This window comes from Strongylocentrotus purpuratus, unplaced genomic scaffold (genome assembly GCF_000002235.5).
Source record: "Strongylocentrotus purpuratus isolate Spur 01 unplaced genomic scaffold, Spur_5.0 spur5_contig_821, whole genome shotgun sequence".
NCBI classification, from domain to species: Eukaryota; Metazoa; Echinodermata; class Echinoidea; order Camarodonta; family Strongylocentrotidae; genus Strongylocentrotus; species Strongylocentrotus purpuratus.
The window spans coordinates 6,838-78,926 of NW_022145526.1; the positions used below are offsets into that span (position 1 = coordinate 6,838).

General features: G+C 37.4%; 4 protein-coding genes and 1 long non-coding RNA gene across 5 annotated transcripts in view; 1 reads left to right on the plus strand and 4 right to left on the minus strand.

Moving 5' to 3' along the window:
- Positions 1 to 505, plus strand: part of LOC115922331 — a 4,540-nt gene extending 4,035 nt beyond the window's left edge. The window contains exon 4 of the long non-coding RNA XR_004063434.1: positions 1 to 505. This exon is cut by the window's left edge and continues 291 nt beyond it. This is a non-coding gene — a long non-coding RNA (uncharacterized LOC115922331).
- A 4,166-nt stretch (positions 506 to 4,671) lies between these two features.
- On the minus strand, positions 4,672 to 13,562 carry LOC100892931 (zinc finger protein 135). The gene is made up of 4 exons (XM_011664892.2): positions 13,446 to 13,562; positions 11,146 to 11,271; positions 7,853 to 8,026; positions 4,672 to 7,472 (listed from the first exon to the last, which is right to left on the minus strand). The coding sequence occupies exon 4, from the start codon at positions 6,506 to 6,508 to the stop codon at positions 5,126 to 5,128; it is 1,383 nt and encodes a 460-aa protein (XP_011663194.2). The 5' UTR covers positions 6,509 to 7,472; positions 7,853 to 8,026; positions 11,146 to 11,271; positions 13,446 to 13,562; the 3' UTR covers positions 4,672 to 5,125.
- On the minus strand, positions 6,513 to 12,958 carry LOC115922542 (RB-associated KRAB zinc finger protein-like). The gene is made up of 5 exons (XM_030981556.1): positions 12,904 to 12,958; positions 12,203 to 12,262; positions 7,853 to 8,029; positions 6,690 to 7,472; positions 6,513 to 6,574 (listed from the first exon to the last, which is right to left on the minus strand). The coding sequence occupies exons 1-5, from the start codon at positions 12,956 to 12,958 to the stop codon at positions 6,513 to 6,515; spliced, it is 1,137 nt and encodes a 378-aa protein (XP_030837416.1).
- A 6,289-nt stretch (positions 13,563 to 19,851) lies between the features above and the next one.
- On the minus strand, positions 19,852 to 41,474 carry LOC754090 (NACHT, LRR and PYD domains-containing protein 12). Its single transcript, XM_030980888.1, has 10 exons — positions 41,011 to 41,474; positions 38,260 to 38,424; positions 35,368 to 35,657; positions 31,769 to 33,468; positions 29,745 to 29,903; positions 26,483 to 26,644; positions 24,900 to 25,064; positions 21,712 to 21,800; positions 20,633 to 20,885; positions 19,852 to 20,094 (listed from the first exon to the last, which is right to left on the minus strand). The coding sequence occupies exons 2-10, from the start codon at positions 38,349 to 38,351 to the stop codon at positions 19,852 to 19,854; spliced, it is 3,153 nt and encodes a 1,050-aa protein (XP_030836748.1). The 5' UTR covers positions 38,352 to 38,424; positions 41,011 to 41,474.
- A 22,479-nt stretch (positions 41,475 to 63,953) lies between these two features.
- Positions 63,954 to 72,089, minus strand: part of LOC105442656 — an 11,441-nt gene continuing 3,305 nt past the window's right edge. The window contains exons 4-6 of the mRNA XM_030981162.1: positions 71,636 to 71,800; positions 66,991 to 67,079; positions 63,954 to 66,344 (exon numbers count right to left, since the gene is read on the minus strand). Coding sequence (XP_030837022.1) covers positions 65,642 to 66,344; positions 66,991 to 67,079; positions 71,636 to 71,800 — 957 coding nt within the window. The 3' untranslated portion in view covers positions 63,954 to 65,641. The remainder of the gene's footprint in view (positions 66,345 to 66,990; positions 67,080 to 71,635; positions 71,801 to 72,089) is intronic.

Here is a 72,089-nt window from a genome sequence, read left to right on the forward strand (position 1 = left end):
TAACAATAGTTTGTCCCAATATATTTTGAGTCTTTCGATCTCCAGTTCTTTTAAACCCGTTGCATAAACTTACCATTGATAGTAACTTTGCCATCAATGGCAACTACCATGATAACAGGGCTCAACGGCCAATCAAAATCAAGGTTTCCATGGTAGTTGTCATTGATGGCAAATTAGTTACCACAAATGGTAAGTTTTATGCAACGGGGCCCTAGGGCGTTATCCTGAAAAAGAATGTTATTTTTTGTGCCGGTTAGAATTAGGATAAGTCATTGGTTATAATGTCGGTGCAAATCTGCATAAGCTTGCGTTCAGTTAAAAAGAGACGTCTACGCAAGCACGAATGAAAAGTGTGTGTTCAGCTCAATTTGAGTATCTTGTGTATTTTGAACAAATCAGAGTAAATATGAAATGTTCGAAAGCGTTTTCTATTTCATTGTGGATAGATTATATGACGCCAGGGGCGGCGATCCCGGGGGGGGGGGGGACACGTCCCCCCCCCCCCCTCGATTTTTGTAGGGGGATCGTCCCCCCCCCCCCCCGGGAAATTTGAAAAAGTGCATACAAATAATGTACAGCAAATACTGACTAAAGACTGCAACACACTATTAGACTTTGGAGGGCCCAAGAGTGCAGTGTTTAGACAAATACAAATCCAAAAATCTTCTGGCTCGGGAGCTATGCTCTCTTGCATAATATTCTTCAAAATATTCAAGTAAATATTGTAGAAAAGTGAATTGTGAAAAAAAGTATATTGTTTCTTTTCATACTATAGTTTTCCTAAGGAATATAATTTTGTAATAAAACAAAACTTCAAAACCTGTGAGGGAGTAGTTACTTTCGTCACCTTCACCCCTCTCGTTTACTATGCTCACTCACTAGGGCTTGGGCTAGTTGCCCCCCCCCCCCCCCCGATAAAATTCAAACGTGGTTTATTTCTAATTCGATACCAGTGACTAATTTACAAATGTTGCTGAAATGGCATGATTTTCTCTGAGCTTCCGGGGGCTCTGCCCCCTTACCCCTACCAAGGGCCCTAAGACGGGACCCTGGTTGCTCAGCTGACCATAATTAAATGCCTAAAACACCTGAGCTTCCGGGGGCTCCGCCCCCTGGACCCCACCAGGACCCTAAGCGGGCCACTGGAAGCTCATCTGACCATATTCAAAAGCCTAAAACCCTGAGCTTCCGGGGGCTCAGCGCCCTACACCCCACCAAGGGCCCTAAGGCGACCCCTGGATGATCATATGATCATAGTTCATGCCTAAAACCGCTGAGCTTCTGGGAGCTTCGCCCCCTGGACCCCACTCCGATTACGGACCTGCATGCAAGTGTCACAAATAAGGTATCAAAATATGCTCATCTGACCCTTATTAAATGCCTAAAAACTCTGAGCTTCATGGGGCTCCGCCCCTTGACCCCACGCCAATTTACGCGCCACTTGCTTTACTCTATTTGATCGCAAATCCTTTAGGCCCCCCCCCCCCCCCAAATTACGTCACTCCTCCCTCGTTCCTCGCGTTTCCTCCCCCCCCCCCGGTCATGAAAAGAAATCGCCGCCCCTGTATGACGCCCTACATTTTCCTGTAATGAGCATTATCAAAATCAAGATATCATTTGTTGTATTTTGAATAAACTGGAGTATGAATGAAATGTTTGAAAGTGTTTTCTATTACATTGTGGATAGAATGTATGACTTAGTGATCACAGAGAAGGAGAGAAAGAAACAGAAACCATGACAAGAATCAAAAGACAGAAAAAGACAGAGAGCATACAGAGATAGGAAAAGAGAAATAGCCCTACTGCAAAGAAAAAGAGAAAAGGAGAGATAGAGAGCCTGTGAGAGAAGTATAAATGAGAGAGACTGGAGAGACAACTAGATTAAACAGAAACAAATGTAACGACAAGAAAGAACTAGAGAGGATAGATATTTAACAAAAGTACAATTTCTTGTTTTTAATGCAAATTCTACATATTATTACTCAAATCGGATTACAAAATAACATCTTCTTGAAAGACCTTTGAAGTAAGAAAAACTGAAAAAGAAAAGAAATCGATTTCATAATGTAATTCTACTAAAACTTATTTAACCATGACTTCTATTGGAATATAGGTAATGGGTGGGGGAGGAGAGGAATAATTCAATTAACGAATCAGGGCAGCGTTTCACGAAACTGTCTTAGTATAAGTTCGCCGACATCTCATTGAAACATGTGTACTAGAATTAACATGCATTTTAATAGGAAGTCGTTGAACTTATATTTACATGCATACAAATACTTTAGATTAGGAACATTTACATGCACATGTTTCTCTTTGGTAATTTAATTGATTGAAATGACTAAATTAACAACTTTGCAACCATCATTATAATATCAATTTGCTATAACTAAATGGATTCATTTTTATCAAAAAGTACCAAAAATTATCTCACAAACATGATTCACAAACAATATGGCTGCACATCTTTAAGCCACGTCAGATGACTCTGAGATGACCTTCATGTATCATGATTCCTAAACTACATGTACAATTCAGACGGTTATAGTTGCATGAAAACTCATCAAATTATGGCTTACTTCGAATCAACGGTCATTGGGTCAGATCGGGTCATTGGGTCAGATCGGGTGATCGCGTTACAAGATCATGTGATCATGTGAAGATGCACGTTAAAGAAGCGACCTTTCGTATAGGTTTGCCGTTGGGTTTTCACAAAGCATCTGGTAAATTAGACCAGACCAGTTGTAGAAGAGAGGGGTTTATTTCACAAACATTAACCCCGACATTTCGTGAATAAAGGGGCATGTTTTCGTGAATAAAGGGGCATGTTTTCACGAAATGTCGGGTAACGCGACCACCCGACCCGACACGATGACCCGATGATTCGAAGTAAACCTCAACTTATTCACACAAAGGGGCATTTGATATTACATGCCAGTAGAACAGCTTGCATGCTTACACAGAGAATAGTCCTTGTACTAGCCAGAGTTTGTCATTGTTATCATATTTGAACTGAATTTTATCAACAATTTGTATTTTTATCTTGTGGATGAACCCCTTTGCATAAAGACCAGCTTTTAGCTGAAAAGGATGATCCTTCCCATATGTGGAAAATGAATATATAAAATAAATGAATAACAAAAAAAGAAGCTTAAAAAAAAAGCACACTGAAACAATACATTCCTTTTAGCTCTCCCAATACATACATGTAAGGGTACATATCTCAACTTTGAAATTAGTCCAGTGTTTAGTTTTCATAGTACATGTATATCGTTTATTCCATGTAAAATGTATCTGTTTATTATATAGTGAACGGCTTCCTTGAAAAGCAGGCCATTGAATTTTCTTTATTGGCTTGAATGGAACTACACCGAGGAAATACAAAGAACTTCATTAAAATGTAAAAAAGATTCTCAAGGGGAAAATCCAGTTTTCCTGATTTTTTTAATGTGCTCATTGGGTAACTGCTTTCATTAACAGTGTGAAATAATATTCTGTGTATGGTACAATCTTGAAGACAACTGATATTACAGTCCACAATGGAAAAATACAGTTGCACCACAAGACCAACAAAACTATATTATACACTACTCTTCAAAGTACACCAGAAAAGGGCCATGGTTATCACAAATGTTCAAGTTTTGTTATTAAACTTGTGTGGCTTGCCTCCAGAAAAAAATCCTGCATAAAGACTTGGAATATATGCTGAGGAACTGCTTAAGAAGCAACAAAATCTGAAGCTAATTCCTGAATATCTGCAGAAAGATACTATATTATTATCCCTAGTCCAGAATCTGGCAGGTTATTTATAAGTCTATATTCCCTACACTCCCTTCAAGCCACCAATGAAGGCGTTACATGTATTAACAAACTCGTACTTCCAACCTAAGAGCATACAATTTTGTAATCGAGTCCACTGCTCTACCACTGGGCCATTGCGACAGTTTTTAAACTATATATGCAATGAAAAAGGGACTGCTTTCATATGCATCTCAACTGAGAGGTTTCAGGAATGGCTCTTACTTCAATTCACACACTGTCGAACGTCATATTTGCTGCAGGTTTTATTTATGACATTGCAAGAATAGAGTCCTACCATCCTACATAATCTGCAGAAAGGTACAACCGCAACATCAACAAACTATTTCTGCAACTACAACAAACTGCGTTCCCCTCATGAATGAGTTTTCAAATGCGCTGTAAGAACTGTTTTCGTATAAAATCTATCGTTGCACTCTGGGCACGGGAACTCCTTGCCTCCAACATGTGTCCTCATGTGCAGCCTTAGAGAAGATCTCGAGGTATAGCTTTTGTTGCAATCGACACACTCGAAAGGCCTCTCACCGGCATGTGATCTTAAGTGAGCCTGTAAGTCACTTTTTTCTCTAAACGTCTTCCCGCAAAGAGAGCACAGATGAGGTTTTTCCCCGGTATGCGTTCTATGGTGGCTTTTCAGGGAGGCGTTACACGCGAAGGATTTCTCGCACAGACTGCACTTGTAAGGTTTACTACCCGTATGGCTCCTGAGGTGATATGTCAGAGATGATTGATGGAGGAATTTCTTCCCACATGTTGAGCATTCGTACCTACGTTCATCCCTATGCATGCGTAAGTGACCTTTGAGGGCCCGCTTGGACGCTAAGACCACACCACACAGGGGACAGTCCTGCTTTTCTTTCCTGTGGACCTGTAATGAGTTCTGAGTTTCGACTGAAGAGGGAAGGTTTTGCCGCACTCTGGACACTGATGAGAATCTTTACCTGGGTGGGCCATCTCTAGGTGTTCCACGAGGATTGCAACATTGGGAATTTCTCATGACAATGATGACAGCGCACACCCCTCCTCTTCTGGCGGAATGCATCTTCTTGAACTTGGACTTCAAGAAATCCCTCGGTACACTCATCGCATTGATGTGGTTTATCTCCTTCAAGTTTATTCACATATTCCGCTCGGTGTGTTTTCTCGCAATGTGAGCACTTGTAAACGTGTGTTTTCACGTGAGCATCAAAGCGACGTTTGAAGTTGTACTTCTTCGGGCAAAAAGGACACGTGAAAAGTTTCTGTCCTCGGTGTTGAGCCATGTGCCTATCAAAGTGACCCTCTCGAAGAAACGCTTCCCCGCACTCTACACACCAAAATTTCGGTTCTCTCGTATGTAGCTTGATATGTCCCCTGAGATTATTTCTAGAACCAAAAGACTTATTACACTGGGGACAAGAAATGGCCTCTCTCTGGGATGTTTTTGCATGTGGCTACTAAGACCTTGATAGGTGAGAAAATCCTTATCGCAGTCCAAGTAAGTACACTGGTACATCAGCTCCGGATCATGTGCCACATTGTGAGTGTCCATGTGTTCTGCCAACTCCTCCTTTGCATAGTATCCCTTATTACACTTTGGACAATGATACGGTTTGTGGAACTGCATATGACTGTTGACGGCATGTTTTGTGGCAAATCTCTTCCCACATTTATGGCAGGAATGAGTTCCTTCATCAGGTTGACCTGTAAGGGATATGGAGCCATCTGTCTGTAGACCCTCTATCTGAAATGAAGGGTTCCCATCATATTCTAACCCACCACTGTTCAGTTCATCTCTTTCTGATGACACAGAGGAAGTTTCTTTGAGAACACTCTGCAGATTCTTTGAAACCGATGCAGGACTATCATTCTCAACTGCCGTACTTTTAAAACTAGGGTTACTCTCAGCAGGTTCATGTACGTCATGCTCCTGTCCCTCCTGGAGGTCTTTCCCAGGAAAAGTATCTTGTTCTTCACTGACTTCTCTCGTCTCCTGGAACAGAGATGGTTTCGGTTTCTGTATCCTTCTTCGAGGTCTAACGGCTGTATGCTTTTTCTCGTGGTGCCTCAGAGTACTCTCATGTGAAAAGGCTTTGTCGCAAAGAGTGCACTTAAACTGCTTCATTCCATTATGTGTAACAACATGGTTTTTTAGAGATTGTAAATGAAGGTACGTCTTGTCACATAGGGAGCATTTGTACTTCCGTTCTCCCTGGTGCATGCGCAAGTGGCCCTTGAGAGCCCGTTTGGAACCTAACACCATGCCGCATAAAGGACAGTCCTGTTTCTCTTTCCTGTGGACTTGCATGTGGACTGCCAGCTTTAGTTTCAGTGGGAACGTCTTATCACACTCGGGGCACCGATGGCATTCGCTTTCAGGGTGAACCTCAACGACATGTTTTGTTAGATCCACGACCTTCAAAAACCTTTCATAGCAATGAGGACATCGAAAAACATTTACTTTCTTGTAGGAGGAAATATGTTGGACTTTTAGAATTCCTTTATCACACTCAATACACTGATGCGGCCCCTCACTTCCAAGTTCAGTTAAATCCTCATACGGATATGACTTACCACATTGGGAACATTCGTAATTCAGTTCCCCGTTTTTAATGTGTGTTTTCATGTGAAGATCAAACTGACCCTTTGAAATATACTCTTTATGACAAACAGGACACTGAAAGAGCTTCTGTCCCTTGTGTTTAGCCATATGCCTAGCAAAGTGACCCTCTCGAAAAAACCTTCGTCGCACTCAGCGCAATGAAATTTAGCTTCTCTACTATGTAATTTCATATGAGCATTTAGATAGATCTGAGTACCGAAGCCTTTATGGCATTCTGAACATTCAAATGGCTTTTCTTGAGGATGTCCTTGCATATGCCTACTAAGACCTTGGTGGGTGGGAAACTCCTTATCGCAGTCCATGTAGGTACAATGGTACATTATCTTCGGAGCATGCGCCGAATTGTGAGTGTCCATGTGTTCTGCCAACTCTTCCTTTGCATAGTATCCCTTATTACACTTTGGGCAATGATACGGTTTGTGGAACTGCATATGGCTGTTGACGGCTTGTTTGCTGGCAAATCTCTTCCCGCAATGATGGCATGAGTAAGGCCTCTCGCCGGATCGTCCTGGAGTCTGGAGGGAAGGATTTGTATCAAAGGGCAACCAACCATCGCTGTTCTCTTCTACTTGATCTTGATGGTGCGAATAAGACTTACTAAGACTTACATCGGATGTCCGGATGGAAGGTCTTGTCTCGTTGAGCGACGAACCATCATCGATCTCTTCTACTTGGTCTTCATGGTGCGAATAAGACCTACTAAGACGTACATCGGGTGTCCGGATTGAAGCGCTTGTCTTGTTGAGCGACGAACCATCATCGATCTCTTCTACGTGATCTTCATGATGCGAATAAGACCTACTAAGACTTACATCGGGTGTTCGGATGAAAGGTCTTGTCTCGTTGAGCGACCAACTATCATCGATCTCTTCTCTTTGTTCAGTCATTGAAGTTCTTTCCTCAAAGACACTGTACATGGAGCCATTATGTTCCGAAGTCAAGATCTTCTCCTCACCCATCTGATATTGATACACTTGATGACTGTCATTAGCTAGACTCGACTGTCTACTGGTAGCTCTTTCGGCATCCATCCTGCTGGAGCTTCCATGATCTGTAAAGCAAGAACAAAAACAATAAAAATATACAAGAAGACAAAGAATGAATCTGCAAACAAAAGGTGATAACTCACAGGAACATCAAAGGATCAATAAAGGAAAGAGGAAGATCAATTGATCAATAAAATAAAAGATAGCGCTCATTCTTTGAACTATAATGCCCATGCAATATAGTATCATACAATGCTAGACAAAGCAGCCCATTTTCATCACTTTGTATCAGATAATGAAAAATAGCTAGCATGAAGGCGAGGAAATGCCCTTACCCCCCCCCCCCCCTCAGAAAAAGAAAAAAAATAACAAACAAACATAACAGCAATGGTAAAGTCAAGAGGCAGATTCTGCATTTTCTGGATTAAACGTCATCCTTCTATACCTTCTTGTATTGAAGAGTGAACTCTTCCTTCTTGTGTCTTTGAGATGTTTGAGTCAGTCTCTTCTCCTTCGCTGAATAGGTCATGATCTTCTTCCTTGGTATCAATGTGTTCTATTTCTTTCTGGAGTGGTGAACCAACTTCTTGGAGGCATTCTGTCTGGTCCTTGTGCTCACCTCCTTTAGAAGAAAAAAGATAATTCAAAGAACTGATAATCTTAAGTTTTAAATATTAGTTGACTCCACCTTTAAAGAGAAGGTTGAGTTCTGGGAAGAGGTGAACAATAATTTGTGAGCGTTATCGTTGTACATGTATAAAGCAAGTGTGGAAGTAAATCAAATAACAAATATTCCCTGAAAAGCATGGCTCTTTAAAAGCCTTAATATTCTGAATATGGCATGTAACATCATGAAAATCGGCACATATTTTCATGCCACACGTCCCATATACATCTTTCTGTGTAGAGTGCTTGTACGTACGGTACCAAGACTGGGCCAAATTTCTTGTCATTTTGATGATTCCAGAGCCTTGCAGTACACAACAATACTTATATGCTAGATGATCAACCTTTTCTGATTGTTTCCACAACGTTTCTTTCTCAACGCAATCGCATGACCAGAACTCAAATTTTTCTTAAGTACCGTTAGTTGGACATGACGCATACAAATGTATATGAATGGCTGTAAACCTTTCAGGATTACTAATGCAGTAAAATGTGTTGTTCATGAATAAGAAACAAATAATTGAACATAATCATTAGTCTTTACATGTACTTTTGGGCAGATAATATCCCTCTATCTCCTATCTTTTGGGACTGTCAAATCAAGTTACTGAGGCAAACCACAAAATGTGACAATATACCATTTTTTGTAAATTAATACAATTTAATGCACAAGTCTTTAAGTGCCATGTTGCAAATAATTGTATTAATAATAATAATAATAATAGCTAGTTCTTATATAGCGCTTTTCAGGACCGAAGGTTCTCTCAAAGCGCTTTACAGATAGTTATATTATTACCCCGGTCATAGGATTCAGGCTTACCCGCACACAATGTATGCACATTCTCCACTCCCTGGGGAGCATTCCAGCCAGGCGTCTTTTTTACAAGCGCACACTTGCTAATCTAATCTAACCACATTAGCTTTCGCTTTCGTATTTCAGTAGTCAGAATGCGAATTGTATTGTTAACTGTTGCTAGGTCTACATGGCTTATCCTACCTTTAATACAACATGTCATGTACGCAATTCACATTCTGACTATTGAAATACAATATATGCATAACAGGTAAATGAAAATGAATAAATATGTAACAAGCCACAATTTGATGACATTAATAAAAATGGCCGATTGCTCAGTTATTTAAAGGGGATCAAAACTAGCCAGAATATTTATATGGAGTTTACATGTATGTCATGAACTCTGAAAGACTTTGCCTCCTTCCACAATAATTCTTCATAACCCCCTAGTTCATAAAGAGCTAGGGGCAGGGGGTATTCTTTGTACCCCCCCCCCCCCCACCCCCAATATCACCACTCTCATGAACATTTTGAACCTTTCAGTTACTATATTTTGTTACAGCAAGGAAATGGAATATTTGGTCAAAGTTATACAATAATCTTTGACTTCATTATGCCACACAAATGAGCTCCCCATGCCACAGTGTATATACCAAAGGTTTCAAGGTTTAGTAACCGTTAATCGTACTAATGTTTTAAAAAGGGTTGTCATGGAGTTAATCAAGACCGGAAATGGGATATTTTGCAAAGCCGTTGTGTTGCACAAAGGATTCCTTCCTTCAGAATTAGTGCCTATTATATCCCTTATCGTAAGATTGTTGCATTAGGTGTGTACACAACAAGAAAATGAATAGTTTTACTATAAAAGACGTTTCTAGCTGCCGCCTACATCGGAATAGTACATTTTTTATTGCTGACGTCACGCATAGTACCTAGGGAAAAAAGGTACTATGCGTGACGTCAGCCAGCGTACATGATTTCAATGCCTCAGCTCACAGCGCACATGCAATTTGCGCTGTGCGCGTGATAAATTGCACTACACTATACGCAGCGTCAGCTAAACCCTGTTTTTGAGCCGTGCAATTTTCTTTGATTTCTTTTAGATCAGAATGTAAGATGTGAATGTGAGTATAAGGTTCATGTTATTACAGAAGTGTAGGAATAATACAGATGGAAGGGATATAAAAAATATAAAATGACTCATTCTCGGAACAAGCTAAAACTATTCGCTGCGAATAGTTTCAGCTAGATCCTCGAGTGTCATTGTATATTTGTATACCGTTTCGTGCTAATTTGCATGTATGGCAAACGTGTGACTGTGTAGAGACATGAAGAAAGCAACTGAAGTGCAAATCATTTCATCAAAAGTAATCAGTACAAAGAAACAATTTGCATGAACCTATAAGACCTGAATTGTGCATAATGTAGTAATTTAGTATTATTCCCTTTTCAAGGGATTCATCAATATACATTTTAAGACTTATTGATTAAAGGTAAAGACCAGTATTGGAAACGCCCCAATTTCAAAAACTGAGATGGAAGCTCTTATTACCAATCATGTGAAAGAGGATGTTTTGACTACATGATGATGCAATTTTGCCGGGAAACCACCTACTAATTGATATATTTGGTAAATTAGTTTATCTATTGGTGTGTGAGAGATAAACGCACGTGTCGCGCACGTGTGCGTAGTCCCATATACATCTTTCTGTGTACAGTGCTTGTAACTTTACAAAGACTGGGCCAAATTTCTTATCATTTTGATGATTCCAGAACCCTGCAGTACACACCAATACTTATATGCTAGATGATCAACCTTTTCTGATCGATTCCACAACGTTTCTTTCATAATGCAATCACATGACCATAACTGGTCTTTATCTTTAATGGCAATGAAAATAGGCTATTGTTTTAATTAAATGTTCAGCAAGTAGAGTAATACACACATGAAACTAATAGACTGCTGATTGTATATCAAAGATTGAAGAATCTGTTAGCCTTTCTTTGCCAGGAAGAAAATATTGAACAAATTTTTGGGGCTACTTTTCAAGCTTGCCTGCATGAAAATAACACTCATTAAATTTGTTTTGCATTGAACTCTATGCAATTGTTGAGGGGCTCTTTTTGGCATTTCTGGGGCTAATTCGGCCTGAGCCCCTGTGCATTTTTTCCCTGCATGATGATTTTCGCGATAATCATTCCACATTTCTCTGTTTGGCTTAATAACCTGTACATGTAAAACATAAATTATACCCCCAAAATGATTATACACATACCTACAATAGGCGCTCGGCAATTAGATGATGTCTCCCAGCTGGTTTGTGGTTCTTCCTTGATGAATTTGACATTGAAAATCTCCATGTTACCCCTATGCATCATCTCATTCATACTTCATACAGCACCTGAAAGCAAATGATTGATAATTCAGATTACAGTTGAGCCTCGTTATAAGGAGGTCCTTGGGACCATGGAAATTACCTTGTTACATATCACGGTAAAAAAAAAATAAAAATAATAATTAAGAGCTGGGACCGGCAAAATCACCTTGTTATAACAGATACCTTGGGACCATGGAAAATACCTTGATACATGCATGTATATCGGGGTAAACAAACAAAGGATATTAAAGTGAGTGTATCATGGCAAATACGCCATTTACCTTTTCTTTTGGACAACTGCACGTAAACGAATGAACTTGATTAACTGGGTCAGTGTGCGCTAGCGTTCACGAAACAGACCAAAGTTCTCCTCACGCTTCGGTTTTGTGTATGTTGCACGCACGTGAATGCTGCGGTCCTGTCGTCCATTGCCGTATTATACCTGATTGGCCAACGGGAAAGACACATAGTCTCGTCATGATACACTCCCTTTAATTAAGAGCTGGGACCAGTGAAATCACCTTGTTATAAAAGATACCTTGTTATATTAGAGCTCTTTATAATGAGGTTCCACTGTACTATGATCTTCTCCATGAACAATACATGCTCGGCCATTAATAAATAATACCGGTACTTGACAAACACTGGAAGAAGGAGCAATATCATTCACCCTTCTCCCAGTTGACACTCCAATAATGACAATCCTGATATGACCCAGCAAGCAAGGACAGAGGATAATTATGACCTATTCCGCCACAATACAGAATTTTACAGATGTAAAATGACTATGGTGCAAGACCCGGAACCCCCCCCCCCCCCCCCTTGAAGTTAGACCTGGAAGCTTGGCAGCTGGAGACGGCTTTCTTCCAGAAGCTTTGGTATTCAAGGTATTCAAGGTATACACTTACTGTCACTCTAACCAGTAAATAAATAGGTGATAGGGCTTTCGGGTTACTTCCCCAAACCTGGAACTCCTTACCCCTTGTACTCTTGTATGCAGCTTCCACAAGAAGAACTGCATGATGAAAACACATATTTACTAATTTCTCTTAAAGTGGGACTACATTACTTGTAGCTACTTGCGCCCTCTATATAGCAAATAATGCCTAAGCGGTACCTGTTGGTCCCCCATGATCCCTTTTTCTTTTGTTAAGTGAGAGCAGATTAGACGTGATAAACAAAGGGTGCAGAAAGCATACAAGAGAACGTATGTTATGAAAGTGCCCTGCTTCTGTTTCAGCTCCCCGTCTGTGATTTGTTAACCATTTATGCAAAATTGCAAGTGTGGGAAATGAGCGACTGTGCAGAGACAGAGAGAGCCAAAGCGAGCAACTGAACTCTGCCCAAACCTTGCAGCCTCTCAACCATAGCTTGTCTGAGTACATACATGTATATGTACCTCTTTACAGAGTATTATCGTACTATACTGGGGTGTGTGCAGGTGGACCACTACTCTTATAGGAATAGTGCAGTGGGTTCTTAACGCGCAAAAGTAGTGACTCTTCTCTACACGGGGCCTCCATTTAACGTCCTATCTGAGGGATGGAGTGTTATCCACGTAACATAGCCTGCGTCTATGAACAAGGGGAAGGGCACGTTAACACACAACGCAGGCTTCAGTCATCCGCCTGGGTGGTCGACAGGCAGACGTTTTACCGACTGAGCCAACTCGTTTCCTAGCTGCGGGATCACTACTCATGGGCATGGCCATAGTACTGTAGGCCCATCATGCCCATAGTGCAGTGTGCATCCCATGCATGGATTATTCTATCGTTGTGGCATGCATCGATTAGTAACATGGGAGATATTTTACCATATAAATGTTCATGTACAAAGTCATTGTCTCTGTACAAAATCAACAGAACAAAACATGTCAAAACTAGACCGAAAGATTCAGTCTCTGATATTGACGGTTGTTCCGCTGAGACTGCATCTGATCTGGCTCCACTGTCACTGATCGCCTTGGAAGGTTGACAAATGTCAGTGTTTCAAAAAGAATTCCCAAGGCCCAATACGGCCAGTAGGCAATACCAGACAGTTATTTTTGTCTAGTCAAAACAAAAAGAAAAGAAACATAGGTCTACACACAATTCACAAAGGAACTTCATTATTCATTAATTTCAACTTTGCTAGCTGCATGATAAAAAAAAATCATAGATCTATGTATCGATCGATGCACATGATAACTCAAATCTCACCTCTCAATACTCAAATTGCATTGTCTCAAGACAATAAAAGTGAAGACTGTAAACTTCAATTTTCGGCTCGGGCTCAAAATTCAAGTTTAGGCTCTGCAGCATCCGGTCATATCAGAGTCGAGGTACTCAGAGGCGGCGAATGGAATAGCGGGCAGCTGACGATGATCTTCCCCTGAGAGTCGGGGGCGAGTCCCATGTAGCATACGCCGCGCCTGTCAGGCTTGGATTTGATATTGAGTCCAACTCCAAGCCTTGTTTTCTGCAGTGCTGCTAACTTTTGAAAATCATTGGTTTTCATTAATTTTGACAGGAACCTTCAGCTGCAGATAGTCTGGATTCAACAACGGGTAACAAAAACTGCTAATCCCGAGAAGAAAAACGCGTTGATCCTTCAAACTTGTTGTGCACCGAGGTCGAGTGGTTGTGTAGTACGCGGGCGGCCGGGCGCTCGTAACTCATGCGTTACGCAGAAGGGGATCCCCCAACCAGCAATTTCCTCCTCCGTTTCGAGCAGAAGGGGTCGGGTTTGTTATTGTTGTTGGTGTTGATGTTTTTTTTTTGGGGGGGGGGGGGGGTGGGGGGAAGAGAAACAAAATTACTAGTCATTCGCCAAAAGTTGCCCCTCTTATTTTGCTGTTTTCTTTAAACTATAACCAGACGTTGTGGCCCGAATTCACAAAGCAAGGTTTAGCTCAGACCAAGGTTTAAGTTTAAACCTCCTTTTGTTTCGCCAAACCTCCTTTTGTTATTTATAAACCTGGTTTGTAAATAACAAAAGGAGGTTTGGCGAAACAAAAGGAGGTTTAAACTTAAACCTTGGTCTGAGCTAAACCTTGCTTTGTGAATTCGGGCCTGTGTGTCCGAACAAGCTAGTTCGGTTTATATATCCTGACAGTTGTTACGAAGGTAGGCCTATATTACTATTAGTAAAGATTATTATTATTATTATAAATTGGAGAAGTTTACATGCAATTTAATAATATAACTTATATAAGACATTATTCTAGATGATAATATGTAGGATGCTTTTTGATGCATATATTTGTCAGGGATATTATGGCCACGTGATTGTTTATTAGAATTCCCCAAGCACTACGCCCTTTTCTGTTTTAGACTTTTTTTTTTCTTCTTGATAAAGTACGCTATGTCATATTCATCAGATATGTAGTATAGTATGACTAAATAAACCGTATTTATTTTCGTCATCATAACGCTCACTTATAGGATATGGCTGGTCTAGCTAGGTTAAAAAAAGTTGCAGCCCTGGAAGCCCCCCCCCCCCCAACTCGGTGTTATATAGGGTACGTATATGCTTGTTCCCTTGGATGCGCCCCCTCTCTCAGGCTGCCAACATTTCTGACCCCCCCCCCCCCCTTCGCTGCCTTTATGGAGACCCCCTAAATCCAGAAAACTGCTCAATGTAGGCCTACCCCCTATCTATGATATTCAAGATACATGTATTTCATATAAAACCTTTTTTTAATTTCTCAGGAGTCCATATAGAAAGAAAGAAAAACAACCCCCTTTTAATATTTTATAAATCCCTTTTGAAATTTCTCATGAATCCAGAAAGAGAAAAAAAAACAACCCTTTTTAAAGAAAATCTCTGGGTAAAAAGTTGAATACACCCCCTTTTTGTTTACAGTTCTTGGGCCACAAAGTACCCCTAGCGCTACTCCTCCCTCCCCCCTCCCCCCCCCCCCAAAAAAAAAAAAAAATTGTGAGAAAATATTTTGCTGTGAATAAGCGAGGGGAGGGGTAGTGAGCACTATTTTTTTTTACTCCACACACCACCACCCCCCTTCCCTCCCTTGAAAGAAACAAAACAAAAACGGTTTTAAAGGTGTTTTTAACTTCTTTTTGTACCCTGGGGTGGGGTCCGTGCCTCCATCCCCTATGGCGGATTGTTCATAATATATTCAGAATTATCAATGCCTTAATGCTTTAATTATACATGTGTTAAGAGCTTGTTCATAGGCCTGCATAAAATCTGTAATGACTAGATTATATCACAACTATTTGTATCAATTTTTTAAAAATCTCAGTTAAAGGGGCAGTCCATCCTGAAATTAAGTTGGTTTTAAAAGAAGCAGAAAAATGAGAGAAACGGGTCAGTCAACTGAAGTTGAGTAATATCTGATTAAAAATAAGGAAGTTATCAAGTTTTGAATTTGTAATCAATGAAAAACAAATTGGCAACTCTGTGACGCATCATGCGAGCTCAACTCAGTGGTCAGTACTAAAAATATGAGAAATGTTCATTTTTCCTCAAGAAAATTGTCAATTATACATGCACCCTAAATATATTTATTGCATATGTTTCTATATACTACCACATACTGCAAGGAACAAATAAGGTATATTCCGTCATTAATGAAGACGAAAACGTGATTTTATGTAATATTATGCTCAAAGCAAATGGAAGGAGGGCTTGCGTCACATACGTCACAGAGTTGCCAATTTGTATTTGATTGATAGGGTACGTATAGAGAACTAGAGTTACAATGACAATGGCAATGAAATAACAATTTATTCTCATGTCACTCACATGGGGGTATTGGAGAAGTTTACAATCAGTTTGAGTTTGTCGATTTAACACTGTACAGTATACAACTCCAAACAAATTAATTTTAGTCAATGAAAATATCACTAACGACGATGGTGATAACAGTTAAAATGATGATAATAATAATAGTAACAATAATGATAACAATCATATAGAAAAATAATTAAAATAATAATCATAATAATAATTAATGACAAAATTAATGGAAGCAATTAAAAAAGAAAGTTAATGGCACCAATAAATTGTTATTTGAATTAATGAATTACTGAAAATATTCTTGATATCAATTTTATAATTTGATATAAGACACAAAAAAAGAGAAACATGAAGATAATATTGAACTTGTAACATTTAATGTACACATACTTAAATTAGTAATGGAAACAAAGTTTAACTTTGTTAAAGAATTTCACTAAGTTTAAACGTGTTGTGCATTATTGGAGTTTAAAAAGCTGATCCATTTTCAGTGTATTCGGTTTTTCAATTCAATATTTATCAAGGAACAATGTTGAATGTCACGCGACACCATTTCAGCTATATAATACAAATACACTATCATCAAACTACAACACATTCTTGTGTCTCCCTTGTACATCAAAATGTTGAAATATATAAGGCACTGAAAACTTTATTTCAGTAATTCATGATCGATCATCCAATATACATAAAAAGACCTGCTACGTACATCATTTTGCATAACATAATTCAGAATAAATTCACAGATCTGAGCGATTCACATTGTCTATTATGAAGATCAGAGTGGATTATAAAAATGTTATCACTTAATCAGAAGAGGATGGTGATCAAAAGGCAAGGTAACGGAATGCTCATAAGAGAAGTATCTACGTTATATCTTATAAGCCAATCACGAATGCAAAACTTATTAAAATATAACTCTTATTTACAGGGCAAGTATGTTTGGCAAACAAAAAAGTTCAAAATATACATGTATGATACCATTGCACATTTATAATCATAATGATGCAAAGAAAAACCTGGAATATTATCATAAAAATTATTTAAACCCAGTACTGAATACAATCAGAATAAACATGTATCGTACAATGAGAGCAGCATATTTACATGTACACTGGAGTGATGTCAAGAAAATCCTGGAAAATATTTCCTCAAATGGATTTATTATGTAGTACTGGTGATCGTAGTTAAACATATCCAAACAATAATCAATTTCAAATTAAATATTACACTGATAACTCAGGCATGTTACATTGACAAAAGAGACATGCATCTTAACATTATAGCAGCCTATTTACATTTACACTGGAGTGTTGTAAAGAAAATCCTGGAAAATATTTCCTCAGATGGATTTTAAAATCTAGAACTGAATGTAGTTCTTAATTTACAATACATCTCCAAGATACTGTTACACTGATAACTCAGGCCTATATGCATACACCCTTACCAGACAAAGTTAGTTCTTAACTATCATATTGAGTTTGTATACAAGATAACTAGAGCAATAATTATGACTCTTAACATCTGGGTCATTTCTGCTAACAATTTCTAAATAATTATATTGTTATTGAACATGTGCAATAACATTGACATATAAAGTGACATTTTGATAAGATAATTTGAAATATTACATTCTTCAACTCATAACGCACTCTGTGAAAGTTGGGTGCTAATTCATATATTGCATGCATATAATTACCTAATGCAAAGTGATTAAAGTCTACAATTATACTCTCAACATGCATTATATCAAAGCTGTCTAATGTATGATTGACTCATTCGTTATTTATTTCAGCTTTATTTAACATGGGCTTCAATTTAACAAATGCTTTCAGGAAGAGCGCTGTGATCAAAATGCAAGAACGATTAGAGTAGAAAAAAGTGCACACACAGTAATAGTATAGTATTAATGACTGCTTTGAGAGAAATAGTTGTTTTATTACGCTCTCGGGAAGGTTAGAATTGTGCTATTCCCCGAGGCTTGCCGAGGGGAATAGCCCAATTCTAACCTTCCCGAGAGCGTATGAAAACAACTATTTCTCGAATATTAAAGCAGTCATTAATACTTTTATATGCCGAAAAAAAATAGACTAAAAAATGAAAAATTAAAAATATTTATCATCTTTGTCGAAGACGGGATTCGAACTCTTGCGTACAACAAGAGGTGTACTGAAAACCAACGCTTAGACCACTCGGTTATGGCCCGCCGTTAACATGCTTGGCAGTTTTCTCCAATATATACATTAAAATGGATTGAAACCGGCTTCGCGTGTGATGAATGCTTCGCAAAAGCTCCATATACGGACTCTTCTTTTACTTTTGCAATGCATATTGGCACGAACTTAGATCAAGATCTATCGGCAGATGTTGTTTTTTTGTTTTTGGAAGTTTATTTTCGTCTTCATGTCAACAATGCAAGATAAAATTGTCGGTAAGATCGATCGAGATTCAATTGTATTGAAATTACCGACCAATCCTTCGCACACATACGGCATCCTCCATCGCTCAAACCATTTTTTAACATGTAAACCTATGGGGTAACCATGGAGGCTGACCAACTTTTTTTAATAACCATGGTTATTAAAAATATTAAAATGTTTTATGCATGGTTACCGAGAATTTTACAGGAACAGTTGAAGTTTATGAATGCAATTCGACCAATCAGATGGCTGGATTTCTTAAGTGAGGTATATAATCTGCTTTACTTTTATTTCATGATGATATTGTGTACCGGGAGTCTAGCTGACAGACGTTAATCAACAAACAGCACTTGTATGTTGTGAAGAAAACTAAATCTTCAATTGTGTGCAGTTAGTTGACAATATAGATAAAGCAATAGTTCTTTAGCTGGAGTCGCTTCTGGTAATAATTCAAACAAATCTTTTCAGACTTTATTTTATCATTATTTATTATCAAACAAACACTGTGCAAGTAATTACGTCCTACATTATAAGTGGTTAGTTGACATGATAGCATTAAGAGCTGGTATAGTGGTTCACTCACTAGACTCAATCCAAGGATTGAGGGTTCAAATCCCAGCTAGCCCAGCTCTAACATCCTTGGCAAGGCATTAATCCACATTTGCCACTCTCCACCCAGGTATTAATGGGCACCCGACATGCCAAAGTGCTACATATTTGGCCGCCGCCTAGGACCAGGGTGATGTAATGTTGTTTGAGTGCCAGGAGGGTCATGCTGCAATGGGCTTGTGCACTATATCAGAAGCCATTATTATTATCATTATAACTACTAGCCCTGGTGTTGTCACCTTCTATACACATGCATAATCATAGCTGAGTAAAAAATGACCCCCTATTTAAATTTACTACACAACATGACCCCTTTCTGCATAAAACAGGTACACAATGTGCTCTTGATGCAACTCTGTTTTGGGCCTATTGAGTTCACATTTACAAAACATATCCATCTTATACATGGGCGTTTCACAGGTATTAGAACATTGTGACAATATTACGTTCTCTTTGTTGTAAAATGTATACACTAACACCAGATAGTTGACTGGACTCATCAAGGTGAAAAAGAAGAACACAGTCTTTTCAATAATATTCAAATGTTTTCAAATATTGCCCAAAATTACTCCTATTTACCCCAAAGTTCTTGATATCAGACCAGGACTCAAAACCAACAGGCTAGCCGGGACACATGGACCACCAAAACTCTAGGCCTTGACCCCAGAATTTCAAAGTTTTTTTCTTAGGACTCATGCATACAGAATGTAAAAAGTTAAATCTGAACCTCTTTTCCAAAAAAGAAGTTAGTGTGGAGCCCTGAATTATACATACACAAAAACAAGATGAAGTGCTACCACTGGGACACCGTCTTACTCAACCGATACCATAGCAATTAGACTTCATACTTTTGATTGCTTCTCTGGAATTTCAAGACCATCCTGTGAAACTCTCGACTGAGTAGAAGGAGCTTGCCTCTTGTAAAGCCTGCTCTGACTACTGCCACCTTCTCTGTGTGTCTGAGAGAATTGACATACAGAATGTGATGTATTGCCAACATGCTGTTGAGGGTGGTCTGATGGTGGTATTGTCCTTCTTGAAGAGTGTACATCACCCATGGGTTGGTGTTGAGTGTGGTCTGATGAACGTAATGTCCTTCTTGGAGAGTGTACATCACCCATGGGTTGGTGTTGAGGGTGGTCTGATGAACGTAATGTCCTTCTTGGAGAGTGTACATCACCCATGGTTTGGTGTTGAGTGTGGTCTGATGAACGTAATGTCCTTCTTGGAGAGTGTACATCACCCATGGGTTGGTGTTGAGGGTGGTCTGATGGTGCTATTGTCCTTCTTGAAGAGTGTACATCACCCATGGGTTGGTGTTGAGGGTGGTCTGATGAACGTAATGTCCTTCTTGGAGAGTGTACATCACCCATGGGTTGGAGTTGAGGGTGGTCTGATGAACGTAATGTCCTTCTTGGAGAGTGTACATCACCCATGGGTTGGTGTTGAGTGTGGTCTGATGAACGTAATGTCCTTCTTGGAGAGTGTACATCACCCATGGGTTGGTGTTGAGGGTGGTCTGATGATGGTAATGTCCTTCTTGAAGAGTGTACATCACCCATGGGTTGGTGTTGAGGGTGGTCTGATGATGGTAATGTCCTTCTTGAAGAGTGTACATCCCCGATGGGTTGGTGTTGAGGGTGGTCTGATGGTGGTATTGTCCTTCTTGAAGAGTGTACATCCCCCATGGGTTGCTTTTGAGGATGTTCTGATGGTGGTAATGTCCTTCTTGGAGAGTGTACATCAGTGGTAACACTGATGTTGGCCAAGTCAGCCAAGCCATCCGAGTCATTTGAGCCGTCCGAGATACTCAAGTCATCCGAGTCATTTGAGCCGTCCGAGATACTCAAGTCATCCGTGTTACACAAGCTGTAAAGGAAACAGATTTTTGTTATTATCTGTTTGAAAGATGAGAAATAAATAATTGACTACTATCGGTATTATTGAAAGTACCAGTCTCAAGGAACATTTTTAACAGTGAATTAAGAAGGAGAAGAAAAAAAGACTGCAGTGTAAAAAAAATATCAAGAAATCACACAAAAAAAGGACTCAAGCAAAATCTACAAAGTTAAGGTTGAAAACACTTTACAGTAAGGAATTTGTACAATAAAGCTGTTACTGAATATTTTGTGTTTTCAGACAAGAAATCTTCAATTGTTTTAAAAGGATCTGGTATCCTGGATTTAGCTCATGCTGCAATTATAATTATAAGCCTTTAGGTCAGTCAGGAACTCCATGACTTTTACAAGCCGATCGTCTGTCTGATTATCAAGATATTTATGATTGGAAATCGAAACCAAATTTTGCGTTTGCCAAACGGTTTTGATAAAACTACAGTCTATTGGGGGAAGCGAGTACGGTAAAACAGGTCACTCAAAGATTTGTAATTTCTGAGGTACTTCTTGATCAGTTTGAAGCGCCATTTTTTTAGGGCTTCAATATTACACCATATCACAGATACTGGTAGCACGCAAGGCCGTGCATCTCAGATTTATCATTGTTAAACGATCCCTTTAAGGTATACAATATCACTTTATTGCATGCTCCCTGATGGAGGTATATATCAGCATTGTATCTTTTCTTGGTATTCCATTAGAGGCTCTTTATATTGTTTCTTTATACCACTACTCATGAAAAGCTTTCATGTTGATATCTAATTTTTTTTTTAAATCACATATAGGCCTACTGTACTAACCTTGAGAGGGTGTGAATAAATGAGTTCAAGTCATCTTGAGCAACTCCATTTAACCTGAAGTTTCCCTTTCTTATCTGAGGAAAACAACCCTGTAACATATAACAACAACATTACTTGTAAACAGTTACAAATAAGTGGATCCATTTCATTATGGCATATAATCTATTTTCTTAGGGACTATACACCCAACAGCTACAGTAACATCTCATAAACAAAATAAGTATGGATAATTTAAAAGAGCTAGGGTAAGACAAATTTTGCACAAGAAATTTACACAAATTTCAAAAATAAATGGATCCAATACATACTGCAATTTCATGAAATCCTGTGATATTAATCATAGTGGTAGTTTTACTATAGTAGTACTGGTAGTAGTATTCACTATAGCAGTAGTAATTTAATTATGATACTCAAATCAAGTATTACAAAAACTACGGTATCTGTTAGCACAAATCTTTATACTTAGACATATTTTTTCATATCTATCAAACTTGGATTATTGATCAAAACAATGAAAATCTTTCACACACTTGGATTTCAACTAAATCAGTACATACATTAAAGTCTGCTTTTATTCCATGTTTCAAGGCTGTACCAATATACCAAGTGAACAGCCATTAAAAAAAAGGTGTTTGGAAAAAAACATGTAGGCCTATACATGTGCACCATATAATCATTACTGCTCTTTCTTTCTTTCAGCGATCCTCTCCATCGCATTTACATTAGGACACACATACCTGTATGGATGATGCCTTTGCTTTCAATGTAGAGTAGAACTCCTTTTTGAGAACACTTCTAAGTGTCAGGTCAGTTAGGTTTGGCATAGAACACAGTGCTTCTGCTAGGTGATGTAATGAGGCTGGTGTGGAACTCTGGAGAACATCAAGCTTGAAAGTCTGGACCTGCAATGTTTGTGGAAATAGTAATAAGCACTACTTTTATTTATGCATATGTTTTATAAAATAATTTCTGACTGAACTATAACATTCCATACAAATTCCAATAATTACATAGTTGAATTCCTAATAAAATTCTCAGCAAAAATGATAATTAAATAGATTTTCGTTTCATATTCAATTCTTGTCTATTGAGAAAAAGAACATACTAAAGTTTCCATGGAGAGGATGATTTAGTAAGAGTTATTTTTTCAAAATTCCATATGTATTCTTTATAGGGCTTTCAACCTGTTTGCATTGATAAGTCCTACTGCTACTAACACTGTAATTAATAATATCCATAAATATATACCGTATTTGCTTTTATTCCATGTTTCATGACTGTACCAATATACCTAGTGAATAGCCTTTAAAAAAGGGTGTTCGAAAAAACATGTAAACATGTGCACCATATAATCATTACTGCTCTTTTTTTCTTTCAATTCACTTCTCCCTGACATTTGCATTAGGTCACACATACCTGTATGGATGATGCCTTTGCTTTCAATGTAGAGTAGAACTCATCATTGCGACCCAGTACAAGTGTCAGGTCAGTCAGGTTTGGCATATAACACAGTGCTTCTGCTAGGTGATGTGATGAGGTTGGTGTGGGAAACCCGACATCATAAATCTCGAGAGTCTTGACCTGCGTTCATGATGAACATAGTTAAGTAACTTATCTATACATGCATACATTTTATTTACATATTTCTCACTATATTTTTACATTTCATACAAATTCCATTCATTAATAGCAAAATTATTAAATAGATTTTCTTTTCATATTAAATTATTGTCTATTGAAAAAAGAACACATTAAAGTCTCCACGGAGAGGATGATTTAGTAATAGTGATATTTTTAAAATTTGATATCTATTCTTTATAAGGCTTCCAACCTGCTTGCATTGCAGACCCCTACTCCAACTTGCACTGAAACTAATAATACACATACATATGTATTTGCTATTAATGTATTTAAGGTATTCTTAACTCTGGATTTCATGTGCACAAGAGCGCCATATCAGGAAGTTTGTTGCTATGGTTCAGTTTGGTAAATTGAAGCCTTTATTAAACTTGGCTGTAATAAAACTATATGACATATTTTTCATACCAATCAAACTTGGAAAAGGTTGGATATTGACTATCGATCTAAAAAATGTCATTCGTATACACACTTGGATTTCAACTGGATCAGTAAATGTATAGTTTGCTTTTACTCTATGTTTCATGGCTGTACCAATATACCAAGTGAATGGTCGTTAAAAAAAGGTGTTTGGAAAAAAATAGGTATACATGTGCACCATATAATCATTACTGCTCTTTTTTCTTTCAATGAACCTCTCCATTAATTGACATTAGGACACACATACCTGTATGGATGATGCCTTTGCTTTCAATGAAGAGAAGAATTCATCAGACTCCTCATCGCGATTCATTTCAAGTGTCAGGTCATTCAGGTTTGGCATAGAACACAGTGCTTCTGCTAGGTGATGTGATGAGGCTGGTGTGGGAAACCAGACATCATGAAGCTTGAGAGTCTTGACCTGCGTTCATGATGAATATAGTAAAGTAACTAATCTATACATGCATACATTTGATTTACAAATTTCTCACTGTATTCTTACATTAACTACATATTCAATTAATTACATAGTTGTATTCATAATAAAATTTTCGGCAAAAGTCAATACGGTAAAAAGCTTTTTTCTTTTCATATTCAATTCTTGTCTATTGGGAAAGGAACATACTAAAGTTTCCATGGAGAGGATGATTTAGTAATAGTGATTTGTTCAAAATTCTATATCTATTCTTTATAGGGCTTCCAGCCTGTTTGCATAGAATAGTCCTACTCCTACTTACATTGAAACTGTTAATATGCATAAATATATATTTGCTATTAATGTATTTAAGGTATTCTTAACTCTGGATTTCAAGTGCACAAGACCCCTAAGTCAGGAGGTTTCTTGCTATGTTTCAGTTTGGTAAATTCAAGCCTTTATTAAAATTGGCTCTAACAAAACTATATGACATATTTTTCATATCAATCAAACTTGGATTTCAGCTGAATCAGTACATGTATATTTTGCTTTTAGTCCATGTTTCACGACTGTACCAATATATCAAGCAAATGGCCGTTAAAAAAGCTGTTTGGAGTAAAAACATGTATACATGTGCACCATAGTAATAATTACTGCTCTTTCTTTCTTTCAATGAACCTCGATCTCCATGACATTGCTATTAAGACACACATACTTGTATGGATGATGCATTTGCTTTCAATGAAGAGCAGAACTCCTCACAGAGATACACTTCAAGTCTCAGGTCAGTCAGGTTTGGCATAGAACACAGCGCTTCTGCTACGTGATGATACAAGGCTGGTGTTGGAATCCTCACACCAAAAAGCATGAGAGTCTTGACCTGCATTCATGATGAATATAGTTAAGTAACTCTTTGATACATGCATACATTTTATTTACAAATTTCCCACTGTATTCTTACATTAACTACATATTCAATTTATTACATAGTTGTATTCATAATAAAATTTTCAGCAAAAGTCAATAAATAGCTTTTTTCTTTTCATATTCAATTCTTGTCTATTGGGAAAAAGAACATACTAAAGTTTCCATGGAGAGTTTGATTTATAAAAGTGATTTGTTCAAAATTCTATATCTATTCTTTATAGGGCTTCCAGCCTGTTTGCATAGAATAGTCCTACTCCTACTTACACTGAAACTGTTAATATGCATAAATATATATTTGCTATTAATGTATTTAAGGTATTCTTAACTCTGGATTTCATGTGCACAAGACCCCTAAGTCAGGAGGTTTCTTGCTATGTTTCAGTTTGGTAAATTCAAGCCTTTATTAAAATTGGCTCTAACAAAACTATATGACATATTTTTCATATCAATCAAACTTGGAAAAGGATGGATATTTATTATTGATCAAAACAATTTCAATCTTATACACACTTAGATTTCAGCTGAATCAGTACATGTATATATATATATTTTTTTAATGTTAATTCTAACTATAATTCAACTATCTTGAACCTCAAAATAAACACCCAAACTATAAACAAGACCAAACTACCAATGTTTTGTCGCTTTTTTGGAAAAATGAGATGTTTTGTACACAAATCACGAAAAATGAGCGATTTTTTTGGGCTGACATGCGAAGGTCACGTGACTCTGTAACGGTAGGTCCGATTTTCGAAAAAATTTATTTCAAAAGATGCGCAAGATCTGAAAGAATAAAGTCATAAAATTTCAGCGCAAATTTGTATTGCGTTAAAAATGATCGAGAAAAAATGTAGAGGGGCTGCTAATTTTTTTTTCCCAAACAGGTTTGCCAATGCTAATATTTCTGGTCATCTGATTGGCTGGTTTGTTACGTCATTAGCAATGACGTAACCGTTAGGGTGAGTGATAGGGTTATAGAAATCATGCAGAATCACTTTTCATTAACCCATCGTTGGCTCAATCGGTAAGGTCAGCGTATTACAATCATAATAAAGTTGTGGGTTCAAGTCTCAGTTTATTCAGTTTTTTAGCCTTTATAAATAGTGAGGCAAAGCAATACAAAATCAAAGTCTAATTGTTTGTGACCTCTTTCCTAGCTGCTAATGACGTAGAACATTTCAGCCATTGAGAAAAACGGAAATATAAGAAATTGCAAACCTGTTTGGGAATAAAATTTCGCCCCCGGGCTAGATAGGGTTAAACAAGAGCGTTTGGAAAGAAAACATGTTTACATGTGCACCATATCATCATTACTGCTCTTTCTTTCTTTCAATGAACCTCTCCATGACATTGCAATTGGGACACACATACCTGTATGAATGATGCGTTTGCTTTCAATGTAGAGAAGAACTCCTCATTGAGATCCATTTCAAGTTTCAGGTCAGTCAGGTTTGGCATAGAACAAAGTGCTTTTGCTAGGTGATGTGATGAGGCTGGTGTGGGACACTTGACTTCAAGCTTGAGGGTCTTGACCTGCGTTAATGATGAATATAATTAAGTAACTCATCAATACCGCATACATTTTATTTACTAATATCTGACTGTATCCTTATATATATCATACAAATTCCATTAATTGCATATCATCATAACATGTCATTTTCACAAAAAATGATTGAATAGATTTTATTTTTAAATTCAACTCTTGTCTCTTGAAGTTAGAGAACATACTAAAGTTTCTCCGGAAATAATGACATAGTAAGAGTGATTGTTTTATAAATTCTATATATATTCTTCATAGGGCTTCTAACTTGTTTGCATGATAAGTCCTACTCCTAATAACACTGAAATTAATATTACCCAGACATATATGTTTGCTATTAATGTGTTTAAGGTATTCATAACTCTGGATTTCATGTGCACAAGACCCCTAAAGTCAGGAGGTTTTTTGCTATGGTACAATTTGGTATATTCAAGCATTTATTAAAATTGGCTCTCAGAAAACTCTATGACAAATTTTAAAAATCAATCAAAAGGTCAGAAATTGATACAAAATAATGTCCATCTTATCAACACCTAAACTTCAACTGAATCTCCACATGCAAGGTTTTTAATCCAATTCAATTCAATTCATTTGGCATGAATTTCTTTTACAAATCATAAATGCAAAATATATAAAAGGCCAGATCCTCTAAGAAGCAATTTGTGTTTGGTAAATGAGTAAACCCAATATTAAATTAAATTGAAAAAGAAATACAAAATATATATATATATTTCTAGAAGGGGAAAAAAGACCAAACATTTACTACAGCTGTTATTGACCATGTATATGCACACACCCATATTCACACACAACCATATGAGAGCAATACAGAAAAGGGAAGAGGTGGGAATGAGAAAGAGGAGAAAGGGAAGAGGTGGGAATTTTCAACTCCCAAATAGTACTCAGAGCAACTTTAAAATGGTTTAAAATTTCTGGTCACGTGGAGAGCTCTCAACCAATCAAAAACCAAAAAAATTGTAATGCAGGATATAATTTTTAATATTCTAGTTTAATTTTTTTTTTAAATATCAATGAAACCGATTTGGCATCAGGAAATCATCAACCTATCTTCTAGATTAATTCAAGCATTTCAAATATTTATGTCTAACTGATCATAAGCATCCTTAATAATTTGGAAGTGCCTTGTTTAATTCGGATACGAGAATTCACAAAATCACTTCAGTGCTTGAGAAAATCCATGTCAGTAGTGTGCCCGTGGACAAAATCATTCACAGACTTGATTCTGTTGACACAATCATTCGCGGGTGTTACAGATACGGTGGACAGATTCGACAGAATCACTGGCTGGTTTGATTGCATGGACAAAATCTCTCACGGGTTGATTCCATGGACACAATCACTATGTGATCGAGATTGATTTTGTGACAAAATCAATTAGTTGGAGTGATTTTGTGTTACATGTCATATGACGCCCTACAGCGCATAGTTGACGTTCTTTGACAAGAAGCAACATTCACACACGTATCATTATGATGCCTCTTCCAAACAACAGCCAGTAGCATATTTAGGTTGAAAAAATTGGAGGGGGAAGGGGGGGGGGTGGTCCCAAGCAAATGCAAATGCAAATGCGAATGTGACCGACATTAAAAGGCATCAGAGTCCAAAACAAAGGCAAGAATCGCTCCTTCTTCTTGTATTCATCTAAACAATTATTATATTATTATCATCTACCAATGTTATACATGTGCTTTCAATTTTTTTCATCCATAAATCCATATGTCTATCACTTTAAAGGGAAGTCCATCCTGATAGTAAGTTGGTTTAATAAGAGAAACGGGTGAGTGAAAGTTTGAGCAAAAACCGATTTAAAATAAGAAAGTTATCAATATTCGAAGATGTGTTCAATAAAATACAAATTGGCAACTCTGTGACGTACATTGTATCTTTCAAGGTCCCCTGACTTTGACCCTGTGAAAAGATAATTAAAAATAAAGGTTTAATTTCCAATCATACATTCACCTTAAATATAATTATTACAAATAAGTTTGTATTGCAACCCCTGTATTAAACAAGTCTATTCTGTCATCAATAACTAAGAACATGAAAGTTTATACAAAATTCTGTACTGAGAAAATTGGAGAGGAGCTCACAAGTACATGAACATCCCAGTGTTGCAAATATGTGTTCAACTGATGACAGCATCAAAAATTCATAACTTTCTTATCTTTAATCGGATACTGCTTAAACTGTCACTAATTTGTTTCTCTAAAACCAACTTAATACCAGAGTGGACTTTCCCTTTAAGTACATGTGAGTTTCTTTTAGGCCATTCAAGTTATATGCATACAACTGTTTACATATTACTCCCCGCCCATTCTCTAGGTTTCCACGGTTAGTATTCAAACTTAAGGCTTTTGTTAACACTGCTGCTGCTTAGTGAAAGGACCATTGATAACCTTCGGTCAAAAGAACTAGCATGAGACATTAAAGGTACTATGTCCCTTTTGCAGCCAACCTCAAATTCTGTAGAACTTTGCAGGAATTATGAATATGTCATGTATGTCCTATCTGTGAAATTTAAACGCTAGCAGTGTCCTCATATTCAAATTATGCAAGGAAACCCGTTTACTTGCTAGACTTCACTGTCAGACACTATTGAGTGACTGACTGGCTATTTGTCTTCTTTGGTAATAACGTACATGAAAAGAGTTGTAAAGGGTACATGAGCATTTGTCTACATTAATAACCCACTTCTTGTGATGGCCAAGATTAAACTGATTGAATCTTTGCGCAGCATAAAACGTATGACCATTCGGTACAATTGTCTGAAAATCAAGACTGTTACTTTTGGGCTCTATAGCTCTAAATTTGATTTGACAACTAATAGTCGTTATTTTCCCACTTGAAGACATTTTCAAGCCCCACCTTTTTTAGGGAAGTTCTAAATTAGTATTATCTTTCAAATGCAGTTGGAATTTAACTTTTTCATTTTCTTGGCCTGCAAATGGGACATAGTACCTTTAACACAAATTAAAGGAAATCAAAATGTAAAGGGAAGAGATGGTAATAATGGGGTGAAATTAAAAAAACACTCGTACATACATCACAATTGTGGATTGAAATGCTCACCTTTGATTCTTTTCCTTTCCTTGCAAGTGTTGCAAAAAAACAATGATGTAATGCACCTCCAAGAAAAACTTTCTCCAAGGATGGAATGGAGCATATCATCTCTGCCACATCAAGTGACATAGAAGGTCCACACTCTCTCTTAATCAACGTTAGTTCAACCTGAATAAAATGACAAAGTGATTATGGATGGGATGCAGAATATAGACGTTTACTTGGATGTTAGTCATACATGCGTAGCCTACATGAGCGGTTGCCCTAGATGTGCTACTAGAACTACAGAGAGTATTAAAGAGGGAAAGGGAAATAAATAAGGGTACAGGCTGACAAACTATTGCCATGACATTTCATATCAAATTCCTAATTTTGCGACCGTAGGAATATCTTATCTTTTAAAAGTTTACCATGTGCTAAAAAGAGAATCCTTAAACGAAGTAAAAGGAGAGTATCGTCTAAGAACAGGATTAAAAGGAGATTATTTAAGTTTGCACCATCTGGCGCCTCATATCTTAGTCATTTTTAAAAGTTACTAGGAACACGATCACTAATTAAAAGGGGGGATACAAAGCAAAAATATAGGCTCGCAAAGGAGAAAAGAGGTAAAATGTTGATTCCCTGCAAAGGAGAAACATGTATGTACTGTATTCAGTGTTAACCCTATTTAGCCCAGGGGGGGGGGGGGCTTTAGAAGCCCCCCCCCCTCTACATTTTTTTAACGCAAGAAAATTTTGCACTGAAATTTTGTGACTTTTTTCTTTCGAGTCTTGCGCATCTTTTGAAAGAAAATTTTCGAAAATCGGACCTACCGTTACAAAGTCACGTGTCCTTTTGTCTTCGCATGTCAGCCCGAAAATCGCTCATTTTTGTGATTTGTGTACAAAACATATGGAAATCTCATTTTTCAAATAAAGAGATAAAACATTGGTTATTTGGTCTTGTTTATAGTTTAGGTGTTTATTTTGGGGTCAAAATAGTTGAATTATAGTTGGAAATGAAATAAAACAACAAAAACAATAAAATACATAAGTTAAAAAAACAAAGAAATACATAAGAAATTATCAAAACAATAGATAACATAAGGAATAACCCTGGTTTTTCAATATTTTGTGTTGTATTATTATTCCAAATGGTCTAACAAATATATGTAGTTAGAAAGAATGCTTAAATATGAATAATGTCTGATTTATGGGCAAAAATGTTAATTTGATGACCTTATTTGCATAAATTACCATAAATATGCAAATGAGTAAATTTGTCAAAAAATTGAAATTACCATAGTATTCTATACACTTCACTTGACATGTATGCAAATTTTCGCGGCGATCGGGCGTTTCACGGCCGAGATCATAGGGGGGGGGGGGCTTAGAAGCCCCCCCCCCCCCCCCCCCCCCCCCCCCCCCCCCCCCGGGCTATGCAGTTTCAAAATAGCCCGGGCTAAATAGGGTTAACAAGGGAGATTGAAGCAGAAGATAGGATGAATTGATCTACAGACTACAGTAGTTGTGTATGTTAAGAGTTGCAAATGCCCTAGCTGCAAATGCTATCAAATTCAAACTGTGCTTCAATATGATTCATATCAATAAACAACAATGATACACATGGCCAAGAATATCAAACAAATTCCTTTGTGCAGTTGTTAATATTTATAAACCAAGAATTTGGATCTCAATTATTAAAGCAAAGCATATTTTCCTGGAAGGGATGAAAATTTGCGAACTATTGATGAAGTTCCCTTTTCCCAAATGTTATCTCATCTTAAAGGTATACATGTAGATGCACCATACATTGTACACTGTATGCATGTGCCAGTACATAGCTTCAATGTAATTGCATTGACATCCTCGCCAATACCTTGTAAATTTGTGCCACCCCCCCCCCCCCCAGACTAGATAGGGTTAAACCTCCTTTATACACCCTTCCATAATTATACTGTTGTACCATAAGAAAATTGCAAAAAACATAAAAGTAAAGACGTGTACAAAAATTGAATGAATTAATTTTGTTGATTAAACTATGATCAAACTTACCACATGTGGACAAATGAATGCATACCCAGCTACAGTGTGTGCTGTCTTGAATGTTTCCACAATGTTCAGCACAGTCTCCTCTGACGAACCCCTGTCCTTCACCAAGGCTGCTACATCTGGATCCAGACTCTCAAATGCTACATCAACAATGAAATCTCTCTTCATGTACATTCCCTTTAGCATAGAATTCATTACATGGGTTGCAATACTTTTGTTCTGTGCCACAGTGAAGTACAGGAGATACCTAAACTCCTCCTTCCTTGGCAGCACCACTTGCTCAATCAGCCTGTTGCATTCATTACGATCTTCAATACGATCTGATTCATAGAGGGAAGCAAGATGGACTCCAGCCATGTACTCCTGAAACAGTTTGTGAGGGAAGAAGACTGGCAATTGCACATGAGAATGCCTCTCATGTGTATCCATAACGGCGGTAATTCTGTCCTCCTGAGACAAGATCCCGACCCGACAGGCAGTGTCCTTGGATTCTGGACATATTTTGAAATCATCTTCACCGAAAACCAATGTATTTTCTAGCAGACCAGCAAGAGCCTGTTTGGCAATCGGTCCAAGGAGCTCATCAATTTTTACCAAATAGGCAAGAAGTGAGGGGCTGCCTACATTCTTCACCTTTTTCTGAGCATAATGTTCTTTTAGAAAGGCAATCATTGTTTTGAATATTTGAGAAAAAGTTTTCAGTGATTTCAATTTCTTTAGTTTTTGCTCGTCAAGCTCTTTCCACATAAGACACAACATAGCTACATATATAGGATAGGGGGCCATGTCTTCGGATATGACATCATTCTCACTGATGAACTGGATAAGCTGATTTGCTTTATCTTTATTCTTTGGAAAGTATTTGTGAATGTAAACTGATAAATTCTCCCTGTCGAAACCCTCAACATGAATGAATGTGTAGAGCTTCGTTAGATCACCATCTGATCTAATTTCTACTGCTCTCCAAGGGCGAGTGGTCACCAAGACTGAACAAGAGGCAAGTTGATCTGAACAAAGAATATCTACAAGCCCAATATCACCAGTCTCAGATGAGCTTCCACATGCCTCTGAGGAGGTGACGCATGGCTGAGATGGCTGAAGTTGCATTTGATCAGTAGGCTGTGATTCGCAAGATTCTGTCTTCATGATTTTGACACTGACTTCGTCTAGCCCATCGAATGCGATGAATACCTTGTCAGGATTTGACTGGATATACTCAGTAATCTGAGAAACCGTTGCTGGATTGTCTTTGGCCAGATAAGTCTTTGCAATCTGGCCTATAGTGTGTTGCTTAAATTCACGTAAAGGAACAATCAAGACCCACACAAAGTGACTGGAATGCCTTCCTTCAATCCAGTCCCAGGCAATCTTAGCACAGAGAGTAGTTTTTCCAGCCCCTGCCTCTCCCTGAACCATGATCCGCTTGGGGAACTCTCCATTAACTTTGAGATTAAGGATATTGTAATCTAGCAATCGCTTCTCTGTTCCATGTTCTTCTAGTAAGACGAGGTTAGTATGCAAGTCTTCAAACTGCACAATGGAAGTAGGACTGAGAGGATCAGCTCTGATCTTACAGACAGTTGACCTGTACTTGAATTTGAAATCCTTTGCACACCGCTCAACCAGTTCAGGAGAAAGTGGTTTGGTCTGAGATTCAGCTGAAGGAGGTTTGGTCTGTGATTCGAGCAGTCTTGGTGGCCCTCCTAAAAGTACATAGATAATCAATATTCACATGATTACACGTAAACATAGCTTGATACATCTGAAAGGATTGTTAAGGCCCAAGACTGATAGTGTGACGTACGACTACGTGCATGTACTTAAAGACAAAAGTCCTACAAGATTGTCTGAATTTATATGACTTCATTCAATTTTAAGGGAATTTAAAATCTGAGTAATTTGTGTATACATGTACATGTAATTGTAGATAAATATCACTGGAATAATTTTTCCTAGGACATTCCAGCAATGCGGAGTTTCGCTGACAATCACACATTTTATTATGAAAAACAAGACAAATATATACAGTAGGCTTATGGTTGCACCAAGTGAGAGAGAGGGGGAGGATTAGGGAGTCCTGAAAAAGACTGTTGGTAATCTTTCTTGAGCTTATAGTTCTGAGGAGGACTATAGCACCGATTGGAGAGGATGGTAGTGGCTCGACGTTTCAAACAGGTTGACTATCCGTCGTTTCCCCCTCTCTCTCCCATGGTGCAATTGCAAGCCTACTGTATATCTGCATCTATTATTAAAATATGATTGCATCTCCACTATGCCTCTGCCTAAATTCATTTCAGATCAGGGCTATTGAATCAATTTGTTAATATCACAATAAGAATACACATGAACACTGACATTAAAAACTGACTTCACTTTTTGAATGGTTTTCCATTATGATTGATCTAAGTTTGAGGAACTCCATTTCACTAGTACTGTAAAATAAATAATAAATCAATTAGGTTTGATAGGATATTAGTTTATACAGAGCATCCGATTGGCTGAGAAGCTATCATGTGACACTCAACAATTGTATTATCTGCTCGGGCATGCTACATGTATACAGTGCGTCCCAGAAAAAACGAAACCGAGAAGTATCGATGTTCTATCATAACTTAATCACAACTATAATTAATGAATGATACATATTTGGAAAGCTTAGAGTCTCCTCTTTCATGTGATGCTACTCACGTGATGCATATTTCATGCATGAGTGATTAAAAGCAATTTGAAGGAAGGAAACCAAAAAGACATTAGGCGGGCGGGATCTGAATTTCGAAGAAAAATTCACATTTCTAGAAAGTTGAGTTTCTGCCCTTTCATATGACACCTCAATCAGGAAAAATGAGCGAGGAATGACAAAGTTCTGTTTGTTTAAAGTAGTGCTTGCATTTCCATAATTTTATTAAACGAATTCGTTTTCACTAGCTGCCTGCCGTATCAATAAACGAAATTAACAAAAGACTTAACTCCGTTTCGTTGACTATCAGCCGTAGACGAGAGTCTTCATGCATGGCTGATTGTCAACGAAACGGAGTTAAGTCTTTTGTCAAATCTGCTTTTTGCTACGGCAGGCAGCTAGTGAAAACGAATTCGTTTGTTAAAATTATGAAAATGTAAGGGCTACTTTAAACAAACAGAACTTTGTTATTCCCGGCTCATTTTTCTTGATTGAGGTATCATATGAAAGAGCAGAAAATGAACTTTCTAGAAATATGAATTTTTCTTTGAAATTCAGATACCGCCCGCCAAATTACTTTTTGGTTTCCTTCCTTCAAATTGCTTTTAATCACTCATGCGTGAAATATGCATCACGTGAGTAGCATCAACTGAAAGAGGAGACTCTAAGCTTTCCAAATATGTATCATTCATTAATTATGATTGTGATTAAGTTATGATAAAACATCAATACTTCTCGGTTTCATTTTTTCTGGGACGCACTGTATAACAACCTGGGAATATATTGCCTGTGATATTAACATTTGAAACATATTGCCCCACGATGAGCCATAGACTTACGCTCAATATTAACCTTATGATCAATCAAAAGGCTTTATAAAATATGGCGCTGGTGTAGCAAATATTAGTGACATGTATCTGTTTACCTGTGATGTTTGGAATTGTAGGTCCATTGACTAATCCATCTGATAGGCCACCCAAGTCAACCTCTCGTAGTTTGTCTGCCAAAAGCTGTCGTTTGTCTGAGTGTGGAGGTTGCTGCTTGACATTCCATTTCATAAACACATCCAGTAACGCATTGGTGAAGCTCTTCGGATTCTCAACCAGGATTGCCTGTAGTTGAGCATAGGAGAAACCTAGAGATATCCCTACAGCGTTGTAGTAAGATGGAGTGATAGCCTGGGCCAGCTTCAGGAACTCCATTTCACTGACAGTACTGTAACATGAATAATAAATCAATTGGGTATGATGGTATATTAGTTAGAGTGCATCCTATTGGTTTGTATTATGTGCGCAAGCATGCTATATAACAACCTGGGGCTATCAGAATATATGTTGCCTGTGAAATTAACATTTGAAATAAGCCTATATTGCCCCAAATAATGAAATTACATGTGATGGCTGGCGGCATTGTTCTGGCAAAGGTAATCACTCCCCCAAAAGCAGAGTCTGACAGTAAATACAATAATGATGATGATAGTAATAATACGAATAAGAACTAGATAAGAATTTGTCAATGAAAACGAATGAGGTGGTCTGGACGTTTTTGTAAAGGATCTCATATGGAGAGATGAAGAGAGATATGTATGGCAGTAGATAGATATCAAGGAGAGAGGGAGATGGGGTAAAGTCATGTAAAAAAAAAAAAACATGAGCTTGACAGAGGGATACAAGAAGAATCAGAATGCATGCACTTGGAAGGAGAGAGGATAGTATAAGGAAATATGGTAGGGATGAAAGAAGAATACAAAGGGCAAAGGAAAGAGCTAGAGAAAATGAAGGAACATCCTCAGACATAAAAGGGAGAATATGAGCCAGAGGCGGGAAAGTGAGAGGGTGAGAGGGTGAGAGGGGTGAGAGGGTAGAGAAAGAGCTACATAGGCAGAGACAGAGCTCGGGAGACAATAGAAACAAGGGAGGCAATAGAGCAAGAGAGGGAGAGGAAACGAAGACAGATCAAGAACAGAAGAGGGTGAAAGAGTAGAGAGAGAGGGTGAAAGAGTAGAGAGAGAGGGTGAAAGAGTAGAGAGAGAGAAAGAAAGAGATGTACTAGAATATACATAGAGAGACAGAGCAACTGCCCCCTCTCAGGGGGGCAGACCAAGAGAGGGGAAGGGAAACAGAGCAATAGAGAGCTAGGAGAGAGAGAGAGAGAGAGAGAGAAAGAGATTCAATGGAAAACAATGCATTCAATATTTCCAGCATAAATAGAGAAAGAGAGAGGTTATAGACATGTAAACAATTCTTTGTCTGTGGGAGAAACATTAACATAGTGTAATGATATGGATATTCTCGTGTTTACGTTTTCCTCAAAGGTTCATTGACGTACATACAAGGCAAATTCCTTGTATGCTATTTTTAACACCTGTTCCGAGACGTTGCGCTCTTAATTTTGGCTCTACTTTTTCGGCTTGGCCGATTGGATTAGGTGTCGCTGGGCGTGTCGCCACAGTTGACTTAAATTTAATCAGGCAAATTTGGGAAATAGATTTGTATTACAATTGGAAGGGTTTTTCCTTGTTGCCGGGTCTGTTCACACTATCGAAATAGTATGAGAGGGGAAGTGAGGATTACAGGTGTGTAATAGCCAGAAGCATGTGGGCTCGCTAGTGTGGACGGACATAGCAACATTTATCCCTTGTTATATTCCAGGGTTGTTGGGTCTCCGGGTGATTTGCATCTCTTGTTTGAGAGATTAGGATGTAAGAGACACAGGTGGGTGCGTGAAAGAAGTATGTGAGGAATAGAGATGCGGATCATCCGGAGCGCCTTATATCCTGGGGGTAAATTCGCCAAGAAATATAGGACCTTTTAATACGGAAACTAATTATGGGTGGATTGATATTACGCAATGCGTCTGTGTGACACGCCTCAATTTTTGGGTGCGCGAGGCGTGTCAGTTCGGGGGTATAAAAACCGAGTTGCGTCTCTAGAGCGGGACCTCTTTTCCGTTACGATCGACATGAGTTGCTAATTTGTTTCGATTGGGTTGCCCAGCCCCAAAACATGAACTTCGTGATTTATTAATTCTTCGTTTATTTTAATAAATCTTCAACTCCAATCAAGAATTTGTTTCAGTGACTTTGATTTATCTTCGTTTTCTACACTTCAAGAACTAAAGCTATACTTTAACATTTTCTGAGTCGGTACTAGGCGGGGCGGTTTTGGCCACCGGGCCGTCTCGCCGTGGATCGCTTCAATAGCATTATTTGCTGCTTTGCATGTACATGTACCTGGGCTGAATAACTGGAAAAATATAAATGTCTGGGAAGGAGACTAACATCATAGAAATAGAACGATTTAATATTGTAGCAGACTTTGGACATTAATCCTATAGGCACATGTATAATACACGACAAGGAATCAGATTTCCCATAGGGTTGTACCAGACTATTGACATTCCTCTCCTATAGATATAACACGCAAAATAAGGCATTTCAATACATTGTTAGTGATGATATGTTATAATTGTAGAACGGGTATTAAGCATTTGGGGGGGGGGGCCCAGTTTAACGGGGGGAGTGCTATTTTTTTAACTCAGCATCCACCCCCCCACCCCCCCCCCCTCCTTGAGCGCCAGGGGAGGGGGCCCCGTCTCCTTTTTTTCTTACAAAAAAGGGTGTTTTAACCTGTTTTTTTAATTCCCCCCCCCCCCCCCTGGATCCACCACTGCTTTTTGAAAACCCTGTGGCAAAACTACTAAAGATCACATCCTGAACGTGCATCTTCACATGATCTTCTGTTTCATGAAATGTTGTGTAAGGCAACCACACGACTGGACGCGATGACCTGAAATAAGCCAGTATAATTATGCATACCTTTCTGCAGTGTTAGGACCTGGATTGGTTTCAACGTCACCAGATCTCATCAAGCAGATCAGGAGTAGATAGAGAAGGCAAAATCCATCCATGGTGTAAGATGTCCTTCTCACTTGACAGAAATGTTGTTTTCTGGAAAAATGGCGATGACATGGGCAACAATACCTGAAAACAATAATCAGAAATATCTACGTTAAGTTCATAAAACAGATGGAATGAGGGTTTCAATTCACTATGTCCATTTCATAATAGTGTAACATTTTGGGGGCTTTCTGAAACCCATCCTTGGGGGAATGGCTGGGACCTGCCTTCAGTATATTTGTGGTCATATATATCGATCAATGCTGTATTTGGGCAGATAACAATGATTTTGTGATTTTTGTTTGTAGTCAATCAGGGTGCATGAGTTTCTTGAAAGTCATCATGTCATCAGGAGCTGTATTTTGTTTTAAAGCCCCACTGCACTACTTAATAGCTACTTGCGCCCTCTATATAGCATACAATGCCTAATCGGTGCCTGTTGGTCCCCCGTAATCCTCTTTTTCTTATGTTTATTGAGAGATGATTTGATGAGATACCAGTAACCACCTGTAGTAGTATACATTTCTAATAAGGTCAACGAGCAGATCATAATTATTTAATTATTTTCCAAGAAGCCTTACAGAAGATGAGTTTCTTTGAGCCATAACTTAATAAGCAATATCCAATTTAAATCATCTTTCACCACTGGATTTCTCTTATCGAGAGCTTTACATTGAAGGTATTTGAAGAAAAAAAGAATCGTTGTTATGGGCAATTCCACGATTACTCACGTTGCAGTTGGAGGGACATTGACTTACTCATTGAGCTCTCATTCTCTTATAATTGGTATGATTTAAGAAAGTTTTCAATAAATGAAAGTATACTGTACATCTTAAAGGTACTACATGTACATGTATGTCCCTTTTGCAGCCAACATCAAATTCTGTAGAACTTTGCAGGAATCATGAATGTATATGTCATGCATGACATATCTGTGAAATTTAAACATTACCAGTGTCCTACATGTCGTATTCAAATTATGCGTTGTGGCGTGCGCCTGTAATCCAGCTAACAGTGGAAGTTACAAACTGATTCAGCCGAGGACGCAGGTTCGAAACTGAGTCACGTCTTTCGGATGGTGACGTTAAAGGTCGGTCCCAGACGTAAATAATCATATCTGATTGATACACGTCTGTCAAAACCCAATTACACACACACACACACGCAATCACTTAAGTCGATTTGACAACGAATGGTCGTTATGTTCCCACTAAAAGCCATTTTCAAGCCTAAGGTAGTATTGTCTTTCAATGGTATAGATATATACCAAAGGCTTCAAGTTCAATTGTCTGTTTTCAGTGCAAGATTGATCTATACTGTAACTGGTGTTTACTGTTTAAGGGTTGTCATACATGGAGCTAATCAAGACCGGAAATGGGTAATTTGCAAAGCGATTGTGCCTCCACCAAAGTTATCCTTCCACCAAGTGTGCCTACATGTATGGTTTTGTGAAAAATTGCACGTGTGGCAAATGAGTGCCCAAACAATATGCAGAGGCTGAGAGAGGCAATGAAAGCAACCAAACTCTGCCCAAACCTTGCAGCCTCCCAACCATACATGTGTAGCTGTACTAGGATCACAATCACATTCATTACTCATTCGCCAGTACTGCATAGATCTAGTACTTACAGAGTGCCTCGCATGCATGAAATATTCTATTGTTTTGACATAATACTAGACTTCAGTCTTTTCTTTAGCATTTGTTTTAATGAAATTAATGCATCACTTGGTAGCATGGGAGATATTTTTGCACTGATACAATTACGAATGTACATGCTGTGCAAAACAGTGTAATGAGGTACCCGAGTACACTCCCAGGCTCACAGGCGAATACTCGAGTATTCGGACGCCATGTTTTTTTATAATTTTTTTGAATTTTTTTGAATTTTTTTGAATTTTTTTTTATTTTTTGGATTTTTGGATTTTTTTCCTTTTTTTTCCTTTTTTGCCACTACCATACCACTCGGCAGTTTCTCAGGTCCCTCGCTGAAAACGCATGCAACTTTACTTTGAGTTGCAGTTGAAGGCGCCGATTTAATAAGAATAATAACAGTAAACAATGCTGTTTTAAAAACCAAAGATGGCAGAATAATCCATTTTCCTCCAAGTCCAAACAGAAATCTGGACATTTGGTCCCAGTTTCTGAAAGGTGAGTTTGACAGTGCTTGAGTTGGGAAACATTTTTACCGACGGTACCATGCCAGCGGACGCTGCTCTCCCTGGCACGGGTAAGCGTGGGCCTGGACATTTTTTTTTTTTTTTTTTTTTTTTTTTTTTTTTTTTTTTTTTTGCGGCCGAATATTCGGGTACAAGAAATCGTACCCGAGTACTTGTCAACCGTGCGGGTACTCAAGCATTCGACTACCCGTCGCAGCCGACTACAAGGTCATTGGAAATAGCGGCGTATATTCATAACTGAATGATATGATAGTCTACATGCCAATGAAAATTGATGTAAAACAACAACAAACAAAACAAAAGAAAGAACAAAACTAATTCAAAATATTTTAAAAAAAATAAAACAAAACAAAAAACAAGCACACAAATCTAAAGTAGAGGTCTAGGTCTAAAGTCTAACTTCTAAGACCTTATTAATTGCAACTTTAGTAAAGTCTTTAGATCTACTGCATGTAACGTATCGATGCACATGATTGATAACTCAAATCTCACCTCTCAATACTCAAATTGCATTGTCTCAAGTCAATACAAGTGAAGGCTTAAGACTAGCTGTAAACTTCAAGCGTCAGCTCGGGCACAAAATTCAAGTTCAGACTCTGCATGCAGCATCCGCACACAGCTAGAGGTCAGTGACAGAGGAACGTACGTACGTACGTACAGGTACGTACGGAGCGGCGGAGAATGGAATAGCGGGCAGCTGACGATGATCTTCCCCCGAGAGTCGGGGCCGGGTCCCGATCCCATGTAGCATACGCTTGCCAGGCTTGGAAAGCTACCTCACACAACACAAGCTAGTTATTTGATATTGAGTCCAAGTCTTGTTTTCTGCAGTGCTGTTAACTTTTGAAAATCATCGGTTTTCATTCATTTCGACAGGAACCTTGAGCTGTAGATAGCCTGGATTCAACAACGGGTAACAAAAACTGCTAAACCCGAGAAGAAAAACGCGTTGATCTTTCAATCTTGCAAAAGGTCAATACGGGCGCGCGCTCGTAACTCATGCATTCCGCAGAAGGGGATCCCCCCAACCAGCAACCCCACTGACTACTTGTAGACCGTAGAGGTCATTGCAGCAACCTCCTTCGTTTCGAGCGGAAGGGGTTTGTTGTTGTTGTTGTTTCTTTGTTTTTAAGGAGGAGGAGGGGCGGGGGAGAGAAACAAAATTACTTGTCATTCGCCAAAAATTGTCCCTCTTTTTGTTGTTTTCTTTTAAACTATAAACCAGACGTTGTGTGTCCGAACTAGTTGTTTATCCTGACAGTCGTTAGAAGTTTACCAGGGATATGAGATAAATGAGTTTACATATACATTTTCATAATCTTCTATTACTTTTATAAGACGTTATTCTAAAGGATAAATATTTAAGATGCTATTTGATGCATACATTTCGTGGAATTGATGGCCTTCTGGTTGTTTATTAGAATTCCCCATTACGCCCTTTGTTGTATGATAACATCCACAAATTAGGCGTTAAAAAAGAAATGTTGTATTACCCTTTGCGACCGACACCAAACATCATTAATTTTTAAGTTTATTTTTACCGTTTTATAGAGAAAAAAATTAATGAATGAAAAAATATTAAAGCATTCAAAACTGAGAAACATCAGCCCAAAGAGGGAAAAAAAATGTTTAAAAAAATTAATTTCTGACCCATGATTTGGCAGCTATAAAGGGTAAAAAAACATCATTTTTTAAATTTGTAGGCCACATACCCACAAATATTTTGATGGGTGTTTTGTTGTATAAAGAGAGTAAAATAATTTAAATATGGATCCGCAAAAGGAAACCCAAGTTCATGAGTAAATTACCTGATATTTTCTTCTGGAGTGGTGGTGGTGGTGGTGAGGGGGGGGGGGGGGGAGAGGAAGTGATGTTAAAACCACTTGATCAAATCAATTAAGTCATGTGTTATTATACCGAATGCATGACAGTCTGAAGCTAGTAACAATGTCTGGTATGGAATAGTTTTGGAAATACATACTTACACATTCTAGGGGATATGTCGTACCTCTAATCTTAAGTACGCTACAAAAAATATTCATCAGATATGAAGACTAAGTAAACCGTACTTATTTTCATCATTATCATAACACGCGCACCTAAAGGATATGGCTGGTCTAGCTAGGTTTAAAAAGTTGCGGCCAGCACAAAAAAAGTGGAAGCCCGGTCCCCCCCCCCCCCCCACACACTCAGTGTTATTGAGGTATTATGCTTGTTCCCTCCGAATTTGGAAGCAACCCCCTATCTCGGGACTGCCAACATTTAAGAACCCCCACCCCCACCCTAAATCTGGAAAACTGGTCAATGTACCCCCCCCCCCCTATGTATGGTATTCCAGATATTTTATAACCCTCTTTTTAAATTTCCCAGGAGTCCAAAGAGAGAGAGAGAAACAACCACCTTTTTAATATTTTATAACTCTCTTTTTAAATTTTTGATGAATCCAAAGAGAGAGAGAAAAGAAAAAAAAACCTCCGTAAAAACAAATCTCGGGCAGGACTTTGTCGCGCGCAAAGTACCCCCAGCACTAATCCCCCCCCCCCCCTCAATTCGTGAGAAAATATTTGGCGGCGAAAAAGCCGCTCGGCGATTAAGCCGGGGGGGGGGGGTAGTGAGCACTATTTCACTTTGCTCAACACACACACCCCACCCCCTGAAAAAAGTTTTTTAAAGGTGTTTTTTATTTTTTTGGGGGGCTAATCAATTCAGAATTATCATAGATGCATATTCTGAATGCCTAAACGCTTTAATTATGCATGTGTTAAGAGCTTGTTCATATACGTTGAATCTGCAATGACTTGATTCACTATGAACACGACTTGAAAATATCTTAAATTATGCTTGTCTTTTCCTTACCGCTGGAGACTTGTATATGCCTTGTTTATAACTTATTTTGATTCTCTTTAACGCTTCAAATTGTCAGATAAAAATAAGATATAATGACCTTTCAAAGGTATTTAACGACCATCAATACTCCAGACCTACAGGCAAACGATCTAGATGACATATTTTATGATCCCACGGGGAGTGGAAACCACTTGCACTTTTGGTCAGCTAAACGTGTATTCTTCGCTCAAGGCCCTAATTCAATTCCAAATTTCCAACGTTAAATTGCACAAGGGTTCGTATATATCTAATTTCTGCAAAATTCAGAATAAACAATAATATTATTTGCGGAAAATAACCTCGTGTCAAGTTTAGCTGAATGTATTATGTGATGCTCAAAAAGTTGTAAAACGACTTTGAATTAAAGAGAATGTTTTTTTCTTCTTCTCAAAGTATGTGTGTTGATATGCAGAGAACATTTTGCCCAGGCCTTTATGATTAATCGTACAACGGCATAATAATTATATGCACAATTTATCATTTTGAATTATGAAAGCTGCTTCTAGCCATTTGACACCTTCTTCCCTATGTATTTCTGATACTCTCTATATTTGATTGTTTCGTAACATGCAAATAGTTGAAGGGATTATACGAAAATCATTTGCATTTTTCTTCCTCATACTTACCTTAGAAATATGGGTTTCCAAACGTTTGAGTAGTCACTAGTGGGTGATTCCCTTAGCAAATGATTGAGTTTATTAGTTTTTTCATGTTGTTGGCATATCAGACCCCCCCCCCCCCCCCCCCCGTGCACCCCTTCAATAGAATGCTGCCATACGCCCGTGCTTCCCTATTGACTTTACACCCATGCCTATATTATTATTAATGCGTTAAGTGTGAATGATCGTTAAATGGCATTTTGTCGGTGTTTGCTTTTATGCAGAATTCTACCTATCTCAAGTCCTGGCCATTGGATGAATTCGCCTCAATATGCATGATAATAATTGTAGAAATAATATTAATGACAATGTTAAATTAGTAATAATAGTAATGATAATGATAATAATAACTACAATAATAATGATGATGGTTAAATAATAATAATAATGATAATAATAATTATAATAATAAGAATGATAATATCATTACTAATGAAGGAAAAGTGTATACAACGCAAACACTTATAGTACGCCATCTATCTAGGAAACTATTCCGGGGCGCATTATGAGACAAGAAGCATAAGAATTCAAAAGGAGAATTACAGTAGGCTAGAGAGAATATTGCACAATTGTGTTGAACTAACTTTATGTACTGCATGCTTTTGAAAAGAGGCACGATGCAGGAAATGTGTCCTAGTAGGGTGGCGCCCTCTCGAGGATATTTGCGACTAGACAACCATCAAGTCATATTTTAGCAGCGGGTACCGCGTAATGAATGCGAAAGCAATCGAAATGACTGAAAAGCATCAGTCACAGTTGAAAAGCAAATTGATTTTCGGGGAAATGTTGATTAAGAACCACTTTAATATTTAAAAAAAAAGTTTACTCTGAAGAACAAAAAATAACCACACTAAAGCGATTTGTGTGTGTTTTATTTTGGGTCTACTTCCTTAAATTTCAAAAGCTAGTAATCAAGATCAAATTGAAAAATACTTTGCAATGACATTGCAACACAAAGTAAACAAATGCATTAATAGTTGTAAGTCACTTAAGGAGAAGGTTGAGTTCTGGGAAGAGGTGAAAATAATTTCTGAGCGTTATCATTGTATTATGCAAGTGGGGAAGAACATCAGATAAACAATGTTCAACTTTATCTTTAAGTCTACACATGAATAACACTTTTCAGGGAAACTGTAGGCAAAAGTGAGCGTTACAGATTTTGTTAAGGTTTGCCTTCATCGTGATATATCAACACCCACCAATAAGTGGATGGGGGGGGGGATGTTTCAAATTGGAGAGAATATTACCACTCATTTTTGTATTCGTTATCAAGGGAAAATTGTAGTTACAGTATTAATAAAGTTCAAAGCCATTTCGAAACGCGTTCCCTCAAAATATTCTTGGGGCAAGAAACCAGGAGGCATATCGTGCAGGACCTGGGGCTAAATCCCGGCCCCCCCCCACTCAGTGTTATTTAGGGTACGCATATGCTCGTACCCTCTTTTTGAAAGCACCCCCTATCTGAGGACTGCCAACATTTCCGAACCCCCCTTTCGCGGGCTTTTTGCGGGCTTTTCCTGCCTTGGAGACCCCCCTAAATCAGGAAAAATGCTCAATGTACCCCCCTAAATTCGGAATAATTTCTCAGGATTCCAAAGAGATGAGAGAAAAAAAGAAAAACACCCCCTTTTTAAAGAAATCTCCGGGTGAAAAGTCAAATACACCCCTTTTTATACAAATCTCGGGCCGGACTTCAGTTTGTCGCACGAAAAGTACCCCTTTACCGGACATTTTGGCAACACGCATGCGGTCATTCCGACCTCTGAGTGGGGGGCCGGGGGCTAAATACATCAATTTGCAAATCCCTTCGCAAAAGGACTGACTTTAATGCCACTTTGCTTAATTAAAATATGTAGAGTCTTATCAATTGCAATAATTATTATTAACTTTAAAGAAGCTTGATAAGTTTGCCAATTTTTTTAGTAGTTTATTTATAGAATTGAATATATTTCGTTCATTCCGACAAGCATTATGGGGCACGAAAAGACAAATTACAGCGAGCCCATCGCGTCGCCCGAATCATGAGGTGATGTGGTTGCCCCCCCCCCCCCCAAAAAAAAAGATGTATTAAGGAGTTCTCAACCCCGAACTACCCCCTTCCTGTATTTTACCCCTACGGCTAGAATAGAGGGCGGTGTCCCATGTCCCATTCTGATAAGTTTTTCCATCAGTCATGACAAAAAAGTTATATGAGATAAACAAACAATATTTTAGATAACGGGTTTTGAGTTTAGTCCTGAAAATTGGGAAATGACAATTATTAAAACTCTTTCGCTGTAAATGATAATGATTACATCATCTGAAAATATCATTTTTATGTAGAGAAATACACGATAAATGAAAAGAACTTTCCCCCAACTCTCTAGATTACCAACCCCATGTACACTGTACATTCTTCATGCAACTTACAATTCATGCGTCCATTAATTGGATATAATACCATTTTTTACCAATGATGTTGTGCTCAGCATTTTTCTTTCGACACGTTATATATTACTATACTTGTATAGACCAAAAAAAATTGTACATATCTCTTGAATGCGAGAAACATAGTTTCCATGTTTGAGAAGGTACTTGTGACAAATGACCCGAGGCATAATTATCGCAAGACATGACCACTCGATGGCAGCTCAAACGATTCCGTCTTCAAGAATATGAAATTGCTTTCATGATATAAAGTGACTCGGTAACATTGTTGAAGGTTGATAAAAAAAAATGGCATAAATGTTGTATGAAATGTTACTCATTATATTTCTTCTACTGCATGTACTAACCCTCTAAACATGCACAAAAATCCTGATTTTGTTTTCAAACCACAAATATACTTATAGTTTTCTTTAAAGGCATCACTGTGCATCACCCTCTAACAGTAAATTCTCCCAACCTCATACAGTATACAGTGATGTGCCGCTCTAATGGGTTACTTTTTTGCAAAAAAATCCCTAAACATGGAACATAACTTTGTGCTGCAAAATCCCTAAAAGTGCCCCAACTTTTCAGATCTTGGCCTTAAACATGGGGAAGTATTTTCTTCAGGAAAATATATCATTCATAATATCGCTAAAGTGAAAATTGCAGATGCAGAATCCCACAAAAATAATTGAAATCAATTCACTTGTTCATGCAAAGTCCTCGCCGATGGTCGCACAGATTTATCAATATCATTAATTTGGGCTTCATGCATTGACATGTACATCACAAAAAAAACAATGAACATATTTTTGTAATTTTTCTCCAAAAAAGCAGCCCTGCGACTTGGCCTATTTTCGTTCCTAGAGATGTGAGATAATCAATATAATTAAAAGTGACAAAACAAGTAGACCTAGCAAGTTGGAAGAGAACCGCCTTGGAAAATATCCACCACTTTCAATAAAATCGTCACACCCGGTCGTCCCAGTTTTATTATAGTAAATTCAAGAGTAAGTGAGCTCTTTCCAGATGTGCTGCTACTCGCCATGGGTGCTGCTCAATCAGGGACCGCTCGCTATTCATAAGGACCACATTCCTATAAGGACCGCTATTCATAATTTGAGAAAAGGGTTATTATTCCTAAAGACAGCTATACATAATATGAGAAGAGGGTCGATATTCATGATACAAAATGGGGTCGTTTATATTCATAGGGGTCTCTGTTCATAATACTAGAAGAGGGTCGCTATTTATTATATACGTATTATGAATAGCAAACCTAATTTCGTATTATGAATAGCGGTCTTTATGATGAGTACAGTAGTTACCCCCTCTAAAAATTATGAATAGTGCCCCTTCTTCATGTTTATGACTAGCGACCTCGATTTTGTATCATGAATAGCGTTCCTTATGAGAAATGACCCTCAATGTGCATTATGAAAAACGACCCTTATCTCACATTATGAATAGCGGTTCTCATGCCTTCGTGAATAGTGACCCCCTTTTCCTCGTTATAAATAGCGGTCCTTATGAATAGCCGTCCTTAAAATGACTAGCAAAGTTACCCTGTCCTCCCCCCCCCCCCCCCCTCACCCAGCGGGGAGGAACCCTGAGCCAGGTGCGGATCAAGCCGGCGGCGAGGGAGGGGCAAAATATTCAGCCGATTGGCCAAATGAGCGTGGGGGGGGGGGGGGTAGCGAGCACAAATTTTGTTTCAGTGGCTCAACAGGGGGGGGGGGGGGGAGGGGGTTTGAGCTCTACTTTTTTTTAAAACTTAACATCCCCCCCTCCCTTTGGGCAAACAAAAATTGCCTATTTTTTGGGCCAAGGGAAGGGCCCCCTCCCCTGGATCCTTCACTGTCCTGAGCTGCCCCGTGAGTTTCATGGACAACGCAACCTAGTCTATTTCTATCTGTACAATGTTCAAGCATATATACATTCAATTTCACTGAAACATTTCAAAGTCATTCTGAAATGTTTTCGGCCCTCTTGTTGGCCCTATAAACTTGATTTCTAGAAGAACCCCGGAGTGGTCCTCCTGGAGTTTGGGAAAGAATGCAACCCAGGTTTCTGCTCGATTTTTGGTACTTTTAATGAAAGTCGAATTCGCTTTTTTTGCTCTCACTAATATTGTACAGTCCATTTATATAGAAAGCATATACATTAAATTTCACTCACAAATATCAAAGTCATTCTAAAAACATGTCTCAGGCCTTGTGTAGGCCCTAAGCTGGATTTCTAGGGGAATCTCTGAGTGCATGGAGTGGTCCCATGGAGTTTGGGGGAGAATGCAACCCAGTTTTCGTATCAAAATCTGTACTTTTACAAAGTCTAATTCGCTTTTTATTGCTCTCACTAATGTTGTACAGTCTATTTCTATCTGTAATATATATAGAAAGCATATTCATTAAATTTCACTCAAAAATTTCAAAGTCATTCTAAAAACATGTCTCAGGCCTTGTACAAGCCCTAAGCTGGATTTCTAGGGGGAATCTCTGAGTGCATGGAGTGGTCCCTAGCTGGAGTTTGGGGGAGAATGAAACCCACTTTTCGTATCAAAATCTGTACTTTTACAAAGTCTAATTCGCTTTTTATTGCTCTCACTAATATTGTACAGTCTATTTCTATCTATGATATATATATAAATCATATACATTAAATTTCACTCAAAAATATCAAAGTCATTCTAAAATGTGTCAGGCCTTGTGTAGGCAAGCTGGAGTTCTAGGGGTACCTCTGAGTGCATGGAGTGGTCCCCCGCAGTTTGGGGGAGAATGAAACCACTTTTCGTATCAAAATCTGTACTTTTACAAAGTCTAATTCGCTTTTTATTGCTCTCACTAATATTGTACAGTCTATTTCTATCTATGATATATATATAAAGCATATACATTAAATTTCACTCAAAAATATCAAAGTCATTCTAAAATGTGTCAGGCCTTGTGTAGGCAAGCTGGAGTTCTAGGGGGAATCTCTGGGTGCATGGAGTGGTCCCCTGGAGTTTGGGGGAGAATGCAACCCACTTTTCGTATCAAAATCTGTACTTTTACAAAGTCTAATTCGCTTTTTATTGCTCTCACTAATGTTGTACAGTCTATTTCTATCTGTATATAGAAAGCATATTCATTAAATTTCACTCAAAAATTTCAAAGTCATTCTAAAAACATGTCTCAGGCCTTGTTGCCCTAAGCTGGATTTCTAGGGGGAATCTCTTAGAGTGCATGGAGTGGTCCCCTGGAGTTTGGGGGAGAATGAAGCCCACTTTTCGTATCGAAATTTGTACTTTTACAAAGTCAAATTCGCTTTTTATTGCTCTCACTAATATTGTACAGTCTATTTCTATCTATGATATATATATAAAGCATATACATTAAATTTCACTCAAAAATATCAAAGTCATTCTAAAATGTGTCAGGCCTTGTGTAGGCCCTAAGCTGGATTTCTAGGGGTACCTCTGAGTGCATGGAGTGGTCCCCCGGAGTTTGGGGGAGAATGCAATCCAGTTTTTGTATCGAAATTTGTACTTATACAAAGTCAAATTCGCTTTTTATTGCTCTCACTAATATTGTTCAGTCTATTTCTATCTGTGATATATATATAAAGCATATATATTAAATTTCACTCAAAAATATCAAAGTCATTCTAAAATGTGTCAGGCCTTGTGTAGGCCCAATGCTGGATCTCTTTAGGATCCTGTGAGCGGTCCCCAGGAGTTTGGGGGAGAACGCAACGCATGTTTGGTATTGACCCTGCTTGTAACATTAAGATTATAATTAAATGTTTTTCATTCCAAATTTGCTTTCCCATGATATAAAGAAATTTGTTATTTACATCATTCGGACATCAATTGAAAAGCCACTGTGGGAATACTTCAACAAATGCCGTATCAAAAAGTTTACCATCGCCTTGAAAATGAGTTTGTCTTGCAAACCTTTCTTGATAGAGAGTCTTTTGATGCGTTTATAACAAACTACTGTTAATTGATAAGCCCTATTCCTATCGTGCTAAAATTTAATGATCTGAATCCTAATAAGTATTATAACATTACTGTAACATTTTCATAAAATTAAACATTGTTTTTATATTTTTTTTAATTGATTCATTTAATTTTTTCTACGCCCTCTATCATCAATTTACTCATCTAACTATGTATTATTCTGTCAAAGGACCACATATTTTGTTTTAATTTAGTTTTTAAAGTCAACGTGTCTTATATGCTCCATCTTATATTCAATTTATTTGTTTAGGTAACTCAAGCGTGACAGAATGGACACCCAATCCTCACATATTTATGGATTTACTCTTTATTTTTTTATTTTTTTTATAGTTTATTTTGCGGAAAGTTTTCCCCTAAAGTGCAAAAATTAAAAATATATGTTTTGAAAACCTATGATATAATGTATTGGGGCAGGGCTCCCCGAAATGGAGTGCATTGTGATACTTTTGATTCACTCTCCTTAAGGGCTCATCTTTGATTTTTTTTCTTTTGTAACTATGCGGGTATTATTTGTCAGTGCTTTCATGGGCCCTGAACAAGCGCATAGCTAGGATTTTATTTTAGGGTTTCGAATCACTTACAGAGTGCGCGAAGCGCCCTAGCTCCTGTGCGAATGCTGAAGCTTTGAAGTTTCATAAAACTATAAACTGAAGACGATTCGTTGTACCGTCCTCTACTTTTAATCCTTTTCTGAATGTTCAAAAATAATGTTTGATTCATTGTTATGCAGTGGCGTAATGAGTAAAAACTTTCTTTTTTTTGGGGGGGGGGGCAGAACAAAAATTTGCATCACCATCCGACTCTTACATGTTGCATGCCTGTAGGCCCCGCGGAACGTTTTTTTCAAAGTGGGAGAGGAAGGGGCTAAAGTATTTACGACCAGGTAGAGTTAAGCGTAAATTGGCGTGGGGTCCAGGGCCCCTAATAGGGTCCAGGGGACAGAGCTCCAGGAAGCTAGGGGATTTAGGAATTTAACGGTCGGATGAGCATTCAGAGGCCCGCCTTAGGGCCCTTGGTGGGGTCCAGGGGGTGCAGCACGGGGGTGATACAAAATTTCGAATTTTTGTTTGCGCTGGGCTGGGCTGCTGGCTATAGAATTCAAAGCTCGTTTCACAATTACATTTTCTAATAAATGAGTATGATGCATATATAATGTTGTTTCTTTTATAATATTTTTAACACAGTCTTTATCATGTCTCTTTGTCGGGGTCCAGGGGGTGCAGCACGGGGGTGATACAAAATTTCGAATTTTTGTTTGCGCTGGGCTGGGCTGGTGGCTATAGAATTCAAAGCTCGTTTCACAATTACATTTTCTAATAAATGATTATGATGCATATTTATTCGTCCTCTTACTTTTTTCTCTTCTCTCTCTCTCTCTCTCTCTCTCTCTCTGTTTTTTTTTTTTTTTTTTTTTTGGGGGGGGGGCGACCCCCCCCCCCCCATCGCCCCCCCCCACCTAGCTATGCGCCTGGCACTAACACCGTCCATCTGGATAGGGGCGAAAAACTGAGCGTGACAGACGGGTACAAGCAAAGTGTGCAGGCATTGAAATAATGACATAATACATTAGTAAACAACAACATTTTAAAGCATCTTTCTCTGGTGTGCTTTAGCGGTGAAATGGTCACTTATCATGATAATTAAAGTTTTTTGCAAGAGAAGTTTAATCTTCGATCTTCGATCAAAGCTTTGGAAATATAAAACGATGTAATTTCAAATTCCAAAAAGTACATGCAGAACAAGACCTAAAAAAGCATGAAGTCTGCAAAATTGTATTTTACGTCATTTTTATATATACAAATGAAAAAAACAAATACAAGTACCTACAACAGCGTAACGGAAGGGACACAAAATTGTTTTACCTTTGACCTGCTATAAACGTTACATTTTTGTGCATTTATATTATCTTGAAGATATTAAAACAAATTATTGACAAAACAGATAATATGAACTTCACATACTTTTTACCATAAATATGTAGTTCTTTATTAATTTATGGCTTTAAAAAGGGAATTTGGAGTAAAAATATCGCGAAATTAAAAATGTCAATATTGTTTAATGTACGTTCATCTGATACCGAAGACAACTACAATGTTATTTAGTTATAAATACAAATACACGCTTTATAGACTAAACAATTTCATGAAATTATTCACATTTATATAGTTTTTCATCAGATTTGAAGTTTGCGATTCTTAGCTTGATATAATGTCTGCGTCTTTCGTATCACAAAAAGAAGAAGAGCTTTTGTCAGCAATCTACCCATCTTTTTCTAAGCTTGTACTGATACACACCAAAAGAAATATAATTTGTAATTATTGCTTTGATGGGGAAATTATTTAAAACAAAATTTGACCAGAGAAAACAAAAGGAGGGGGGAGGGGAAATTTGTGTACTAGTGAAGGTTTATGGGTACTTTGATTTTGCCAGCGGGGTGAGGGGGACCCTCTCAGATCCTTAACCGAATGCACCACTGTAAATATCCCGCTTACATGTTATTTACCAAATGAATGATTAACAATTTCGATAAATTGGTCGTTGATGATTCGGACATGTATATTACAAGATTTGTGTTGTAGAAATGGATAAAATGTACTTGAACAAAGCAATATACAAAATTATTTATACTGCTGATAAGAAGAAGCAGCAGCTGTATTGACTTACTAGTTATAGTTATAGTTACTATAACTACTACACATACTACTACTGTAGTAGTATGTGTAGTAGTAGTAGTAGTATAGTAGTAGTAGTAGTAGTAGTAGTAGTAGTAGTAGTAACGTATCGGAAGTTGTAACACAAAACAGTAGTAGTAGTAGTAGCAGCATAAAAGGACACGTATCGCATCTCCGATTTATCTATGTATCTACCGGACCCCGTGCAAGGAAATGATTGATATGGCGACCATGCCTTTTTGCCTTGCCACATGTTCTTCAACGCTTTGTAATATACTTCCTTTCTACGTTTATAGAGAGCTTTGTACAATCACTAACAAACCTTCTTAGAACATATCATTTTAGCAATTGGAGGAACTTTAGGGATGTTCCATTTGCTTCCTCCCCCACCCCCTCCCCTCCCCCTCTTATAGTATACCTGCTTGATGTTATTTTGTGCGCTTAGAAACAGTATGTTATGTACTAATAGAGGACTATTTGAGACCAATGGTTATTAAAGTTAAAGTATACATGATGTAGCACATATCAAATACACCCAAGGAAAACAAAAACAAAAACAAACAGAACATTTCACAGACAGTGATGAATGCATATGTCCGAGTAATATATGACAGTCACGTATATTATGTATCAGAGGCTCTGCGTGGCTGCACAGACTGGGATTGCAGGCTCGCAAACAAGAACATCTTTCACTAACGTGTAAAGGGTCATTTTGTGACTATACGTAATTATTTTGGTAATACATTGGTGAGGAACTACAAAATTCCTGGACTTTGTCAATTAGAGAGTATTACAAAAATGAATGGTCAAAGTGAAACTACAACTATACACTACCTAAAATAACATACATAGTATTTGTAATAAAAGTAATAGTGTTACTAGAGTACCAGTAGGCACATTGACCTAATTATTTTTATTATTTATAATATAATTTTATTATCACTATTATTATTATCACTATTATTATTATCATTATTTTTTTAATTATTATTATTATGATTGATATTATCATCACTATTATTATTAGTTGTAGTAGTAGTAGTAGTAGCAGTAGTAGTATTATCATTCTTGTCATTAATACTGTAGTGTTATCATCATAATAATTGTTTAATTGTTATTAGCACTACAATGGTAGAACAAGCACTGACACCCAGTAAACTAGTTCATGTAGCATTTTTACTACTACTAGTATTGGTTGTGAGGGAAGTAGAATGGTAAAAAATGGTTTGTACGTATCATTCGTGAAAACTGGAAAAATTCACCTCACTAAGATATTTTGATTGGGGGGTTTCCATATTCAAGCTTATAAACATTGATCTTAATATTTACTCGATTCGTGAATGATTTGTGGAAGCATTCTAATAAAAAAAATTAAACTGTTTCTATCAAAACCAACTTTATATCAGGGTGGACTTCCCCCTTTAACTGAAAGTATCACCAGAGACGAATATTAATGACTCCCAAATATCAGAAGCATAACTTTAATTCCATTCTAGTTCGTTTATCAGAATAAATGCTATAATCTTAACATAAATACAGTAGGATATTGAAGTCCTGTTCAGTCTCCAAAAATAAGTCTGATTGAAACTAGCGTTGGGCACTTAAACTTTAGGAATGGAATGTAGAAGGACATTTGACCAATTTTATCGTTCACTTGGGATATAATGGGATTTGTGGTGAGCTCCCTCTCCCTCTCTCTCTCTCTCTCAACTTATTTTACAATACTTCTTTTGATTTCATGCTCTTTCCGTCCATGCTCTTTCTTATCCAGCTCTGTTCTTTACATGAAGTTGTGCAGATATATAAATATGTACAGTGATGTGGAAGATCTAATCTATGTGTACGGTAAAAAAAAGAACAGGCGCAATCCTAGCCCAACTATGTTTTCTACACCTCCGGTGATTGCACTATATTTCAGTTAGAATTTAGTGGCATAATATGTTGCAGACATAATGGTATATTTATTCTAACCTCTGGTTTTACCCCCAAAATGGAATTCTTTGATGCCATTTCATTCGACAATGTATATCAAGACTAAATTTATTAATGAGTCATCATTCGTTTAATTTTTAAATGGATGTCATATTTAGACACGTGACGTAATCAAGTGGTATAATCACTCGATCGGGATGTAAGATGGTAAAATGTTAATTGTTATCTCTCTTTATCTCTCTTTTCAGAAAATGTATTTTGTTTATTGCGTTTTCTCTCTCTTTCATGTCTATCTTTTCATTGTTGTTGTTATCACTGGACGTGGAGGCCTGGCCACCCATGCTCTTAATTACCTACACCACTTGTGCCAGGAGACAATTGTGTTGTAATGGATGATTCTCTGCTTTGTTTTTGCAAAAATATATATACAGCAGGGTAACTACCTCGGTATCTATAATTATAAACGACACTGGACAGATGTTTGAACAACAGCGATACAGAATTACAATGATTTTATTCCAAATTCCATCACTTTCTATAATTTCCTTGTTCGTGCTAGTCTTCAAGTTCAACACTCATTTTTGGTGTGAAAACAATGCAGTAAATGGAAGCCAGTTGAATTCCAATTTCCATGCCGGTGTTGAATTAGCATTTTAGAGGTGTCTTTTCTAAGACTCCGAGTTGATGTTTGGTTGTGCAATGTTTGAAACATCAGGGGCCTTCTGTCAATTGACAATTGAACAACGATTTCATTTTAAGATCTCCAGTAGCTGATAATACTAATGAAATGAATATACAATGTAAGCATCTTCTCCATTTTATATATTAGCCCCATATCAAGCGATGCGATTATAGCCTTGCAATGAGAGTACACGCTCATACCATAGTAGGTTCATGTTTATACATTAGTGTACGGTGTACCTACTTAATGTACTCCTATGATACATAATATGCCATGTCCATTGGAAGACAAGGAATTGACCCCTAGCTGCCACATTCCTAAAGTGTGGTCAGAACAGGAATGTGGCAAGGGTCAAACCCTTGACCCCCGATGGACATGGCATGTGTCCGAACGTCTGAACATTGTATGTGCACTGCTTGGAAATGCCCACACACTCTGCAAATTATTCATTGAACAACTCAATATCAATTGTGAGCATATTGGAGGCAATACTGAAGTAATTGTTTCTTTGTTTATATTTTGTTCTGTGATATAATCATAAAATACAAAATACAGCATGAGTTGACTTTGTTCAGAGTACGATTATGCGAATTTAAATTTGGTTTCGAAGTAAAATTAATAAGGACATTCTGAGACATTTCTACCAAATCATTTTAATCCTTTAATTATGTACTTGCAATTCTGCATGTATTTCAGCGAAAGCAATGTTTATGTAAAAATTATGATTTATGTTTCTCAACATAACTGTTTGTAATAGGTCAATTTGATTCAAATCCGTTAATTCGGCTGACAGACACGGGTTCAGTTACTAAATCACATCTTTTATTTTATAATTTTTAAACTTTGGTAATCATTTCCCTTTTGTGGCAGAAATCTATGTTATTCCCATTAGTCTAGAGTTCATCAGAAGGAAACAAAAGTATCATATTGATAACATTGTTGGTGATAGTATTTTTATTTTTCATGATCGAAAACGACATAGGTGTGCATAAGGTAGCTGCTCAGGCACTTTAATAGACGCTTGTTCCAAACATAATACATGTACATGTATATCTGTTAACAGTTTCAGATCAGAGACTGTGCCTCACAGACTAGTTATTTCAAGGCATGTTTTATTCCCTTGCCCATGTTACCGGAAGGACTCTGTTTCAAACGTTTCGCGGGGTTTTATCAGACTTGGCGCGCCGTATCTTCCCAACATTGTGCTTTAATTTAGCCCATAATATTGCCAAAAGGAAATAATCATGTGGAATATGACTACCGATTTCAATGACTGGCTTATTAGTCCTTTATGTTGGATGCATATTTGGTGCTACAGTATTCCTGGTATCCATTCCTGAAATGATATTAAATGGTGGATTGATGCTGAGAAACATGAGATGAACCACGTACATCATCACTCGAGTGTCATCAGCTGTGCAGGTAAAAAAGTTCTCCCTTTCCATAGACACAGAATATATTGCGATAGTCTCAAGCAAAGTATTTATCGCCAATGCTGTTTTGTATATATACACCCCTGCATCAACCAGACTAGGAGACAATATGTATTTGTGTATATGTCATTAGATATATGTCTCTTTCACCAGATCACTGTACTCATAATAATACCATTCGTGTTATTATCTCTTTGAAGTGACGTTGTTGCGTTATGTTACTCTAACTGTAATAGTATATTTTGAGTGGTTGCCAACTGGCCGTCTAGCCAATTCTATTTTGCAATATAATCAGATTATCCTTTGGTGAGCCTTTTTCATGGCAATCACTGCAAAAATAAATTTCTCGAGCATGGTCTGCAATAATGGAATTACAAACATGTTTATGCTGTGAATTGTGGAACACACGAGGGTTACATTTTCACTCATTCGTATATATTGCAGTTGGAAGGGCGATCGACTATTATCATAAGTCAAAACTCTAATTTAGTATTCCCGAAATGCTTCAAGTTTAAAGGTACTATGTCCCTTTTGCAGCCAACCTCAAATGCTGCGTGTGGAACTTTGCGGGAATTATGAATATGTCATGTATGTCCTATCTGTGAAATTTGAACGTTAGCAGTGTCCTCATATTCAAATTATGCAAGGAAATCCGTTTACTTGCTAGACTTCACTGTCAGACACTATTGAGTGACTGACTGGCTTTTTGTCTTCTTTGGTAATAACATGAAAAGTTAAGTGAATTCCCCTTTATATTGTTGAATTTATTTCAATCACAAACTGTACCTTTATTCCAGAATTTGATAAAAAAATAACAAATTTGATTTAACTTAGAATAACTGGTATTACGAAAATGCCAAAAATAGTAAATAGGAGATGGGAGCACCAGGTTTTTATTTTGAGTGATTAATTTGTTTCTTCAATTGTTTTGTTGTTGTTGAAAGTACCGTTATAAGGAAATTTAACCAACGTAACTTGTTGTTCTTCGATGGATTTTTTGGCACCATATTTAATAAGACCATTCCCACTTATACAAAGTATAGGGGATGGGAAAAGGAGGAATCATGTCTTTATTTAACTTGAATACTGGATTTATTTTCCATTTTTTCCATTCTATTTTTTAGTAAATATTTAACGAAATTGTATCGGTGCGATCGTTCTTCTTTCTTGGAATGTCTGAAACATTATTTCATAGGAAGGTTCATTTCAATTGTGGTAAACAAACTTATTGCTTTGTATTCATTTCAGTGTCAGTTTAGTAGATGTATCATCGGGCCGAGAAGGCAGGTATTATATATTCTATTCTATATAATTATTATATCTAGATCTCCAAAATAAACATACACAATCAATTAACAACTATACCGGTGTAATTTTTTTTGGAATGACAGAAAATTTACTGGAAAATAACCGAGGGATAAGAAATGAGATGTGTCAGTCACAGACCATAAACGTACCACCAACGTTGGTGGTACGTCTATGGTCAGACACGGATAGAAAAGTTCAAATTTACAACCACACGCACTGCATAATCACATTTTACACATACACATTAGCGACGTACTTCAGCAAACAATACTCGACAAAATGTTTTCCCGTTATTTCACTTTTTGTGTGACCATTAATGGATTTCTTTCTTTTTACTGCCTTCATCTTCTATTTCTCCATATGTATATATTTGCTTTTCTGTTTCTTTCTTTCCTTATATATTTTCAATGTTTTTCTTATTTCTCTACCTCTCTTTCCATAATTGTATTATTTCTTTGTTTCGTCCGTTCTTTCTCTATATGTCTTTTCTGATGTATTTCTGAGTTTTCTCTTCTTTCATCTACTCTCTTTCCTAATATATTTCTTTCTTTCTCTTTCTATTCTTTCTGTTGTATTGCCTTGTCATTTGATTCATCTTCTTTTTCTATATTTCCTTATGCATTTATTACATTTTCTTTTCTTTTGAGCTTCTCGTTTATTATTTTCGGTTTGTAAATAATGAGCATGCGATATACGCTGTTGTTCATAAAGTCTTTGATAACACTTATTATTTTCTCAACACTTTGATGATCAATTTCCTCATAATGACAATCAAACCACAATAATCTTTACAAACTTGTTTTTCTTCTTCAATTTCTTCAAGCTTGGTCAGTGTAACGAAATTATTCCAACGTTATGGTATTAGTGTATGACTGAAAATACTTTATAACATTTGAAATGAATGCATTCGTATAATTACTGTAAGGTGGTTGGCTTGTTTTATTCTGTACAACGCAAGTAAATGACAATGTTTGGTAAGGTTGTACTCATTTTCCTTAGGTCATAGTAATCGACGTCTTGACATGAGACTATCTTCCCCATGCAGAAAACTGACTTGACGTTGGTCGATTCCTTTCGTTCGAAGTTTGTTTTCACCTTAAATTTTCCATTTTAATCATATTTCAAGCAAGATTAGCAATTTCTTTTACAAAAGTCATACAAACAATCATAATTTGGTAATATTCACCTCTCAGCCAGCGCGTGACCTTGTCTGTCCATTAGAAGGAATTCGTGGTTTCGAGGCATAGTTGTTTGCCCAGACCCTTAATAGAAACATCACATAGATGCATGCACTACAATATTTATAAACAACCTTAATATGGAAGCAAGCTTAATTAATATCTTTTATTAGTACTTAGTACATTTGATATTGATGATTTCGAGTTTTTGGTATAACTATTCGTTAGAAAGAGAGAAAGGAAAATCAATATATAGTGCAACGGGTATGAAAACATAATCTAGTCAGTGGTCGGGTCTTCTAAACCACTGCATTCCACCGAGAGTCAAAATTAAGATAGTTTCTCGTCGTGTTGCCTCGAATTATGACCGTAATAAAACTGTCAGACTAAAATAAGACACACGACCTTCGTCATAGGCCCATGTAGTGTACGAACAGTCGAACATTACTCTTAAAATTATCTTCTGTAAAAAATGCCATAAGATAAGAATAAGTCAGTTTGTCCGCGACAAAATGTAGACTGTTTCAAGAAAATTTCGCTGGAATTGAAGACCTTGGCAAGATCATTTTAAGTCATTTTGGCCGGCCAGTTCATAGTGATTATATTACACGTATATGTAGTCCACCTTGAGATTAAGTTGGTTTAATAGAAGCAGAAAATGAGAAAAACAGATCAGTCAAGTTAGAGCAAATTCCAATTAAAAATAAGGAAGTTATTATTTTTTGAATTTGTGATCAACTAAAAATGAAACACAAATTGGTAACTCGGTACCATACCATGCGAGCTTGTGGTAAGTACTAACAAAATAAGATTTTTGTTTTCATTTCCCCTCAAGAAAATTATCAACATACATGCACCCTAAGTATAATAATTGCAAATATGTTTCTTAACTACCCCTGCAAGGACCAAATATATTCCCTCATCAATAACACGAAAACGTGATTTTATGGAATACTATGCACAAAGCACACGGAAGCTAGGAGCGCTCGTATATACTACTAGAGTTGCCAATTTGTATTTGATTGATCACAACTTTGTAGGGTGGACTTCCCCTTTAACTGTAATTCCTTTTCAATTATAGAATCCTCTTGCGCATGGGACAGACAGAGTGTGACTAAATGTAATAACTCCCATCATGTATCCTCTGTTTTGCATCTGGTCTTTGCCTATGTTGCAGGCAAATATTAAGCCTTGTCTGCTCTGGTCATGCAGGCTTACGCTGATTGGATGGAAGTCACAGTACATACAAAAAGAAGGGAAAAGAAGAAAGAGAGAGAGAGAGAACAAAAATATCTAGAATTATGCTAAAATTATGCCATTGTCGAATTATATCAGGCATAATGGTAAAAAATTGATCTTATATCTAGAATATCAAAATTGCACAAAAAAAAGGGGTTTTCAGCCATTAAAGCGGGGGGGGGGGGGGGGGGGGACGGATATTTCCCCTCCCGGTTCCTACGCCAGTGTTGCTAACCTCCATCTATCAAAGATAGTTACATTAGTTGAGCTATTCTAAAAAATGTTGACATTTTCATGAAACTATTTTTTTTCTGAGGATGTAGGAAAACGTGCTAGAAATTATAAGACAAAAAAAAAACAATATCAAGTATCAAGTGTCAAGTATAAAGTTTATTTTTGTCTTCCAGAAATAACATTTAACAAAATATAATAGAGTATATAATCATAACAGTACAATGTACAATACAGAACGACGAGGAGATCTTGCCTGGTTGAAACATAGCTTGTTAATTAGTTAAGGCCCCTTAGATGATGTGACAAAGATAATTGATTCATGAATACAAAAACAAATAATATATGGAATATATAAAGCTATTTACAAAATACACTAAGAAAACATATACCCAACGATGCATCGACCACAGCATGGCCCTACGGAGTAGTAGGTCCATGCATGACCACAAGAAGTATACACGAAGATGCGCACATCCCACAAAAGTGACAGAGGAAATTATAATATCATTACATCTGCATTACGGTAAGTAATCATATTTGCATAGATTACCAATACATCTTTGTAAACATGTATGTACATGAACCATACAAAAAATAAAAAAATAAATCAGAGTTTCAAGAGTGTTGTTATAATTCAACGAAGCCATAGGCTGAGGTTGAAATATAACGGCACTAGGGGGATTCTGAATTTGGAGGTGAATACATGTTACACTAAATAATGAAATGTATGAAATATTATATAATATTGTTGGTATTTGCGAACCTTTGGAGTCATGCCCTCTTGATTAGTTGCAGGTTGCCTTAGTGTCAGATGCGAGCAGTTGAGACAATGCAAACAATGGGTACGCCTAGAGAACTATAAATGACAATATTAATGACAATGACTTTTTATTCTCATGTTATCCACATTGGGGTATTGGAGTAGTTTGAGTTCGCCAATTAACACTGTGACAGTATACAATTCAAATCAAATTAACTTGTTATCAATGAAAATATCACTAACGACGATAGTGATAACAATAAAAATGATAACAATAATAAAGAAAAATACTTATAATAATAATCGTAATAATTAATGACAACATTAATGGAAGCAATTAAAAAAAGTTACGAGCAGCAGTAAATTGTTATTTGAATTAATGAATTACTGAAAATATACTTCATAATTTGATATAAGAGAAAACAGAGAAACATGAAGATAATATTGAACTCGTAACATTTAATTTACACATACTTAAATTAGTAATGGACACAAAGCTTTATTTTTAAAAAGAATTTTACTAAGTTTAAACGTGTATGTGCATTATTGGAGTGTAAAAAGCTGATCCACTTTCAGTGTATTCAGTATTTCAATAAAATATTTATTGATGAACAATGTTGAGTGTCACGTGACACCATTTTAGCTATAGAATACAAATACACTATCATCAAATTACAACTCCTTTGTACATCGAAATGTTGAAATATATAAGGCACTTCAATCTTTATTTCAGTAATTTATGATCATCAAATATATATATAGAAAGACATGTACAGTGCATTCTTTTGCATAACATAATTCAGCATAAACTCACTGTTACTTACAGATCTGAGCGATTTGAATTGTCTATTATAAAAATCATATCAGAGTGGATTATAAATATGACATCTCTTAATCAGAAGAGGATGGTGATCAAAAGTCAAGGTAACGGAATGCTCATAAGAGAAGTATCTACGTTTATATCTTATAAGCCAATCAGGAATGCAAACTTATTAAAATATTACTCTTATTTACAAGGCAAGTATGTATGGCAAAGAAACAGGTTCAAAATATACATGTATGATATCAATGCATTATCATATTCATAATGATGCGAAGAAAAGCCTGGAATGTGTATCATACAAATTATTGAAATCCAGTACTGAATACAAATTAGAACAAACATGTATCGTACAATTATAGCAGCATATTTATATGTACACTGGAGTGATGTAATGAATGGATGGATTTATTATGTAGTACTGGTCATTGGTGATTGTAGTTAAACATGTACAAACAATAATCAATTTCAAATTAAATATTATATTATAACTCAGGCATGTTACATTGACAACAGAGACATGTATCTTAAATTATAGCAGCATATTTACATATACACTATAGTGTTGTAAAGAAAACACAGGAAAATATATCCTCAGATGGATTTTAAAATCTAGAACTGGATGTAGTTCTAAATTTACAAACATTAATACATCTCCAACAAACTGTTACGCCGGTAACTCAGGCCTATATTCATACACCCTTATTAGACAAAGCTAGTTCTCAACTATCATATTGAGTTCTACCAAGTTCATATACAAGATAACTAGAGCAATGTGGCTCTTAACATCTGGGTCATTTCTGGTAACAATTTCTACTTAACTATATTTTCATTGAACATGTGCAATGACATTTTGATAAGATAATTTGAAATATTACATTCTTCTACTTAAAACTCAAAGCTGTGAGAAAGAATATTTATCTGAGGAGGGACTGGCAAAGTACTATATTTCCGAGGGGCAAAGCCCCAAGGAAAAAATAGTAACTATTGCAGTCCCTCTGAAGATATATAATTTCCACTATTCTTACGAACTAAATGCTTGGTATATTTGTTTTATATCACTTAGTTACAATCCAAACGTTTGACTTAACGATTGGCTGGCATATGGTTTTTAACTTTATTCTCATGTCACCCACATTGGGCCGGGTATTGGAGAAGTTTACAATCAATTAGAATTTGTCAATTTAACCTGCGCACAATTATATTAATGCGCTAATTGCGCATTACTTTTGACTGAACATGATGTGATGTCACAATGCTTATCTACATGACAATCTCAAAGAGCATGCACAGTTCTGCCCATGAAAAAATAGTGGAAAATATTCAGAGCTCTGGCAGAGGTTTCTAACAGTGAAATTATATTTTATCACATGACCACTAATTGACCAATCATGTATTTAGAAAACTCATGAATATTCATAGAAGGGATATAATTGACAATATAGATAAAGCAATAGTTCTTTAGCTGGGGACATTTCTGGTGATAAATCAAACAAATCCTTTCACACTTTACTTAATCATAATTTATTATCAAACAAATACTGTGCATTAAAGTAACTACATCCCCAATGATGGTTGACATGATAGCATTAAGAGCTGGTATAGTGGTTCACTCACTAGACTCAATCCAAGGGTTGAGGGTTCAAATCCCAGCTAGCCCAGCTCTAACATCCTGGGCAAGGCATTAATCCACATTTGCCACTCTCCACCCTGGTAGTAATGGGCACCCGACATGCCAAAGCGCTACATATTTGGCCGGCGCCTAGGACCAGGGTAATAATGTTTAAGCACCAGGAGGGTCATGCTGCAATGGGCGTGTGCACTATATCAATAGCCACCTTCTATACACATGCATAATACATAATCATAGCCGAGTAAAAAAATGACCCCCTATTTAGAGTATTTTAAAAAACATTTACCACACAACATGACCCCTTTCTGCATAAAACAGGTACACAATGGGCCCTTGATGCAACTCTGTTTTGGGCTTATTGAGTACACATTCACAAAACGTATCCAATGTTTGCATCACTTTTTACATAGGCCTTTCACATGTATTCAAACATTGTGACAATATTATGTTCTCTTTCTTTTAAAATTCATACACTAACACCAGATAAGAGACTGTACTCATTGAGGTGAAAAACAAGAACACAGCCTTTTAAATAATATTCAAATGTTTGCAAATATTGCCCCAAATTACCCCTATTTACCCCAAATTTCTTGCTATTAGACCAGGGCCGGTATTCAATTCAGTACTTAGCATAAGTTAGAAACTTACTAAGGAAATGGCTAAGTTAAGTACCGTAATTGACTAATCTCGTATTCAAATTGCATTTTAGACTTATACTTGCGTAAGACAAAATCTAAGTAAAATACTTACTGATAAGCATTGTGACGTCACACGGTCAATCAAAACTAATGCGCAATTGACGCATTGCAATAACTGCGCGCTGATATAATTGTGCGCAGGATATAATACTGCGTAAGAAAACCGTATGCCTGCCAATCAAGGCCTACAAACAATTGCTTAAGTCTGGTATGGAGTCGGCTTAGATTTAGAGTAAAATACTTAGCCAAAAGTGTCAATTGAATACCATAATTGGCTAAGTAATTTTCTAAGCCAAATACTAAGTAAAAAGCTTAAATTTTGTACTTCAGTATTGAATTGAATACAGGCCCAGGACTCAAAACCGACAGGCTAGCCGGGACACATGGATTGCCAAAACTCTAGTTCCGGACCCCCGAATTTCAAAGTTTTTTCTTAGGACTCATGCATACACACTTTTAAAGTTCAATCTGAACCTTTTTTCCAAAAATTAAAGTTAGTGTGGAGCCCTGTATCATACAAACACAAAAACAAGATGAAGTGTTACCACTGGGACACTGTCTTAATCTACCGATACCATAGCAACTAGATGTCATACTTTGATTGCTTCTCTGGAATTTCAGGATCATCCTGTGGAACTCTTGACTGAGTAGAAGGAGCTTGCCTCTTGTAAGGCTTGCTCTGACTACTGCTACCTTCTCTGTGTGTCTGAGAGAATTGACATACAGCATCTGATGTAAAGCCATCATGCTGTTGAGGGTGGTCTGATGGTGGTAATGTCCTTCTTGAAGAGTGTACATCACCCATCGGTTGCTGTTGAGGGTGGTCTGATGGTGGAATTGTCCTTCTTGGAGAGTGTACATCACCCATATGTTGGTGTTGAGGGTGGTCTGATGATGGTAATGTCCTTCTTGGAGAGTGTGCACCACCCATATGTTGGTGTTGAGGGTGGTATGATGAACGTATTGTCCTTCTTGATGAGTGTACACCACCCATATGTTGGTGTTGAGGGTGGTCTGATGAATGTATTGTCCTTCTTGATGAGTGTACACCACCCATATGTTGGTGTTGAGGGTGGTATGATGAACGTATTGTCCTTCTTGATGAGTGTACACCACCCATATGTTGGTGTTGAGGGTGGTCTGATGAACGTATTGTCCTTCTTGATGAGTGTACACCACCCATATGTTGGTGTTGAGGGTGGTCTGATGAACGTATTGTCCTTCTTGGTGAGGGTACACCACCCATGTGTTGGTGTTGAGGGTAGTCTGATGAACGTATTCTCCTTCTTGAAGAGTGCACATCACCCATGAGTGTACAACAGATAAATAAATAGATAAATGGGTTTTATTAGAATCTTCGTGTCTGGCAGTAAAAACTGAATTGAACATGAATTCAAATAACATTTTCCAAAGAACATTAACATAATAATATAAGATACCAATAGCCCATGAGAGTGGTAACACTGATGTTGGCTAAGTCAGCTGACCAATCCGAGTAATGTAAGCTGTGAAGGAAACAGAGTTTTCTTATTTATCTGTTTGAAAGATAATGTATAACAAATCACCTACTATTGGTATTAGTGAAAGTACCAGTCTGAAGAAACATTTTGATCAGTTAATGAAGAAGAAAAAAAGAGATTGCAGTCTAACAAAAATATTAAGAACACACAAAGAACTACACATTTAAGGTTGAAGATCTTTACAGTAGGGAATTTGTTCAATAAGCTGTTACTGAATATTTTGTGCTGTCAGACAGGATCACAGTATCACTTCATTGCGTGCTACCTGATGTGGTATATATCAGAATTGTATCTTTTCTTAGTATTCCATTAGAGGCCCTTTATATTGTTTCTGTATCGCACTACTCATGAAATTTCTACATGCTAATATCTGAATTTATTTTTAAATCACATATAGGCTTACTGTACTAACCTTGAGAGGGTGTGAAGAAATGAGTTCAAGCCATCTTGAGCAATTCCATTGAATCTGAAGTTTCCCTTTCTTATCTGAGGAAAACAACCCTGTAACATATAATAATAATAATAATAATACATATGATTTATAAGGCGCCAAATCCACTTGACAGTCAAATGCTCAAGGCGCAGCTTGTGCAAAAGATGAAATACATACATTTTACATTTATACAAAGTGCGATAGGAAAGGTACAGACATGAAAGGTAATGGTAATCAATTATAAGCTAAATTAAACAGATATTTCTTAAGATTATTTTTTAACACCTCAGCAGAACTGCTATTCTTAACCCATTGAGGGAGAGTATTCCATAACGAAGGCCCAGCATGAGCGAAGGTTCGTTCCCCCCACTTTGTTTTAACCCTAGGAGTAACAAGTAAGCCAGAGTTTTGAGAACGTAGCTGTCTAGAAGGAAAGTAATGCTTAATCAAGCCGATGTTATACTGCGGAGCAGAGCCATGTATACAGTGAAATAATAGCAAAATAATCTTGAAAACAACACGTTTTTCTACGGGCAACCAATGGAGTGATTTGAGGACTGGTGTGATGTGACTGTACTTGTTGGACAGGGTCACGACACGAGCAGCAGCATTCTGTAATCTTTGTAATTTTGCGAGTAGGTTGTGAGGCGAACTAAACAAAAGGCCATTACCAAAATCCAAGCGAGAAGAAATCAAAGCATGAGTAATTTTCTCGGTGGCACCACGGTTAAGATATTTACGAATAAAACCCAAATTGCGTAACTGATAACGTACTGACTTTGAGACATATTGAATTTGAGTAGACATTTTCATGTTTGAGTCGAGAAACACACCAAGGTTGCGACATACATTAGATAGGGTAATTTCATGTCCAGCAAGAGTAATTGAAGTGATGGAAGAAATCTTCTCTAACTGAGTCTCAGAACCATACATTATAAATTCGCATTTGGCGAGATTTAATTTCAGTGAATGTGAGTTTAACCAATTATGAACATCTTGTACACAAGTCTCAATGTTATGGATAGCGCTGGCTGCATTGCTCTGATTGGGTTTGAAAGAAGTATATATTTGAATATCATCAGCATAAACATGATAAGAGAGAGAATGGCGATGAAAAATACTCTTCAAACCCGTTAAATATAACGAAAAAAGCGTGGGCCCGCCCACAGAGCCTTGTGGAACTCCGCATGTAAGTGGTACAAAATCTGAAAGGTAGCCGTTTATCAAGACAGCTTGAGAATGGCATGACAGGTATGATTTAAACCATTCCAGGGCTTGACCTTTAATACCAAGTGACATGAGGGTATTCACCAGAACAGTGTGGTTAACAGTGTCAAAGGCGGAAGACAAATCAAGGAGTACCATAGCAGTTACTTTTCCGCCATCCATCTCCTGGAGTATAAAGTTGGATACATTAACAAGGAGGGTTTCTACACTGTGGTGGGGACGGTATGCAGATTGAAATGGGTCAAGGAGGTCATTATCGAGACAGTAATCATTTAATCTAGAGAACACCACCCTCTCAAGTATTTTAAATAAAAACGGGAGATTAGAAACTGGACGGTAATTACTTAGTAATTCAGAATCAAGATTGGGTTTCTTCAGTAAAGGAAGAATGTGTGCCGTTTTAAGAACAGAAGGTACGCATGCCTGAACAATACTTAAGTTGACAATCTGTGAGATAACAGATGCAAATGAAGAGGAGCAATCCTTAACGAGAACAGTATAGACAGGGTCTAGTTTACACGACTTAGCTGGCAATCTATGAAGCAGTAATTGTATCTCATCGGAGGTGGTAGGTTGAATCGTCTCGAGGGATGCTGACGTGACAGGATCAGGTGGAGTTAAGTCAGGAGTGAGACTGTCCTGGATCTTCTGAACCTTGGAGCGGAAGAACTGAATAAATCTTTGAGCCAGTTCTTTACTATCAGAATGTCTTGGAAGTGGAGAGTTCTGTTTCCGATTCAAGAGACGATTGGCCGTAGAGAAGAGTTTCTTAGAGTCATGTCCACATTTATCGATTAGCCCGACAAAGTACGAACGTTTGGCTCGTTCGACGAGAGAGTTCGTGAAATCTCGTTGCGCACGGAACATCTCTTTGTCAATGTGAAGCTTGCCGTTAGATCGCCATCTCCGCTCAAGCTGCCTACGTTTACGTTTCTCAGCAGTAATCTCGCCGTTGTACCAGGGATTGTCCTGACGGTCTCGAACCTTGCGGATCTTGGCAGGAGCGTGAATATCGAGGAGCGAAGAAAGAATGGTGTTGTAGCGACTAGTAGCTGTGTTGACACTCTCTGACGTTAAGGGCATAATGTCGCTCTCAGCAACATCCTTCGCGAAGGCTATCCTGTTTATGTCTTTAATATTACGGGAAGCAAATGTTCTGTCGCTGCGTGCAGGCTTAGTGAAGCGAAGTACACAAGTGATAGCAGCATGATCTGATATACCTGGAACGATACTTGGCTTCGAAATTGACAAATTGTCTGAATTGCGCACCAGAACGACGTCCAGAATGTGACCTTTGTCGTGAGTCGGAGATGTAACCAATTGGGATAGGCCATGACTGTTAATAAGGTCCACAAACCTGAGTGTATGCTGGGATGAAGTGTTATCTAGATGGATGTTTAAATCTCCGGTGATCAAAAGTGGGTATGGTTTGCACAACCTCTCATCAAGAAGCGCAGAGAAGTCGATAAGAAACTGAGTGAAAGACTGGTATCCTGGTGGTCTGTATATGACTATAATGTCAACCTGTGTAGAGCCGCCAGATACAGTTCCAGACATTGATTCAAATGTTTCGAATTTGCCTGTTGGACTAATATCGACGTGGAGACTGTCCCTGTAGAGAAAGCCGACCCCGCCGCCACGTTTAGCAGCTCTGGGATGGTGCTTGAACAGATAACCACGAGGGCAAAGATCAGCAATCACTGCATCGTCTGATGCAGTTAGCCAAGTTTCGCAAACACATGTAAAATCTAAACTATGGTCAATAATAAATTCCTCTAATAAGGTAGATTTATTACGAACAGAACGGCAATTCAACATACCAAGTTTGAGGTTGTTATTAAAAGGATCACGGCCCCCCTTCATACCTCGATGTGTCTTCCGCCCTATGTCATGTCTGTTAATACCTAAAGACATAATCATATTACATAATTCCTCATTCTGTTCACGCCACAGTAGCGAGCATGAACGCGAATTAAAAGAGTGAAGTGTTTTACTGTCATACTTGTATGATATAGAATACCTTGTACTGTTATCGTTATCCGAGGAGGCCGAGTTATGTGTGACAGGGCCTGGGTTCGGATTCACATCGCCAGATAACAATATCAAAATCTGAAAAGTGGATACACTGTTAGCGTATAACTGTACTGGAGCACAAAAATGTTTTCCCTTCAGTTTCAACTTCAACGAATATGCATCAGGTCTAGCTTCTAAATACATGTAGGGAACATTTTGTACATGTGGATCAGAAACCAGATCAGAAGCATGACACCATTGTTGCATTACATGACACTTACAGTATAACATGACCACACAGCACACAAAAGCTACTGAAGTGGTGAGATTCATTGTAATAGTACAGGTCTATTCAAAGCAAACAAAGAAAGAAAGTCAGCACAGACTTTACGCATGAGTGAACAAACCAACTACACTATGACATGTGTATAACATGGCTTCTACTGTGTACTGTATGTGTGAGTACAACCTCAAGCAATCTCGAAAACTTCACAGAATAAGTACATCAAAAATACTGACCTAAATGCTTCCAAATTTGACTAGTAATATCCAGGATATAAGTACAATGAAATATCAAAAATAGAAATGGAGATGACAAATGAAAACAACAAAATCAGTGATAAATCAGAGAGCAGTGCAGTGTGGGCGGGCAGCCACCAGCGCGCGCAGCCAAAAAAAAAAAAAAAAAAAAAAAAAAAAAAAAAAAAAAAAAAAAAAAAAAAAAAAAAAAAAACAACATTACTTGTAAACAGTTACAAATACATGTAAGTGGATCCATTTCATTATGGCATATAATCTATTTTCTTAGGGACTATACACCTAAGAGCTACAGTAACATCTCATAAACAAAATAAGTATGGATAATTTAAAAGAGCTATGGTAAGACAAATATTGCACAAGAAATTTACAAAAATTTCAAAAATAAATGGATCCAATACACACTGCAATTTCATGAAATCCTGTTATATTAATCATAGTGGTAGTTTTACTGTAGTAGTAATGGTAGTAGTATTCACTAAAGCAGTAGTAATTTAATTATGATACTGAAATCAAGTATACAAAAACTACCTGTTAGAACAAATCTTATACTTAGACATACCATAGTTTTCATATCTATCAAACTTGGAAAAGGTTGGATATTAATTATTGATCAAAACAATGTCAATCTTATACACACTTGGATTTCAACTGAATCACTACGTACATTATAGTTTTCTTTTATTCCATGTTTCACGACTACCAATATACCAAGTGAATGGCTGTTAAACAAAGGGTGTTTGGAAGAAGAAAAATATAATTATATACATGTGCCCCCTATAATCATTACTGCTCTTTTTTGTCTGCAATGAACCTCTCCATGACATTGCCATTGGGACACACATACCTGTATGGATGATGCATGTGTTTTCAATGAAGATAAGAACTCCTCAGGCTCCTCATTGAGATCCGTTTCAAGTGTCAGGTCAGACAGGTTTGGCATATAACACAGTGCTTCTGCTAGGAGCTGTGATGATGCTGGTGTGACAGCATGAAGCTTGAGAGTCTTCACCTGCATTCATGATGAATATAGTTAAATAACTCATCTGTACATGCATACATTTTATTTACAAATTTATCACTGTATTGTTACATTAACTACAAATTCAATTAATTACATAGTTGTCTTCATAATAAATTCTCAGCAAACATTTATAAATAGCTTTTTCTTTTCATAATTCAATTCTTGTCTATTGATAAAAAGAACATAATAAAGTTTCCATGGAGAGGATGATTTAATAAGAGTTAATAACGTTTAGATAATGAGATGAAGCTGGTGTGGGACACTTGACACGAGAAAG

Bases quoted from the DNA above. Each gene is read 5' to 3' on its own strand.
- LOC100892931 (XM_011664892.2), bottom strand. From the start codon at position 6,508: ATGGCTAAACACAAGGGACAGAAGCTCTTTCAGTGTCCTGTTTGTCAT.
- LOC115922542 (XM_030981556.1), bottom strand. From the start codon at position 12,958: ATGGCCATGCCCATGAGTAGTGATCCCGCAGCTAGGAAACGAGTTGGC. The intron at 8,030-12,202 runs GTAACCCGAAAG...TTTCTTCTAAAG, and splicing joins GGAGTTCCAGGTTTGGGGAA to GAGGTGAGCACAAGGACCAG. The intron at 7,473-7,852 runs GTATAGAAGGAT...CTTGCTTTACAG, and splicing joins TCACTCTTCAATACAAGAAG to ATCATGGAAGCTCCAGCAGG.
- LOC754090 (XM_030980888.1), bottom strand. From the start codon at position 38,351: ATGGATGGATTTTGCCTTCTCTATCTACTCCTGATCTGCTTGATGAGA. The intron at 33,469-35,367 runs GTAAACAGATAC...ATGTACTTTTAG, and splicing joins TACAATTCCAAACATCACAG to GAGGGCCACCAAGACTGCTC. The intron at 20,095-20,632 runs GTACACTCTTCA...TACGTTCATCAG, and splicing joins AACACCAACCCATCGGGGAT to ACCACACTCAACACCAACCC.